We start from the raw sequence: 62,231 nt of genomic DNA on the forward strand, positions 1-62,231 counted from the left end.
ATATCAAACATAATGTTGATACTGATGCTTTAATGCAATATAATGTTTCCTGCAGAACTGAACAGCAGTAAAGTGACTGTATGCTCTCTTTCAAAAACCACTTTTCCATCTCCAATGAATCCTTGGTAAATTCAGTGAAAAATTACATATAAGAAAAACCTGTTGAAATGTGTGCTGTCTCAAAGTAGTGGTAGTTTGGAACATTATTTTAAAACTAATTTGTACCTTGGGTTTTTTAACACAGCATTAGTCACACAGGATATGTTCTGCTCAGCTTGTTGCAGAACCAAAAAAAAATATATATCCATAAGAAATAAAAACAACAAATGTAAGGAAAACATTTGTGAAGACAAATAGAAATAAACCCTGCACCGTTTCCAGAATTACATGAAAATGATTAAAAACAATTAAATATTAATTATTAAACAAGCTCAAATCCATTTTCAGACACACAACCCAGTCTGCTAGAAACCAGTAAGAGTATTTTTGCTTCTGTATAAGCGCTGACGGTAAAAAAGAACGCGAAAATACGCTTTCGCATTAAAGTCCACGGGATGAATGAGACCGGAAACGATAAACTCCAGATACATTCTCAGCCATCTTACTGACGGTGCCTCGTGTTTATGTCAGCACGCAGCAGAGAGACGAGCGTAATTAAGGTTGTTATTTTAATATATGGTAGAGTCTGACCGATAATGAGCCTCACAGGCCATAAACAGCTCTGTAGGGCTGTAAAACTGAAAGGGAAAAAAAAAAAAAAAAAAAGAATTAATACATCAGTTTTGCTGGACACTCAGCACTGGCCACACTTTTCTTCACCTAATGGAGATGTAATTTTGCTCCTGGTCCCCCAGGACATGGATTAAATATGATGAGAAGGTCCAGCCCGGCCCAGGACCCCCACGTGGCCCGTATTTCCTATTCCGGACATGTCTTGCTCTCTGCAGGCATTACCCATGCACAGGTTTGTCAGCGCACAACATTATTAGCACTCGAGAGATAAAAGTCTAGGTGCTGCTCCCAATTAGCACAACGGCGAGCATCTCCCGTGTTTCCCCGCGAACGCCTGCTCCCGGAGACGAGCTAGTTACGAGAGTCTGGGAGCCGCAGGACACGGCGCACGGAGAGAAAGGCGCCGAGCAAAACAGTTTAAGCGTTCATTTGGAGCAGAAAGACAGCTCCCATTAACATTTAACAGCATTTGCGCAACTCGGCTGCGGAGGTTATGATGCAAATGAGGAAGAATGGAAGTGGCTGGGGGGTTTGTCATTGATGGATTGCGGTCCGCAGCAAGCACACTTCCCGCGTCCATCAGAAGCGATTACTATGTAATTAAACCTTATTTCTGGACTCTCCAGCACATAATTACTTTGTGAATGCAACCATCATCTAAAAGCAATCAAAATGCTTTTGCGTTTAGTAATAGAGGGATTTTTTTCGAGGCTTCTGTTAAAACAGGCCATTATAAAAAAAGCGCAAAAGAACACTTGCTTATAATACCACAAAAGGGGGAGAAAAAAGAAAAAAAAAAAAAACTGTATGCTTATTAAAGAAAAATTTGGCTTTCAAGTGATAGAATCCTATCTGTCATTTGCATAATTTATTCTTTTTTTTGTTTTCTCCTATTGCAAGCTTTAGGCAATTTTTGCTCACATTTAAATAGATCACACATTTTAAGGCTACTTAAAATGATCACTTTGCATATTTTAATTGTTGTGAGGAAAGCAAGTCGAGAGAGGTCTGTGGCCCGCCCTCTGGAACATCATGGACGCAGAGCCGTTGGATCAGGCCGCCCAGCGGTGCGGCGCAGCAGATAACCCCCGAGTTCACACACATCCACTCCAGTTTCATCAGAATGCAAATGGAGCTCAGAGTGCTGGGACAAGTGGACCTGCAATATTTACAAAACAGCCACTAAAAAAACTTCTATGTCATTTGTTTGACACAACATTATTTTGCCTTCATCTGGATTATGGCAGAAATACAATGTAAAAAGCAGAGCCACAAACATATTAATAAAGTGCTTGTATATGAGGGAGACTGTGCAGATGAAGGCATAGGAAACAAAAATAAAAAATTTATCTCATGTTTGCCATTGCATAACATATATTTGAACATATATATTCTACAGTACAGTATATACTGTACATTTATAGATAGTATGGACTCACATAGACATTAATAAACATAGAAAGGTAACAGCTTCTCTTCTGAAATCTTAAATGGCGAAAGCTAGAAGACTTATGGCAAAGGAGGAATAACAGAAAGGAAAAGGAGGACAATTTAAAGGGATTCTTTGACAGAAACGACAGAGGCAACTTTTCTGAAAGCACACACATAGTAGGGGGTCCTTGGCTCTGTGGGTGGAAACAGTGGTGGAGGGAGAAAGAAGGTGTTATCACAGTGAACGGGCCCTGATTCCCATCATCCTCAGTCCTTGCACCTAAACTCAGACACCAGCACAAGCTAAAATTTGCACTGGAAACCACCAACATCTCTATGCAATGAAAAATATACAGAAGATTTGATTTTAAATAATCCCTTTGTCAGTGACTTGTTCAAAAAATGCTGAAAATACAGTGAACAGAATGAAATGTTTCACGATCGTACAGAAAAATGGAATGCAGCAAATTACAACTGAAATATCGAGGACAAAACACAACCAAAAACACAACCTTTTTCAAATCTCAAAGTTAATTGCACAGAAGCATCCAGCTCAAAAAATTAAGTTTAATGATACCATTGCAAACAAACCAGAGCAGAAATGTCTAATTCACTTCAGTACTGTTCACATATTATTTGAATTCATTATGCAAGCAATGGATAATTTAAGCATTTATCATTTTCATCATTTTGAGGCTTGTCATTTTTCCAGAGATAAATGGATTGTTACATTTTAATGAGCGCAATAATAACACATCTGGTTCATGAAATAAACAAAATAATGGACAACAAAATTGATTTTGTAATTGTTGGTGCTATGTAGAAATACAAATAGTACTGAGGAGGATGTATTCTGCAATGTGTACAGTTGGTTTTTGAAACGCCGTATGCCCAGTGCCTCAGTGCTATACTTTGAAATATTTATAACAAATATATTTTTATTATGCCAAACAAATTTTAATGGGGCAATCTTTCTGATAAAAAAAAAAAAAAAAAATTGACATTAAGGATTTAAGTACATGACTTGTTAAGATGGAGATACAAAAGATGGACAGAGAGTTTCAAGGAAACAAATTTAATTCATAGTTTCTTGTACTTTACATCAGAAAACATTAATATACATTTAATTTTACTCTATGGCAATCCATACACATAAAACATGTATGTGGTGTACTTAATGTCTACAGTAGATTAAAAAAAAAAACATATATGCAAAAAATAAGCTATGCAAGTGTGTTTTTATACAGTTAGTATATAAAATCCCCCCGGCACACACACCAAAATTTACACGGATGATATTACAAGTCACGAAAAAGTAAAAGCAACAAGTTTAAAAAAAAAAAAAAAAAAAAAGTCTGTACTAGGGAATCTTTTTGAGGACATATACAATTCACAATTTTCTTTCAGAAATATAGCACTGTAATTAGAAGTCTAAAGTGATCCAAATATTCTATTCACTTCCACAATCAATTTTCCGAGTTCTGGTGCTAATGTCATTGAGTGTAAGGACAGGCTTTTCCGAGGTACATTGTGCAAGTTCAAGGGGGGAAAAAAAAAGTCAGAGTGCGGTTTTTAATGTCCTTTTTCATTTTTTTTTACAAAATCATTACATTCAACAAGAAAATAAAATACTACATGTACAATGAGGTAGACATGGTTACTAAAGAACAATGCTTGAACACACAACAAATATGAGAAATGTGCAGTTATACAAAATCGAAATGAGCACGTTGTTTGGATGATGATGTGTTTGACTATGAGTATGACAATGAATGGGTGTGCTATAACCTTGGTATATATAACATGCCTTTCCCAAGTTAATTTCTTAAAAAGATAATTTGGCATCATCATTTGGTATGGAGCATTTATTCTCGTCACACCTACTGCTGGAGCCATAGCGACCTTGTGTTGCGTGCAGATGAACAGACGGGAAGTGATGCGATTCCAATCTGGAACACTATATCTGACAACAGAATTATAAATGGACTTCTCACATCCATAGAGTTAAACCTTAAAATGTGCTTTTCCCAGTGAGGGTACAGCTGGAAAAAAAAAAAATGCTATAATCAGGCTATATACCTTGCTGTCCAGAGCACCTTCATTTTGATTTTATTTATTTATGTAGGTTTTGTTGGCCTCAATATTTGCAAAGGCTGTGAGCCAACAGTTGTACAGAGAAATTGTAAATAACTTGACGTAAACTGCTTTCATATTTCAAAGTGCATTCTAGCTCCCCAGAAACTTGTACAGAAAATATGATTAATGTATCCTTTAAAATTATCAATCGCTAAATAGACATTTTGCATAAGAAAAATGAAACGTGTAAAAGTGATGACAGTCACAGAAACAAGTACATTTCCTTTAATCATTAAATTATCCTGGAACTAAATAATTTAAATAATAGTTTAAATGCCATTCATTTCAAAAGAGGAAGACAAAACAAAAACGAGAACATATTTTTAATTGGTACATAGTAAAATGGTTTTGCCAGACATGGTGAACCATGGTTAATCTATAATCCATTCAGATTTTGAATGAAAACAGCTACTGATCACAGATATTTCATCAACGGTTTTTGGAACATGAATGTGCGGATTGGCACGTAGCAGACACTTGCTCAACATAAGAAAACATTCTTGAGTGCACATCCAAAACAAAATCCAGCAGAGGAAAGAACAAAGTGCCCGGCTTCCAAAGTATATGGACTAATACAGCAGTAAGTGTTCATTTAAAGGAGGAAGAAAGAAAGAAGGGGGGGGGAACTAAAGTTAAAAATAAATCAGATGTGAAATATCTTCTACAAACAGTATTAGAAGAAGCATCTGCTTAGTTTCCTCAAGTGTCATACTTTTATGAGGGAAGTGATTCGGTGCTGTTGAGCGATCTGTGATAGTAGCGGCTTTGCAGATCGGGTGCCACAAATATTAGTGTACATTAAAGTATTGACCTCAGTAGGCATGCATACTGGTAAGCGTCTGCAAGAAATTGTAACACGGAGGGGGTGAAGCCCCCAGGAATGAAGCGTAAAACTTCACTGGTCCCCTTCAGCAGGAGCTCTGGACTCAGTGGACTAAGTGTTGTACCTTTTCTCAGGGGCTGCACACCAGAGTTAAAGGAGAGGGAAAAAAAAAAAAAAAACATATGTATAAACAGAAGGTAAAAAGAAGCCCTCGCAGCACCTGTTCATACGCTATTCATAAAGCATCTAGTGGGAATCGGTGCTTTTGCTGTGCGTCAGTTCTAGCACTTAACCATGTTCATACTGCCAAAAGGAGAAAGAAAAGAAAAATGTGCATACAGTACAGTCAGAGGCAGGACTTAATCCTTCATGGGGTGAAGAAACTTCCTGACTTCTGACTCCCCCGTCTGTACCACGGATCAAACACTTGCAAACCTTGAAACGTTCAAGTGAGTGCACAAATTCTAAAACGATAAAGATCTTAGGAGGCAAACAAAATGACACTGGAGTCAGCAGTGTGACACAGGGAGCAGACCTCTTTAACTGGAATATATCACCATTCCAAAGTGGCCGAGAGTTAGCGTAATGAACCACACAGGTTTATGAACCACACAGGCTGACTACTTTATACATCAAATTACATCTTTTTTTTTTTTTTGTCTATACAGTAAGCGTGGAGTTTCTGAAACTTCGCCATCATGGAACATTGTGAAAGAATGGGAATAAAGGGAGGTAGAGGAGAAAGAGGGGCTTATGTAATACATAGGCAAGACTACACATGACAGAGCAGAAGCAGAAGAGTCGCACCTTAAAGACGCAGGTGTCTAGATTGGGAATACACAAGGAAGCTGCTGTGCTGCCCGCAGACTGCTTCTTTACTATTAATTTGCCTCTACCCATTGTGTCTCATGCCGGCTAAGGGCCGCCAGCTTGAAGGAAACGTCATGTGCTCTGCCTTGTAGCTCTTTCTTTCCCCCTTAGTCTCTTGACTGGGTTTGGCCGCTTTAATTATTAGTCATTCCTTGAAATGTGACTGAATGTAGAAATAGCAGTAAGTGTTTGTTTAAACAATTGACACTGAGAAAAATCGAGCCTCTGTTTCAAGGTATATTTCAGATAAAACTCGCCGAACAGAAACATACTAAATTTAACGATACAGGACCCCTAGATCCCGTACTATTGACTTTGCCCCATGATCCCAGAATATATCTGGTACATTCATTGTCCTTCCTCATCATCTTTTCAGCTCAATGAGGTAATCCTATATTTGTATAATGAAAAGTATTAGTCTAATGTAATTCTCAGTGGTACATAGTGCTATTGACACAATCTTTCTTGAGGTACTCCACAGATTACAATCACTTTCCTGAGATTTTGCAAACAGATTTAAAATTTAAAAAAAAAAAATAATAATAATTAAAAAAAAAAAAAGCAGTCCAAATCAAGACCTAAATCATCCTGTGAGTATGCACATTCCCCTCTTCCCAGATGAAAACGCGAACAACTGAGGAACAGTGTCGCTCTTAGAATGGCAAAACAACATCTCCTTCAACAGCAGAGAATCTCAAGTTTTAGTCTCATTTCTTGAAGTTAAAGCTCTTCATATTAGCATAAGCCGCCAGTGCAGATCACGAGGCAGACAATAACACAAAATCGAAAAGCACCACTTCAGGCACTTGATAGCGTCAAAGTCTCCAGAACAGCAGAATTATGGTTGCGTCCCATTTGAAGTCAACCCGCCAGTACTGCAAGCAAGGCCTGATGTCAACTGCTCAAATTTCACTCTTTTCAAGCATTAAATTAAGATGGCTGTTCACAGCTCTTGCAGACTACCAGCACCCTTCCAGTGCTGAGGTCACAGTAGTAAGGAATTCCACTCCCCTGCTTCTGCCCAACTCCCTTCCAAAGACAGAAAACTCTCTGTCTTAGATAGATAGGTTTGTTGACTTTTTCAATTCTCCAATGTGTTGTTTCAGTGGCTACAACCAAACATCCTGTTCCACTCGGTGTACGTCTCTAGCTCTTTTTGTGTTTTGCTAGGTTGAATTTTGCAAAACACGTTCTTGAAGTCTTGATAAGTGACCGGCCTCAACTGACTGGGTAAGATGGAGGAAAGTTCGGCCCCAGTGGCTTGGAGCAGGCCCACTACTGCCTCCTGGCACAGTTGGGCTATGTCCAGCCCCGAGAAGCCCTCTGTCCGCATGACGAGCAATGCCACCTCTTTCTCACTGAGGCAGTAGTTGTGCTGAGAGAGCAGCTGGCTAATTATTTGTTGCCTTGCTGTGCTGTCTGGTAAAGGGATGAGGAAACGTTTCATGAAGTACCTTCTCAGGGACTCGTCAATCTCCTCCGGCTTACTGGTGGAGCATATGACCACCACGTTCTCCTCAGAAGGGGCCAGGACATTGTCTAGCTGCATGAGAAGCTCTCTCCTGACTCTGTTCACGGAGCTCTCTTCACCGAGCTGGGCGGACAGCAGAAGATCAACATCGCTGATGAACACCACAGCCGGCTGGCGACACCGAGCCACCAGGAAGGAGGCGCGAACAATCTTCTCACCCTCGTCCAACCATTTGGTGACCAGGGCAGAGCCGCTAAGCTGGAAGAACGCAGCCCCCAGCTGGCTGGCTATGCAGCGACTCAACAACGTCCTACCTGTTCCCTGAGGTCCGAACAGGAGAATGCTCCGGGGTATGGCCGAAAGTTCACTAAACACATCTGGTCTCAGCATGGGCCACAGAAGCTCCTCTTTTATTGTAGCTTTGACCAGTTCCAGTCCAGCAATGTCACTCCAGTCCACAGGGGTATCCTGCCGGCTAATCTCACTGGTAATCAGTTCTACAAGATGTGGTTCAACGCCCTCAAACTGCTCCCTTGCGGGATGGGTAGATGAGGCCGCAGTGCCAACGCTTGATCCTGGCATCAAGCGTGAGAGCTGTCCGTGCTCATCACTCTGCTCACTCGTGACTGGGGATGCAAACTTTCCAAAAGGCTCTACTGACTGTGATCCTGCCAAAGAGCCTCTGGCTGCAGGGTAGGACGGAGGGGTCGGAACTCTGCTGGACTGGCTGCTAAATTTTCTTTTCTGATCAGAGGGCATCAGCTGCTTCGTGGGCTTAAATGCCAAAGATGAGGTCTCAGCATTTCTATCAAATCCATTCCCTCCGGCTGTATTTGGAATGCTGTTATCTGGCACACAATATATAGGACTTTCTGTGGAACGTTGCTGGTTATAGCTGAAATTACCATATCCCGAGTTTATTTCTCCCTGCCCTGTTATATAGAAAGCCTTTCTTTTCAGAGAACTGGCCGAATTACTGTTCAGAGGTGTTGGCGCAATTGGTGGAAGGTTGTGGGGCTGGTAGGAATAGCCAGGTAGAGAGGAGGGGGGCAAGGGAGTCGGAGCGGCAATATCTGACGGTAGGTAGACAGATGGAGGCGGTGCACCCCCGTGACTGTACCCCGAGGCAACCGCAGTCTGTGCTGGATACTCTACTGAGGGGTAATTATAGCTGGGGAGACTTGAAGAGCCGGTGCCATAACTGGGAACCAGTGACGGTGGAGGGGGTGGGGGCGGCGGCTGAAGGAGCCCAGAGCCGTGCAGAGGTGAAGGGTGGGGCGAGGAAAGAGCTGGCTGCCCGCTGTAACTAGAATGCAGGAAGGAGCCACTGTAACCAGCCGAGTACTCCTGGGTCGGCAGTGCTGCGTGAAGGCCACCGACCACATGACTTCCACAGTTGGTGCTGGAGTAGCTGGGCTCCGTCATGGTGCCAGCCAGCCCAGGAGAGCTGCCGACACTGGTGGAGACATCTGCCGTGGCTAGAGCAGCTGCTGCCCCAGACTTGCTCACAGACACTGCGTCTGGTATGCAGCTCATTGGATAGACACGATCCTGCCAAGTCTCGCTTTCGCACTTCCGTCCGTTCAGAAGTGCCGGTGCGGTTTCTGCATAGGAGCTTAGCGGCGTCCGTTCACCGTGGCCCTCCAAAATGCCAGAGTACTTCTCAGCATACCTCTTTAGAAGGTTGGAGGCAGTCAGAGCAGAGATGTCATCGTTGGCCCAGGCGTAGTGGTAGGTCTGCTGCAGGTGGCCTACGTAGGCCTCAGCCTTGTGTGCTGGGGAGCGGGTGGTGGATGAGATGTCGAAGTGCTGTTCCGCCCACTGTGCATGCTCTGGGGTCCACTGCATTTTTAGGCCTGGAAGTCCAGCAAAAAACATGCTCTATTTAGCTTGGCAATTCAAGAAATTATACACTTTTTTAAAATAAGGATAGAATAAAACAAATGGGGAATATTTGATACTTGGAAGTAAAGTCAATGACAGCCCAGCTTTGTACACCACCTTCAAACCCCCACACCCCATCCCTAGCTTTACTGCACATTGGCCTCCGAGTAATAAATATGTGACACTGCTGACACAGAGGGTTCTGCTCAGATTTGGGACCAAACACCTAGTTAGCAGGGTATAATGCACCCTGCACAGACCGGTGTGACACACACAGTGCAGGTCACTCTATAATCCGAGTCTCATCTAAAGCGGCCCGAGACAGTTTCATATCTGCTTGGTGGAGTGCGGCAAACCAATCTCCCAGGCAGCACCGCGATGCAGTCCTCATACAGAGTCTGCCGCTAGGTATGAATGACAACGGCCTTCTCGTCTAGGGGAAAAAAAAGTCCCGCTTGTCTGTCACTCTTTCATCCCTATATCGCTGCCGGGGCCGAAAAGGCATCATCTCATTTAACCCCAAACTTCATCTGCAAAAAGCCGTAGTTAATCGGCTACAAGCGCTGCCATCTCACACTTAGCAAGTGATTCGGCAAGGATGGGTACAAAGTAATCACCGATATCCCCGTTTATTTCCTTTAAGATTGACACGCGCACACACACACACACACACACACACGCACACGTATGCATGCGCGCACACACACACGGCTTCCCGTCCTCCCAGAGAACAGTGTTGACACACAGCTCTTAAAAGGGTAACTCCAGCTGTATCAACAGTATCATTTCCCCTCCATTTGAGTGTAAAATTGAATTTTCCACTGACAGCCTGTCTCCAGCAGAACCGCAGAAGGAAAGGCCGGCACGAGAAAGACTCGCTTGCGCCTTGAAACGATACGAACACCGAGCTTTCGGTTTGGAACTGCGAACGCGAAACGGTCAGACTGCGGCGAAGCTCCTACTGACGCGCGGCGAGCGCCGTAGAGACGAGCGCGCGAAGCAAAACGCAAAATCAGGGCAACGCGCGAACAGACACGGCCCGGTGTTTGTTTGGTAACAGAGCAGCCCGTGGAACCCCACGCCATCTCCTCCCCGCTGTTTGCCGAAGCACCGCACCAGACACTCTGAGCTAATTAGCAGCGTGACGCTGTGCTAATTGGTAAATTTACAAGGCTTTAGTGAAGGACCGTTGTGTTGGGGCCAGCACAGCTGTCAGGTTTCCAAGCTAATCATTAAGAAATGCCAAAGACAAAGAACACAACTATAAACATGCCAGCTACTTATAACACAGCATAGGCTGTTATTACTTACAATATCTTGGGCGCTTGACAAGAAAGAATTTACGCTGCCATTGCTCCGATGCTTCCGGATTACCTGATAACGTGCTGCGAATTTGCCAAGCAAGGAGTAGATGCTACCGTATGTTGCCACTGGGCAACTGGTCCAATTACGTACCTTTGTGACTTGGCAACTACTTACTGCACAACAGTGTAAGGATCCTACTGAGCGCAAAGAACAAACACTAACCAGCCTGTGCACTATAAAGTACCTTGTTTAAAAAAATCAGAGGCGCTACCAGCAAAGGCTACTTTAACGGCAACGCTCCGATCCTTGGGCAGCCAACGCTCGCCGCGCCAGTCAACGTAAGGGCCCATTCAGATCATATCGTCGTGCGTTCGTATTGCTCTGGATTCCTCTGTTTCTAGCGCCCTATGAAAATGATACATAGAGTCAGTGAAACACCTTCATTGGACTGATTACTCCTTTCATAACCCTGAATGAGCTCAGAATTTACGTACTTGGTCAATGCAGGAACAAGTCTACCTTTAAAATAAATGACTTTATTCCATGAACGCCGCATAGTTAGTATTTTATGTGTGCTGCAGCACAATGTCCTCAATTACTTATGCAATTTACATAAGTGCTGCTTTTGACCTAGAATAACGTACAACAACAGTGAGGAAAATACAAGCTGAAGATTCGGTTCAAGCTGCGGGAAACGTCGGAATTTGGAAGATTTGTGCCACCGCTATCAAGGAAGAACATTATTCATTCCTGTCATCACAGGAGACAGTAAAACAGGCTTTTATTGTTCCTCCTGATACCATGATGCAAGTGATTACGCATGTTCAGTAGTAAATAAGACACAGTATCCAGTTATATTTTAGAATACAGGGAAATAAACCTAAAGTCTTCATTATTAGTGTCTCAGATTTTTTTTTTTTTTTTTTTTATTTTATACATTAACTACTGTAATAAGAACATGAATACTGGCAATTAAATACGTATTTTACAGTCACAAGTGTCCCCCCCAATATGATTATATGCATTGAGACACACATTTAAAATTACTGTCATACAGTATAAATGTAATGGTTTTCACATACAGCAGACTATCACTTGACATTCACCAGCATCCCCAGGACTGCACTGATATTGCATTTATGTAAATCTGCCAGTGTCGCTACTAAAAAGCTGAGAAAAAGCGACGAACATCGTTCTTCTTGGTACAAGTCACATCCGCAGTGGTTGCCATGTTAGAATAAACACACCTGCACCTTCAAGCTGGTCATCCCATTCTGTGTTCACATGGTTCTTTGTTCATTACTGTGCTGGGGCGGCACGGCGTTTCTCTCCAGAGTTTGCAAAGCCTTCATATGCAGGACTCCCAAACATCAAGGTACAGTCTGCGCGCAAGCTGAGCTGTCGAAACAGAAACATGGTCTTAATCAGACTCATTACTGTTTTCGGCAATTTGCACCACCAGAAATGCTTGTTAGGTGCGGGCATTTAATAATGCGCGCCTCTGAAAAATATCCGTAATGAGCCCTTTAAAGTCAGTCTTCAGTGTGATTATGTGGGGGAAGTGCTCGGTCTGCTGGAGTGAACCCGTACGTTGCACAGCGCCGTAATGAAACGGCAAAAACTGGGCCGTCATATGTGGGCCACGCGATGGAATTCATACCGTGTAAATATATTGTACATGACACAAACATCGCGAAAAGAAAAAAGAGTTTTCCCCTAACCAATTAAAAATTTCCATCCACTGGTGTAAACACTGTCAATGGGAAACACTAAAGGCAGATAAAAAAGAAAAAAAAAGAATACATTTAAACACAGAAAATGTGAACTGGATCACAGATTGATATAATCTGTCTTTAAAAATTAAACCGAGAAAATTTAAACTGATTATGAAAACGAATACACTCACTGTCATTTGTTTACGTTAACAGTCCCAGGCAGGGTTGCAGCGGTTCAGAGTCTATCCCGAAAACAGTGGACGGGCTAGTCAGGGTACACAGTAGCCCGTTGCAGAAAACCAGCAAAATAAATACATACAATAAAAACAGATCTTTTAGAGACATACTATCTTTCAGTACAGTGTGGAGCTTACATGAGACCCTGCATAAGCTTTGGAGTTTGCATGTTCTCCCTGTGTCTGGGTGGGTTTCCTTCAGGTGCTCTGGTTTCCTCTCACAGTCCAAAGACATACAGTTCCAGTGACTTGACAATGCTAAATTGTCACAGGTGTGTGTGTATGCTTATATCCCAGACTTGCGTCTCATGATTTCTGGACCCACGCACATTGGCTGAAGCCGCTTGTCCCAAGCAGAGTCACTGCAGACCGGAGCCTAAACACAGGGCGCAAGGCTGGAGGGAAAGGGGACACACCCTGGATGGGACGCCAGTCCATCGCAAGGCACCCCAAGCAGGGCTCAAACCCCAGACCTGCCAGAGAGCAGACACAGGCCAAACCTGCTGCACCACCACATCCCCTCATTCCTGGGCCACTGTGACCCTAACCAGGACAAGCAATTAGCGAAACCGAGTGAGTTTTACAGTACTAATACTACTCACTGTCATTGAGATCAATATCAGGATCATTACTAGCGCTACTACCATTGCTTTTAGTGTATAAACCAGTTCAGAAGAGGACAACCACAACATCATAGGTAGACACATTGGCACCGTACAGAACCTGTTTTTAACATGTCTTTATCCAACATTATAATTATTTAGGATGCCTGGTAGTGCAGTGGTTTGAGCTGCTGCCTTTAGACCCATTGGATGCAGGTTCAATTCCCTTCTCTGGCTGTACCACCCTTGAGCAAGCTATTTACCCTAAGTTGCTCCAATGAAAATTACCCAACTGTATAAATGGGGAAATAATTGTAAGTAGCTTAACATTGTAAGTCTCTTTGGGGAAAAGTGTCAGCTACAATGAATAAACATAACTGTTGTCAGCAACAACTTAGATAGCTGCTAAACAAACAAATGAAAATTTATGCCATATGAACACCCACCCGTCAACAGTAAAATAACATAAATTGCATATTTTAAAACCACATACTACATATCTGATGGAAATATCTCATAAATGAGAAATGTTCTGGAGTTCATGCCTTTATACAAGTAACATTACATTGATTTACACACACATACATACTCTATCTTTCTCTCTACACACAACCCTTGAGCAAGGTTCTTTCCCTTAAATGATAGTATATACACAGCATATAGTCGAGTATAAACTATCATTTTAGGGAGAGGACCTTGCTCAAAGGTACTATAGCAGGAGCAAGGATTCAAACCGGCAACCTTTAGATCGCGATGTGACAGCTCGAAGCAGCAGGCTACCAGCTGTTCAGTCAAATACTCAGATTTACGGTAACCACTCATGTTCATCTGAGCTAGATGTTTTTATTTTCTTTCTTCTCTTCTCCAGTTGACTCCAGTCGTCATTTCTTAGTAGACGCTGTGTCGTCCCGTCGAGACAATGACGCTCCCTCTGTAGCTTAGTCAGCACCATAAAAGAGTAGACATCCATCCCCTTTTTAAGCCTGGGGGAGAGGAGTGTAGATGGGTACAGGGTCACTGTCTTTAATTCAGTGAGGGAGGCAGTCCGACAGCCCGCTCGCTGTGACGAGACCACTCTGCCTAATCACCGTAATATTCCCGATCCTGTTCCCTGAGAGGCCGCTGACAATGGCTGTCTCTCAGTGACAGAAGGACTATAATCATTTCAATCTAGTAAACACCTATTATGTGTTTCAAGCTGCAGCGTTTTCAGCTGATGCAATGACCCACCCCCCCTACCCCGCACCCCTAAATCTATTCCTTCCTGCAGGAGCACCCTGGGAAAACAGCAACAAATGGACAGAGTCACAGATTGTTATAAAAAAGTTACATCTTTCACTTTATATTTCTTTTAATATCTCATTATACAACACCCCTACCAATACATAAAGTAATAAATAACAGCACATTAAATTAAGCTTGCTTTTTTAAAATAGGGAGCATTACTGTACGCAGTCTGCTGGAGTTATTCGTCAAGTGTTTGTAAATTAATTTTATTAATTGTCAAATGTACTTTTGTGAACAAAAACAATAAATCTGTTGTTTCACAATAAAAAGCACTCAGTTGAGCTTTTTAACCACAAGTACCCATCTGGAAAAAATTTAAATTAAGTAATTATAGAGTGAACAACTGGGACATTATAAATGTATTACAAACCTTATTGTTCCATTTCAGTTTTAAATTATTATTGTTGTTATAATTTTGGAATGATCATGCTTTGTGATATTTATTCCAATTACTACAGTAGATTCTTTGTATCTAACAAGGTGACAACATAATTGTTTACAGAAATATATATATATATATATATATATATATATATATATGTAAATCAATTTTTAATAAATATGTATTCTGTAAACTTCACTAAAAGAGTACTGCTAACATGCTCCCTGAGGGAAAATATCTAAATCATGTAACAATTCTATAAAATGTTAAATAAAGATCTTCCTTGAATGTTAAAATAAATTTTCAATTCACTCAGTGCACAGTGTTCTTTTTCTTTTTTTTTTTTAATCAGAAAGCACAGCACAGATTTAGTTCTAAAGTCGCAATTTCAGAGAATACTGAAAATACACTAGGTTTATGTTTTGTGATTGTATACTTTTTCCAAAAACCTTGAAAAACGGTTTGCTAAAGTTTGTTTTACACATAATTGGAACATTCATATGCATTTTCAACTGGATAAAATCTGTTTCCAGCAGCTCATATATTCATTGTACAGTCAACTGAATAATTCATTTACAGATGTCATGAATTGGCCTCCTTTATGTGTTGTTCTGTAGGATTATACTGCTGACATTAAGAGCAGTTTTATACTTCATACATATGTACGTATATACGTGTGTGTTTGTGTGTAAGATAGATGTGGACGTTAGAATGTTACTGTGCTTTAATGGCTCACCTTGTAGCATTGAGCTTTCCGGTTGCATACAGCATTATTGTTTAGTTATATTAGCCTTGACTGAAATGACTATGTAAAGCAAACCACCAACCTCAACAAACATTTAGTGGGAGGAAAACCAGAGGTTTACGGCCAATAATTCCTGCTTTTTTACGGGGAGATTCTTAATCCATGCACGGTACATACCTATTGTACTGATATTACCCTGTAACAGTGAGTTAACACCATTACCGTGTCAGTCTTAAACAGTTCTGAACTGGACCATTAGCTGGAGTTCAGCACAGCTTTGGGCATTTCCTGGACCCACGACGGGCAAAACCAGCAGCTACATGAGGACACATCAGGAGCAGCAAAATTGCCAACAGGCTAACAGGTCTTCTCATCTCAATTATGTAAATTTGTGTTACTGATGATGAGGATGATTATCATAAAAACAACGATGATAACAATAATTAATCATTATTTTTTAAAAAATTTCTAAATAATGAATTATTACACATTTAAACTGGGGGGGTGCAGCAGCGCAGCAGGCTTGGCTGGATCCCGCCGTGTGGTGGGCCTGGGGTTCGAGTCCCACCTGGGGCGCCCTGCGGTGGACCGGTGTCCCGTCCGGGATGCGTCCCCTCCCCCTCCAGCCCTGCGCCGCCGGGTTAAGCTCCGGCTCACCGCAAGCCCACTTGGGACAAGCGGTTTCAGAGAGTGTGTGTGTATATTTAAACTGCGTAAATCATTGAAAAGGGGTCCTTTAATTAGAATTTGCTCTCCAAGGTTTTAGAGTCAAATGTTTTTGTGATCTCCCAGTGTTTATGTGGGTTTTCTCACATATGCAGCTGATGTACATGGGTGCATCTAAATTGTCCTTTATGTGTGCGGAGGTGTACCAGCAACTGCACGGCGATACACTAGAGCCCAGCTCAAGGGTGTACTGTCGTCATGCCCTGTAATTCTCAGGATCTCTCCTTGCCTGGATAAGCAATCTGTGAAAGTTAAAACAAATGTCTTACTCTATAAGTGAACATCAGCATGTTTAAAAAATTCCCAAACAAGTTTAGTCTGATATCCAAATTTGCGAGCAAAGTCATGTTCACCTTCCTGTTTTCTCTGAAGTGTTAACTATCGGTTAATTTTTTGGAGAATGGAAGAGACTGAGTGGAGTAAAAGGAGGATGATGTGTTGTGTAATGGAGGATCATGTGGGGAGAACACTATGAAAACCAACTCTGCGTCTTGAGGCAAACTAAGAAAACTGGCCAAGAGGAAATGGCTGACAAACGACATAAAGATGTCTGCCAACATTTGCTTATGCTTCCAGTCTAAAAAGCATAACGAAAGCATAAATCTATTTGCCTGAGTTGTAGTTACTGCGAAAGTCTCAGATACAGCAAAAATAAATAAAAAAATTCTCTCACTGAAGGCTGTTTGTGACGCTACCCCTCCCCCGCCCCGTTTCCATTCTGTTTCAGTGTTTTTTTTCTGACATTCAAAAGTGCAAGGAGGAAATGTAGGCCATTTTCTCTGCAACACAGAAGTTTTAGTAAACCCAGCGGTGAAGAAAATGCAGTTAAAATTACATAAATGAACTGGTGAAGGACTCGGAAGTTCTTAACAAAAGGAACACTTCAGAACTCTAACACAAAGTGAAACACATCCGCAACACCTGAGCATACCAGAGAACATTATATTTTCAACAAGCATTTTATTTAGAATGTAAATAAATGTTTATAACATAATAATTCAGTTCACCTAAATCAATTAGCCACACATTTTTATGAAATGGCCACTTCTGGCCATTGGTTTACATCTTATAGCGAAGGCACAGGAAGCTTCAGGTCTTGGAGATCTATTTGCCCTTGTCGAGTTCGCTGGTAGCGTGCCAAGGAGCGGTCGTTAAACTATGCCGAGGGAAGACGTGAGACTACGCCATTCATGAACGCACCTGAATCTTCAGCCTGGACCGCAAAGCTGTGAAGCAACACAATGGGCCCCATTAGTGCTCTCAGAAGACTCATAACACTCTCCTATTTACACGACTGAGCACGATGCAACCGCATTTTGAAGATGAACGACAGATGACAGTACAAAAGCTGACATGCTTATGGCTCCTCACATTCCCTGTAATTCAGCTGACAGAAGGATTAGTCGCCACTCTGTTGACTGGCCTGTTCCCTGGGTGAGCTTTGAAGCTCAGGAAGAGAGGCTCATCAAGCTCTGGCACCCAGCCCTGCGTGTTAGACGGGTATTTACTCTCCCCGGGGATCACTTACTCACTCCATGAGAGCAGAGCTCAATGAGGAGAGACACCACATTGCCTGCTCATTGACAAAAATCTACACATACCGTATTAAAGTTCAAATTTGACTCAATTTAACACCGAATTCTGTCGCACATCAGTTATTCGGGAACCTGAAAGAGAGGTGCGCGAAACGGTCAGCTGTTTGGAAAGTTCCGTTCTTTTCTTCATACAGACGGAGTTACAAAAAAGGCACATTCTGCCCAAAACTGCATTTCAGGGTCTACTTTTATACTGCTATCCTTCAGTGTACTCCAACTTTAGGTGGCCCTTGTGTTCCTACTAGATGTTGCAATGGAATTAATCAACCAGTAAATCACAGTTAATTAACTGAAAGCTCAGCTGGAGCAAAAACCAATATATACAGTGATCCATAGAGACAGGAGCAGGACTGCAATGCATTCAAAAACCAAAAACTACTGCTTAAACCAGAAGGTGAAAACTAATGCCGGAGCAACAGGAAGAAAGAGTAATACAGCTGGGTGGTACAGAGAGTAGCGCTGCTGTCTCATAGCGCCTGGGTAGTGTGAGAGGACGTGGGTTCGATGCCCATTCAGTCTGTGTGGAGTTTGCATGTTCTCCCTGTGTCTGTGTGGGTTTTCTCTGGATGCTCTGGTTTCCTCCCACAGTCCAAAGATATGCTGCTCAGGTTCCCCCATAGTGTGTGAGTGACAGAGAGAGAGTGTGTTCCACTGTTGTATAAATGAGTGACTCATTGTGAGTAGTGTACCTAGCAGAGTAAGTCACCTTGATGAATAAGGTGTGTGGGCTCATAACACTACATAGTATCCATTGTAAGGTGCTTTGGAGAAAAGCATCTGCTAAATAAATGTAATATAGTATCTATAAGCTATGGTTTGGAGTGTTTGAATATACAAAAAATGTTGTTAAACTTTCAAGTAAGTATCTTTTTTTATTTTTATTAATGTTTATTCACACTAAAACTTTTATATTTTGTTCCTTATACACTGCCTTTGGGAGAAGATGCTGAAACTTTCAAACAGCTGCTTAAGTGAAGCTACCCACTGTGGTATCCTTTAATGCAATTAACACATCAGCTGGCTGGTCATCTTGAGGAGTGGGGGAATTATCTGAAACCTGACAGCATTCACACACCATGCGTGTTTTAAAAACCACTGTGTAACTTTTAATGTTTAAATAATGCAAATATCATATTTATGTAAGCAAATCATGTCCTTTTTGGCTAATTTGAATTAAATTCATGATCTCACATGATTTTTGTTCAGTGAAAGACACAAGGTCCTTCTGTGAGAAAAACCAGTAGACATTATATTCCAGAACAAACTGCCATTACCAATGGCATCCAGCAAGAAAGAAAGAAGGCATCCAGCAACCATTAGGACGCTGCAGAATCTCCTTTAAAACTATGTACAGTTTTATTGTAATAGCACAATGTTTGCATGAGCAGAAAAAGTGGGTGCTCAGTTGGTCTTAGGTTCTTTTTTCTCTGGAAGCAGCCTTAGGCATTTAGTTGACTTTTCTCCACAGTCGACTCTCATTTTCCTACAGCTACTTTAAACTATGTGTCAATGACTTTACTTCTCACATTACTGGTAGCATATCTCATTGCTTCATGAAATACTCTCTGTTAAGCAATCAGAAGGAATATCTTGGGATGGTTACTATAGAAAAAATTTAAATTAGATAGGAGCCAGAGTCAAAAAATTAAAGAGTTCTGTCTTTTATTTATCTTTAAACTCATACAAATAAAGCCAGTTAGAATTCCTGTCTTTCAAGTTAACAAAATAGTTTTCTTAACTGTAAATTTCAAATATAAAAGCCTTTGAATTAGATCCATTGCTGTGCGAAAGTGTGAAAGTAAGCTTGTCGTTACAGAGCAGTCAACAGTAATTTCCGCCTTTTTAATTTGTCATGCTTCTTTTATTTTCTGACATATTTTTAACAGAATAAAATAATACTCTCAAGTGAACCCTAGGAAAAGGCACAGCAACCAGAACAGGTACAGGTTTTTAAAGGGAAAAAACTGCCATGCAAGTATGACATACAGTAAGCTGCTATCAGCGGTGGAATACAGCAGTTTCCATTCCTGGCATTAATTTTGAAAGGTTGCAGTGCAATGTCCAGAAAAGACTAAATCAGAAAAATTGTCCGGACAACTACATCAGGCAGCAAAGAGTAGCAACTCTCAGAGACATATGGATTACGCCAGCAGCTTGCGGCAGCAGGGAGGAGAGAATGGAAGGGAGGAGGATTGAGACTGCCACCTGAAGGACAGGTCATCAACAATGATGAGCGGAATCATTCAAGAGCTGCAGCAAGACATCCAACGTTTCCTTGAGAAGATGCCACATATGAAGATTTGGGATTAGTGAGGTACTATGAGATCCTACAGAGCTACAGTATCCCAAGGATCCACCACAAATTCAGACATTTGGTGTTAAATATCAAAACAGCAATACTGCACTGTATAGCAACATCAGACCATGTCATCTTGTCATTACAGTTTTCAAGAACATTGAACTCTCTTTACAAAGGTCACAAGATGTAGCCCATGATTAATTCATTCTCCCGAAAATGATTTCATGAAATTGCTGTGTACAACAGAGTGAACAAATAAATGGAAAAATGCCAGAGCCAAAAAGGAGCATGCAAACACAGAAGCTCACATGACAGCATGGTTAGGCATTACACATACCGGGGAAAAAAAACACGGTTTTGATGTGTCAGACTCCTAAGAAAAACCAACACAGAGAGAAACAAAGAGATGAAAATCCTGCCTTGCCTAATTTATTTCCCCTAATACACTGCATGACAGGGAAACAAATTTCATTAGGAGTCCAGTTTAAGTTCAAACCAAACCCATCTTTTCTGAACTTGTGAAAACCTCTGCGATATATGGCACTGTCATAAAGTTACAGCTACTTTAGACAGAAATGCTACTGTAAAAGAAGCACAACATAACCAAATTTGCATGTACTTTTATTTGCCAACAACTTATAAAAGAAATGCAAGATGCAAAGATCTTCACTGTTCTACTGAACGCAAGTTATAGCTCTATATTAAATACGTCCCCTTTTGTAAAATGCAAGGCCCGCAACAGTTAGATAAACACACACACACACACATCTTCAGAGCCGCTTGTCCCATATGGGGTCACGGGGAACCGGAGCCTACCCGGCAACACAGGGCGTAAGGCCAGAGGGGGAGGGGACACACCCAGGACGGGACGCCAGTCCGTCGCAAGGCACCCCAAGCGGGACTCGAACCCCAGACCCACCGGACAGAAGGACTGTGGTCCAACCCACTGCGCCACCGCACCCCCTCAGTTAGATAAACAGTGGCTGCTTAAAGTCAGCAAGAATAGCCAAGAGCTGACAAACACAATCATCTAGATTCTTGAAGAAAATATACTTGAGATGGAAAGCAACTGTGTTCACGGGTTCAAAAAAGAATCAGTTGGGCCAAATATACAATCCTTATAACTTGGACTTATTACACACACTGAGAAAGTCCTTTTTCTTTGTTAGGGTTAGGTGCACGGACAGGTCACGGACACTGATTTAATTTACCAACTTTCTTCAAAGTGGTTGCGGAGCTCTATGTATTCTGCATTGGCTCCAACGATATGCACAGCATTTCTGAAATGCAAGAAGTCTCTGTTCGATGAGCAGCATCTTGTTCGGATGCAGTTCCTTCTGAAGCTATCAGACCCTCAGTGGGCCAAAAAAAAAAATAAACTCACAAACCTTAAAAAAGTGAGCACTACAGTCACGTTCCCAATGGAGGCCAGCAAGAGCAACTTATCTGATACAACTCCTGGAGATCCGATGATGAGCCCTGATGCCATCAACTTTGAATTCCTCCTCTGGCTGAAAGTCAACATTTCATTTTTCAAGGTAACTCCAATGGTCTCAGATGCTTTACGGTAGACAGATTTCTACCCATCCACTGCTCGAACAGAATTAGATGGAGGGTTCGGCACACTGACAAAACTGCAGCTCAAGGGGGACTTCAAGATCTCGTTTGAAAAACACTACTGAGATTGAAGTGAGTCTAAATATTGACAGTTCAACGCAAGTTCCCGACCAGGGCAGAAAGAGAAAGTTACTTGAACGGTAAGAGGACAGTGAAATGCATATGCATCATTAATGTCAAAAAGATGCTCAAACTGTGCAGAAGTACTACAGTGTGAAAGTGTACCATATACTCCAGGATGAAATAAAGATGGTTTGGTCAGGACACGGTGAAAACACACAAGAAGAAAGACTTGGTCCACTACATATCCTCAGATTCTGCAAACTAGAGGGGCGCATTCAGCACTAAAGCTAACAAGGCAATTCATAGCAATCCGAAGTCACTATGATCTTTACGGTTTTTAAATGTGGCTTATAGGAGGAAGACAAACTGAGGACAGAGCTAAATGTCTATAACTCAGCTTTCTCAGCCACACTATCTAGTCTAGTCTTAATCATAGCCATCATTCTGAAAAAAGCAGTTGATAGAACATCTTTCCAGTATTTAGGGAAATGCTGAAAAAACACATTCAACTGGCAACAAGCAGCACTGAAGAAGTCCACATGGGGTCAGGAATATGATTAGATATCTCTATATAAAGGAAATAAAAAGTCAGGAAAGGACTCTACAGAATCTGCATCTAAGGTCATACTCAAGTGATGAATGTAAATTTATGTGGAGTCACACAGAACCATTTATGAATGAATCCAGAAATTCTTCTTCAAGTCATAAACTGGTTAAGGTAACAGGAGTGTATTTATATTTATAAAGTTATTTTAGGTACAGATGCAGTAAATCCGTGGGGAAGCAACCATAGATTTTCACAAAGATCAAACTAATTCAATGAGTAGTTTAGTAAGATTAAATAATGAAGAGGCCTAGTTAAATTGTGTAACATATATGACAAATAATATATAACAAATATGTAACAATATATGCACTTACATGCTGTAAAATATTTTCAATATTTGCATTACAGTACATTATAAGAACTCATGATGAAATGACAAAAAGAAAATGCTGAAAATAATATAAAAAAAAATTATCAGACACTGTAGCTTTTATCAGACCATGAAAATACTAATCTGCTTCTACTAAGTTCAAGTGACATCATGTGGGTTAGGGTTTCAAATTTTTCCAAATCTACTGGAAAAATGAATATCACTACTCTAGTTGCAATCAGAACTACTTAGGACTGCACTTCCCAAACAAACGAAAGACTTAGCAATTACAAAAACGTGTCAGATGACATGCTGTTGCAATCATTACTCCTGTCTTCAAAGTATGATAACAATTCCGTACTATTTTCATATGAAGATGAGAAAACAAATGCTGTTTTGTTTTTTTTTTTTGCATTTGAAAGCTTAGACATTAAGTTAAGTTAGTCCAAGGTTATAAAAACACTCTTACCACCAGTATTTTAGTATTTTTTTTTTTAGCTGGAGGTATTTCGAAACATTTCTAATTCGGTTATTTAAATATACTATTTTACAAGGGTTTAAAACAATAATTATATAATTATTTACCTACACTATAAGACAAACATCAACATTTCAGAAGAAGAGAATTTGAATTCCATACATTTTAACATTAAACAATCAACCAGCTGGATAACACATGTACAACACATGTCATTCAATGCCCCTCCATCATGGTTGTACACAGCTATTAATTTACCACGGTATGATGAAGCATGTAGGCAGCTTCTTCTTCACATGTATACTGTAAGCAACTGAAAAAAGCAATGGACATCCTTCTTTTCAGTATTGGCAATTTTTGCAGTTTCCATGGAGAAAAGCCAAACTATTCTGTGTACCATGTTATTTGGATCCACTGCTCAGAGCCCGAAATCACAAAATAGCAGTCAGTCTGGAGAATTACGCTAAGGTTTTCTGCGGTGCTTGTTCGCATTGGTACTGTCAGAAGCCAGTAAGTCAGCCATGCTTGATGTGATGTGTCTGTGTGGCTCATAATCGTGGCCATCATGAGCAGAAAAGGCGTAACTACCTCGAGTATCGGCTCCCAGTCTCTTCTCCTGCAGGCTCGCAGTCATCGTTCTGCTCTAGGAAGAGAGAACATATCCTGAACACATGGGCCGCACAGAAAACTCTCCGCCTTCTCCTGAATCTGTACCACCGCCCTCTGTAACACTCCTGCATGTTCTGCCCTAATTCACTCAAGGTGATCAACTTGGAGCGGTACTAATGTAAAGTACCGACATACCAATTTACAGTACAACAGTGTAATCTGAAGGCAGCCTTCCATGATGCACACCTTTTTCTACTTGGTTTTACCTGGGTTACTAAAAAAGGCTGTTTTTCTTTTTTCTTTTTCTTTTTTTTTTTTTTTAATTCCTTCACCAAAGGCTGCTAAAGACACGCAAATATCAGCATGTAACATTGATATTGCAATATTATATTTCTTCCAGATTTAAAACCTGAAAAATTAAGAAAAGAAGAATCAGTTCAACTGCATATACATAAGCACTGACAGTGGAGTGTATAGCCCTCCTAATTCTGATATGTTAAACTTGAACGTTGCATATGACAAAAGCAAAAAAAAAAGGTTAGGCTATATATTTTACCGTAACACAATCTCTCTGTCTCTGTATCTCTTTCTCTCTTGTGCACGCACACACACACACACACACACACACACACACACACACACACACACAATAACCCTGAACTTGGAAGAAACAGTAATTCACATCTTGAGCTCTTTAATACGCCCCTGACGGACTAAGGTCTACTTTCAAAGCTTAGAAGCCCTCAATGCCCAGGTTCCGTTGTCATTCCAGTATTGATCTGGCAGGAGACACAGGATACAGCTCAGCAAGAATGCAACTGTGAAGGCTCAGCTGATGGGGGAGGGGGGTAAACAAGCTATGTACCTCTCATGATCTTCCTCCTTATCTGCCAGATTTGTGGGAAAAAAAATACCGCAATGTAATTCTGACAGTTTTGTGCCACCGTTAACGCCACAGAAGAAGGAAAATGGCCAACAACCGGTCATTAACTTTACTTCTCAAAATCTCCAGATCAAACAGTTTGATTTAATACATGTTAATAGTTCCAGTCCAAACCCTGCATTTACACTCATAACTTGAGAAGGTGGTTTTGGCAATTTCTTTCAAGTCAAACCGGGATCCTGTGTAATGTGGACATGAAAGCAAATTGGGAAGCAGAGATCAGCTTGAAGTAGAAAAGGTTGCCTTCAAAAATACTTAGGTTTCTAATTCTTAACATAACTAAGGGGCGATAATGGTAAAACGGTCCGTATATGTGAACCCATTTTGTTCAGTGTGTTTCAGCTTGGAGCAAGATGCCTTAACCCCTAGCAATAATAAACTCCATGAGCAGTGCAGATTTACAATAGGCCATGGTGGATCACTGGTCACTGTCCAGCCTAATGAGTAGCAATGGAAACAATTTGCAATAAAGTGCTGACTGAGACTAACAGCCACATGAGGCCCGCAGAGGAGGATGGAGAAGCTCAGGGTGGGCCGCACGGTGCAGATTGCCTGTTAAGCGTTCCGAGATTCGGAGGAAATGAGCCAAGAAGAAGGGCAAACAAAGTATTCCGGAAGACTCCTTCATGGATTTCGCACTGAGCGCAGAAAGATTTCATAGCTAAACCACTGACTAATTATTTACATTCCGAGGAAGAGGAGGAGTAGAAGGCCGCTGCGTCCTTCAAGCTTTCGTAGCATTACTCATTATGCGCGTGGGGCCAAGTGTGGTCCAGGCCAACCAATCGGCCATTGGCGAAATTAGCTAGAGCTCCCCATGAACTACTGAGAACATGTGAGAAGAACAAGTGATGCACGTCCTTCAAAAGGCAGTTCATACCAGCCAAATAAAAATAAGGAAGATTTTCTCAAATAAAAGGCTATATTTAAAATTGTGCATTTAAATTTGATCTTTTTCACCAAGCAGCCCACTACAATTGATCATCGACACAAGGACCGGTGACACAGAAGGTACTTAATTGATACTTAGTTCACATTTAAATGAAATATTTAATAGAGTGCTGTTCGAAAGTATGTAAAGCCCGAGTGTCACATAATAGGTGTGTAGTATTAGTTCCATATGTTGCTTTAGAGGAAAATGTGTGTAGTAGAATAGCAGAAGTAGAGCAGGTGCAAAAATAAGTGAACCCCAGGCTACACTGGTTAAACCAAGTAGGTAAGGAGAATCAGGTAGGTAAATCCTCATCTATTCATATTATAAGTTTATTTGAAGATGTAAGATTTAGATGTTATAAGTTTATTTTAATATTTTATCCAACAATAATGGTCATCCCTACAGGGTTTACATAATTTCAAGTGGCACTGTGTATGTTATCCATTTGGAGTTTTATAATATAGTCAAATACATTAAAGATAATTAATATCTGAGTTGCTGAAAGTAATACTTCCCAATGTTCGAAACCCTAAAATCGGACTCTCGCATCAAATCTCACAAAAAGTGTTGTGTTGCGGCTGATAAAAACCAATAGCTGGGAAGATATTTACAGGAATATTCGTTGCTCAAGCCTTGCAGTAGTTCTTGTCCTGCAGGTGAACTTTAGCAAAACTCTTTAAACTACGGCAGAGAAAACCAAAGCTCTGAGGACCGAGGTCAGGCAGGGTTGCCGGACCGCACGGTCAAAGTGGTGAATGAAATGAAGATTTTAACATAGTTTGTTGCCATAATCTGGCAAGGAGACAAGTAATCCACAGAGCTACAGAACAGAAAGTTTTGCCTACATTATGGATTCACCGTTCTAAAGTACAGGAGAATCACAAGAGAAAAGGAGATGGGAGGAGAGCAGGAGAAGATGTTAAATTAAGGGAGAAAGAAGGGAAAAACAGGAAAAAAAAATTATTACAGCAAGACAGTATAAAGACCACATTAGATGATGGGGAAAAAAACTGTGGTGCTAATATTTAACATATATAATCTTCACAACAGAAGCACCTGCAGAATCATTCTTGACACAACTGGTTCACTGTCAGGAACACAGCTAAACTACACATTCCAGTTCCCTTTCTCTTTTTATTCCACTTTTTTACAAGAGTTTAAAAAAAAAAAACAAAAAAAAAAGAACATCTTAAACAGAAGGCAGCAAAATGCTTTGTGTTATAACAATGAAATAATTTAAAAGAGCTCACAAAAAAATCTGCACGTCCAGGAATCTGCACGAATTTAGGAAGCCACACATACACAGTTATTTATGAAGCTGAATAATGAGGCGATCCGGATATGCTGCATATGCAGGTTCTGCACTGGCTAAATTAAAACCTAATTAATTAGATTCAATTCTATTACGAGGCAAATCCCACTCATCAATATACGGTACACAAGGTAAGGTCACACCTTGACCAAGCTTAGTAATTTTAAATATCAGGCAGACTTTTTTTTTTTTTTTTTTACTACTAATTTTTTTAAATATATTCATAAATCCTCCAGCATTTTAGTATAGTTTTTGATTTACCCTTGTATAAAAAAATGCTAAATATTTTCAGTAGTACTTAATATTTTCCAGGAAAACTGTAATGAATATTAGCGAGTGAACAAATATCTGCATTGCAATAAGCTGGGGGGAAAAAAAAAAAAAAATCTTGTTCACCGGCTGTGGCTGTGCTTTGAGTGTTCTGACATTAGAGTCAAAAGTAACAGGCATGTTAATTTTTATTCTCCTCCCTGTACATTGGCAGTTAAGTGCCATATTACTATCCTGTCATTTATAAGGGATCATGTCACAGTGCTTCAGGAACACTCCTGTGAAAGATCATCAGATGGTACAAAACAGCCGGGGAGACCCATGAAATATGAATGAAATTAAATATTCCCTATTCTGTAACTCCCTCACAAGAATCGTGGTAACACATCTGCGTGTGCATTTTTATTCTATTTGTACTACCCTACTACTCGCTACATTCATATAGCAAAGATGTATGTTCTATTTTAAGTGGGAGCTTTGGAGAGATACTGTGAAAGTAGCGCTGATCCGTGTGAACTTAACACTCTGAGCAGCCACGCTCAGAAATATTTATATCCGGCCATTACTCACTGTGTTGTTTCCAAGAAAACCACATATTTTCTGAGAACAGATTTCACTGTGGTTTGATGTCATTGAGTCATTAAGCAGATGCAAGGTAGCCGTGTACAAAGGTACAAAAACTATATGTGTTGCAGCGAACGGTCCAGCAGTTGTCAAGTCTTGTTCCACGTGAGAAAAGTCTCAGGATTATGCGCGCTGCATATATGTATGTACGTTCGCCGGAATATGGCTCCGAATATGAGCTTACTGGACGAAACCACGGACAGAGTCACGTAGGAGCAGCCTGTCGATTCCTTTGGAGGCCACCGCACACAGACAGAGCACCGAGAAAACACAGCAGCCCGTCCCGCACAGGTGTCTGCGGACCATACGCTCCCCAGCGCTGGAAGTGGGATTATAACACACCGACTTGCTCTGCGCACATTCTCGCCACTGTCAGATGCAAAATTATTCCGCCCCCTCGCACACACGCACAAAACCTTCCTCTACCTTCCGTCCACAGTGGCCTTCTGGACTAAATAATGAAGGAGGAAAAAAGAAAAATGTAGTGGCTACTGGGTTTAAAACACCCTTCCAAATCACAAAGCAAAGGGGTCTGCAATCCATTCCAGTTACAGCAATTTGGGATTCTGGGTTAAATATTCCCACGTATGACAAAAGAGCACAATGAAGAAAGAGAGCATATATGTACGTATATATGTATATCCGATATTACAGCAATTTTCACTACTTAAGGTTAATGAAAAGAAATAGGAAGACTCACTTAATAGCTTGTTCACTTTGGCAGGCACACTGTTCTCACTCTGCTTTACTTGGGTTCATGCTGCTTCAGAGAACAAAAATCAATACGGTTTTAACAGCACACAGGAGAAAGGGAATCCACAACCCGTCTTTATTGAGTAATTAAACACCCATTACAGTCCCAGGCAGCAAAACAATAAAGTTGCCAAGTCTTTCCAGGGAAAATTCTGCAGTGATTAATACCCCGAGAATGCATTAAATAAAACTCCTCAATAAAATTAAGAACTAGGGGTTTGCTATCAAAGGCCTGATGGTGCCTTGGCTTCCGAAGAATCTTAAGGTTGATCCAGGCCTTACAATGTTCCTTCGGAGACGTTCGAAAGATGCCAAACCCCTCCCCCTCACAAAATTCCCTCCATTTGCAGTGAAAAACGAAACCGGAAAGATGCTGCCGATTAAAATCACAACCAGAGGCCAACAAAAGTATTAAAAAGGATAAGTTTTAATATGTAACGTTCCTTTTTTTGTATCATTAATATTAAGATCCCTAAGGGCATGGATACAGAATAAACTTAAGAAAATAGCAACAGAATGCAGTCTCGATTTTATATAACCCATTTCCCTACTTAACCGTGCGTTCTCATTTCAGATGTGGGCCCATATGGATCAGCTGTAGATGTGTGTCATTCGCTCTTCGATACAACATGCGTTACTGTTCAAAGCTCCATTAATCGAGACTCTACATGAGAGTGGACATGTACATGCACTGCTAATGGACATCTGCTGCTCCGAGTCTGCCTGCTGAATGCTACTGGGCCACCCCCTCCCTCATCATTAAACATGACCTGTATATAAGTGTATATATATTATATATATATATATAGCTTTGGTGTATTTATTTATTTATTAACACTACTACTACTACTACATTTGTTTTATTTTATTTATTACTACTAATACTACTATTATTTATTTATTTATTTTTATTTTTTTTTTTTAATAATGAACATCGAGCACACAGTTACATGTAATCCTGTTCGGATTCGATAACCACATAACTTTTATAAAATAAAACATAGCGATATTAACATAAATTTGAGTGCCTCAAATCCCTTATGTTGTGATGTTATTCTTCGGAGTTCATGGAATATAAGCAACCGAGAGCTCACGGTTCACTCGTCTGTAATGGCTATTTTAGAATGTACAATGGCAGCATCTATCCCTGAGGTGATTTCATGATGATGAACAGAAACGAAGTGTCAACCCACATATATCCATAAATCCTCCAGGATAACGCTGAACTCTTTAACATGGCAATCTTTTCTTCTCTCTGTTTTAAATTAATTTAATTCCACACGGACAAAAGTCTGAACCATTAAATCAGTCTCCTCCCTCCCAAGAAACTCGTGTCCGCGCAAGATACTGCTTTTCCAGCAATACCTTTAATCGCTGGTCAACACATCAAACTTGCCATTATGGTCAGGATGCAGTTTTCTCGTGACACTTCAAATCTCTCCACAAAACTTGGCAGTAAATTGTATTTTACACCCCTGCTCACCACCATTACCGAAAGCATCACTAATGCCATAACATTCAGATCATACAGTTCAGGATTTTCAGTCCCAGAAGCAACAAAGCAGCAAAGTCCACTGCACTAAAGAAAGACACAATACTTAGCAGTCCACCAAAAATAATGTTAACATGACACAACTGGTTGTTCGAACAGAAAACGGAATTGAAATAGCATCCGTTCAAATATTTCCGCTTTCGGACTGAAGAAACCGCGAGCTTTTAAGGCTCTTCTACGGCAACATACACTGAGATTTTAGCTGTCATTGCTCGCTCCGCCGTGTCTGAGTTGCTATGATGTATTAGAACGTTCCAGGCGTTCACATTCACTTCCGTTTCAACAGAGCTGCCCCGACTCAGCGAAAATGCAGTTTGGTCGCTTTCATTTCAGCACCTAAAGAAACGTAAGTCATTTCATAATTTGCTGGGAAGAGCACTTAGGTATTTATCCTTATTCAAGTACAGTGTTGTTGAACAAGGGTGCATACACAGAACACAAATTAAATAAATAAAAATCCCAGAGCAAGTCAAGATACTCAAAAGGTCCTCAAGGGCCTCATGTGAACAAACCCCTTGAACCTGCAACACCCACCTGGTCAACAGCTTGCAGCAGGCCTGGGTCAGAGGTAACCAAGGCCAATGGCTCTCCATGACATGACCTTACTTTGGGGTACGAGCTGGAAATTCAGCACACATCCAGCACTGGCGGCTTTCTTGGTCACGTGTAAGAAGCAGCGGTACAAGAAAACGCGCAGGGGCACCAATAAGAGTAGCAGCGGCTATAACGCAGTATCAGCCAGCGGTTCTAGTTTCAATCTTCTCGGCGCATGGAGTAGAGCTGTGCGAGTGTGTTCTGTTGATAACCGATATGGATTAGACGAGTGGTAGGACACACAGTAGAGTTATGTGCTATTTATGGGCGTTTGTGTGAGTGGGTGCCATAATATTACGTGAAATGAGCTTTGATTTGCTAGAATTCCAACATCTCTCTCTAAGTATTAAAAATCTAAATGTTAAGACAAGAAAATTGTAAAGAGTTGGGTTTCACACTTTTCTGCATTTCACTAATCTTTGCTTATTCATTTGAGCTTGTGAATGTAAATTTACTGTAAACAAAAGTAAACTGCGAGTACTTGAAACTACTGGCTGAGTTTGGTTGGTTTAGTTTTTAAGATGGGGATGCAGTGAAAAATACAGGCTGAAAACTATGCAATTATTCATGAGTTATGTTAATCCGATTCTTTACAGCACATACAGTGCTGATTAAAAGTATGTGACGCTCGTGTCCAATGGTTTTACCACGAAATGGTTATTTAATGACAAGCAGTGTCTCTCGTCTGACATAATAGGTGTGTAATGACCAATTCCACGCTGTTGGTTTAGGAGAAATCATGTGTGTAGCAGAAACACGGAAGTAGTCCAGATGTAAAAATAAGTGAACCCCGAGTTACACTGGTGAAACCAAGTAGGTAAGTATATTTTCATTTCATAAGTTTATTCTAATATTTTATATAAGAATAATGACCATCCAAATAGGGGTCACACACTTTCAAGAAGCACTAAATTACACCTTCTTTAATGTTAAAAGGCAGCACTGAATTGATAATACTTCGAGTACTCCCAGTGTATGCACTGCATGTCCTCATATTTTTTTATATATCCAATCATCCATTATCAATAACATACCGTGCAATGCAGTGCGACAGTGGTCCGGAACCGACACCGGAAGAGTAGGGCATGAGTCAGGGTACACCCAGGACAGGAGGCCAGTTTCATGACATACAGCAATCGCTGCCATTAACAATAAACTCGCTGATTATGTGTGCCGTTTGATTTATTCCAACGAAAACATTGCTGCGTTTTTGGAATTTTTATTTCATTTCGCAATTTATCAAAACCGTTGAACCGTTATCTGAAAAACAAACAAATTCCTGGCTCAGTTTATCATTAGAGATTAAAAGTTTGTAAACAGACTGACGAAATCATCATTTTAGGCAAATTCTTGTCGTACAGTTTGGGATTCGACAATGTCAGGAACTGTTCTCCAGCTAGATATTCCTTTCTAGCCAAGTTTACGAGAGAACAACCATTTAGATAGTTCATATGGCTGACGTGGTTTGGGTTTAATAAGCGGAACCACAAAACCTCATTGTGCAACAGATCCAAGCTGGATGAGCAGCTGCAGGAAATGCAGCAGATCAGCTGTGTGTACAAACATGTACTACTGCGCACGCAGTGTGGAAATGTTTTCACGCAGAAATATTTAGTGCTTTATCTCAATTCCATCTGAAAATCACTAGCGATTCAACACAAATGAAAACCATATGTAACAGGGCACTGGCTCGGATAATCATTTTAACTGTCAGATTTCTCATTGTTTTCGCTGCCACAATTATTTCAGAACACCTGTTAATTATGCGGCCACATTTTACCATTGTTTACTTTTTGTCCGTATCAAAACATTTAATTAAAACGATACCTACATGTGGAGGCGCCTAATGTGCCATATTTTCAGGCTCTTCTGTCAAATTAGTAAATAAATTAATATTAAGGGAGGAAGCGTCACGTCACACGCTTTCTGCACGGGTTCACAGAGCAACGGCTGCAGGAATATAATTCAAGATACTATTAATGCTATCAAGACCAAAGGTAAATTCTCGCTGCATTTTTCAAGCGAAGCAGTGGCCATACATCAGACAGAAGGGCGCCAAGTAAAAAGACACGTGAAGGGTCACGCGAGACCCGAGCACGCGGCCCACATAATGCATATATGCATTGAAAAAACTGTCCGTGCCATATGCTGTCAGTCGCAAAGCACCACTGTCTTCGCAGAGCGTCTCTCCGTCTCATTGAGACGGCGGAGTGGAGTGGAGTGGGGTTGGGTTGGGTGAGGTACGGTGGGGGGGGGCAAGGACGTCGAGGATCCACAGTCCTTTGTCTCTACGGCGGGGGCCAGCGCGTCTCCGAGCGGAGCGGCCGACAGCTGCCTCCACTCTGTAAAGCGGCCAAACCTGGATCACGGAGAGACTTGTCAGCGCGCAGAAAAACACAGGAGGCCAACACAGCCCGCTGCCATGAGGCGAGAGGGACGCAGCAGACAGGCAGCACACGAGAGAGCCTCCTTTGGGCATTCCTTTCACCGCTCCCAGGATGGCAACAAAAAAAAAAAAACTGCACTTAACATATCTGCTTGAAAATGACAGCGATGGGTTCATCTGAGCGCAGCTTTGTTACCACCGGGGATATGAGGATACTGCTTCTGAGCATCATTCGGAGAAACGCATCCTTCGGCACACCTTTAAATGGAAAGTACATGTAGGGATCACGAGTGTGTGATGTGTCCTCTACCACAGTCCAAATCTCAGACGCTTTTGTAGTGGTGTTCTGAGCAAAAAAAAAAAAAAAAAAAATCAATTAATAAGGTTCCTTTAAATATCTGCAGTAATTTGCTCTCATAATTCCCACGGGAAAGGAACTGTCACACATCCGCGTTCATGCAAGGCAGGTGTAAACGACCATCGTTTTCTTCTTCTCCTTTATTTTTCTTTTTTGAACCCGTCATTGAGCAGCCCTTATGTAAATAAATGGGAGCACCCTCAGAGAAAGTTGCATCAAAGTGCCGGTTTGTCACGTCACTTGTCATAGCCCTAAAACTGAGAGCGGAGCGTAACGTGGGCTGTTTTCCGTAATTGCAATTCTCCCCTTCATTATGCCTTTGTCAGGAGCTATTAAAACAGAAAGCTGGATTAAGACAAAACGCCCCATTATGTGTGTAATGGATAACATCACATACAACTGTCAATTAGGCAAAACGAGTTTCTTCGGAGGTGAGGCCACGGAACAGTGATGGGATTTTATTCCATAATTAGAATTCCATCAGACTGCTGGCTGCCAGGTTTTTTTTTTTTTTTTTTTTTTTTAATATAAGAAGCAGGGTTGCTATATATGAAAGGCTGTGTCAATCACCAACTAAGCACATTTCTGCCGCGCTCCTTCCTGCTATTGATTTACCAAAGAAACATCTGGATCCCATGCACACTGTGACAAGCTTGGGTAAATCTGTTACTCGCATCATTTCACCTGGAATGCAACATGTCATCATCCTGCATATCTTACAATATTCTACCTGTGGACATATTTTTGCTCTCTTACACAAGACCAACAGAATAAATGTTAATCCATATATGGCTGTGAAATATATGTATATTCCAGCATGATTAAGAAATACATTCCACTGTCAAGTACTAGTTACCAGCCTATATTGAAAGATTACGCTGCATTTGCTGTCCAGTACACCTGTAAGCTAAACATTTAGTAGACATTGGAAATTCAATGTGAAATCTGTTCACCTGAGAAACTGAGTAACACAGAGGCTGTGAAATGCACATGCAAATCAAATAAGCAAGTTATATATATATATATATATATATATATATATATATATATATACACACTACTACTATATACAGCATATACTACTATATGCAGTATATAGTAATTTATTTATTTTTTATTTTTTTTTTTAAATTTCCTTCTGATTTATTACACAACCCAATAAGTCACTCCAAACTGAAATGTCAGGGATGCCAGTATCTCTCAGCGAAATCAGACTTCTTGATCGTTTCTGTTGGGCCTTCATGCCTGTCTTCATTTCATGTCCGCTTACTCCAGACAACAGGGAAAAAGTTCAAAAACTGAGATACTTTAATGTCTCATATCACGGCCGTCTGAAAGACCTTGCTCACTGAGATCGTACAACACGTTTGATTAATATCTAATGTTAATTTTTCCCTGGAAACGGAAAAGGAAAGAGCCCTGACACTAATTGGGTATATAAGCTGCCATTAAAAAGTAACCATAATAGTTTCTTACCAACATTTACTTGACTTCTGTCAGTTCTGGACCAGCAGAATACACTGCTGTAGTAAATTGTAGCCATGAGATGCTGTTACTTCTCTCAAGATGTTATTAATTGATATATCAGGCCCTAGGAAATCACATTTCTTTCAAGGCTTATGCTTTGTTTATCTAGTGGATCGCACCATTTCCGCAAACAGCAATGTAAGTGGTATTCTTGATGGAAAAGATGAAAAATTGCATTTAAGAGCAATCAAACACAACCGCACGTACTGATCGTTTCTTACGGGACTTTTTTTTGTCCAGCGAGCCAGCCCTATAAATCTTCTGACAGACTACCACAAGATATCCTTCCCCTCACATGTCAACATGGAAGACATCAAGAAAAGTGGGTGATGACAGAAGAGTAGTCCGTCTGTCATCGAATGCCGTCCAAAACGCAGCCCCAAGCTTCTCCCCCTTCAGATTGCAATCATAAGTGTAACAACGTCAGGGATAAATGGAGCTGCCGTGTCATATAACATTTCTTATCTGAAAAGCTTACAGGGAAATCAGGTGTAATGCAGGCACTTCCACAATACACTTTCTACTTTTAAAGGGCTCTTAATGGACCTGAACGCATGTATGAATACAAACAAAACTGCAGAATTAACCGTTTCCAGACTTATATGTTAACTAAAGCATGACATAAAATGAGCATCCATAAATGTGTCTAAATACGTTGAATATGTTTTCTGATATGAACATTTGTTAAATGTTTAAAGTACGGTAGCTCGGTCAAAGGTACAACTGCAGATTTCCCATAATTGTACACTACACTCGAGCCCTTAGTTCAGCTTCTTTGCATAGCCTCTTCCTCTAGAAATATTATACCTGGTTTTCAGGTGCTTCAAAATGTGGAAAAAAAACACGCCTCGATTTGCAGGGTTTCATCTCATAAACTGTGACATTATATTCACTTATCTTCAGGACGTATGTGTTGGCAACAGTCAGGACAGCACAACATACCGAATGTCAGCAATACATACATCATCAAGATATGTGCATATAATGTGACAGCTTATGAGTGGGAGCACTCGTTGCCTGGAAATTGAGCAGAACAATTCCATCCTCCCGCTCCAGCAAGGAAAGCGCTGGAAATTATTCCTGCAGATCAACAGGAAATACCAAGTTCTGTGGACTTCACAAAACAAGACCATCTCTGAAAATAAATGATATGAACTTTGAAAGAATACATATCTGTCTGGCTACAACAATGGACCCACATTGAAGTATGCGCTGCAACAGGAAGTGCTCTGCAGTACAGGCTGTTTCAGGAAGTTTAAAAATGTGTTTTTCCCCCCACAATGCATCAAAACTTGTTTTCAAAAGAGATGAAAAAGGAAAATGCAAGTGCAAAATCATGCTTTCCCTCGCAAAGCTTAGAAGTAGTAACTCTTGTTGCTTTCTCATAGCTCACATCTATCTCAAGAGAGCTGTCAGACCACGCAAATGTTACGACACAAACATTAACGTTAACTTTCTATTGAGCACATTCAACACAAAAATCCTATTAAAATTGGTTCTACACAGAAAATGTGTTTCACATATGGGCATACAGCTTGTACGACACTCTCCGACAACATGAACAATATTTAAGAGAAAAAAAAACCACATCTTTTGTTTCACCATCCACCTACAAAGTCCATTTAAGTACAGTTTGCTCTTTAATGGAAACTGTATCACAGACACTTTTTCTGGCAATAAATATCTTGTTTTGCCATCTGAATTATTTCCTCTTGCAAAACTGCCAAAAGCAGGTTATTCCATTAATCAAAAACTTCTAAAATTCAGACCAAATGAAAATACATCAAAACGTTATTAAACATATCTCTATTTCTTTCATATAGCATTTTAGTAGAGATAACTGCCCCCACCTAAAAAAAAAAAAAAAAAAAAATTTAAAAAATAGCAGCATTAAAATTGACTTTTATGTCAAATGTCTCAGTGCTCTTCACATGACTTTGTTCATTGCACTTACAGGCTCTGCAATAATTTTCTCACTCAAAAAGCAAACAGAGTCTATGCACATCACAAATCAAATGTCATACACTCATGAGTCAAAGCCAACAATCATGTAAGACAATTAACAACATTTAAGCACGGTATGGCTCTGATATTTTGTGTCCAAGGCAGCAATGCATGCAATCAGCGACAGTACGAACACTGGACTTGTTGCTGTATCTATACTGATTATACCAAATCAGCATTTGTGTGGAAAATAACAGTGACAAGAATGTGCAGTCTGGATTCATGGGACACCAAGTACTGTAGTGTTTGGGTCTACTACCTAATATGAATCTAAAGGAAGGTCCTTAGTTTGAATCCCCCTGCTCCTCCTGTAGTGCTCAAGTTGGTCAAGGTACTTACCCTGAATTGATACAGCAAGAAGACCCTGCTACATAAAAGACTAAATCATGGTAAAACTGATTACCTGACATTGTAAGTCCTTTTGGACAAAGGTGTCAGCTAATTAAAGGCTATTATTATTATTATTATTATTATTATTATTATTATTATTATTAATTGTAGTCCTCGTCAGTCAGTGCGATCTCATTGTCCAGCTCCATGCCCACTTCCAGCCCCCCTGGGTTTAATGAGTAAAAAAACATTTAATTCTCTCTCCGGCGTCCAGATAGCGGAGATCCAAGCTGCTCTCCGTTTTGCCCCGATTTAAAAATGTATAAAGGCGATATAGCGGCTCGTCGGAGGCTGGGGGACCAATCTCGTGTGAATATATATTGGAGCTTTAACATGCGCGCGGGGGGAAATGTGCCATGTGGTAATCACATCCCCCGCGCCGCGCGCGCGACTCCGCGCGCTCCGCCATCAATCCCGCAAAAGCGCTCATTCGCCCCGCAAATTATGCGCATCGAAAACAAGTAGGAACGCAACGCCGCTCGCTCCCTGTCCATCCTCATATGAGAATCCCATCAAATCAATAATTTATTTTTCTTTATTTGTTTTGGGAAAGTGCTTCCGCGGATGTAATGGATGACAGCGGCGCACGCCGCGGATTCACTGCGTTTAATAACATTTTTCAATGAAAGTCGGAAACATTTCCGCAAACTCCACACCACTATGAATAAATCATACGAATAATAATAACTGAGCTGGACACAAGGACAGGATGTAAACTAATAGCGAAAGAGAAACGCTATTAATGGCATGTTGTTTTTATTCTAAAATGGGGCTATGATTGGGTTTTGCGTGATCGATAAAGACCAAAGTTCCTCCTATTTCATTCTTTAGTCCGACGGCGCTCCCAAGTAGCGGAAATTTCCCAGTTTTACATCTCAAGCAATCAAAACGGAGCAGAAAATGTCTGGAATGTATTTTCCACATATTGTCAATTTTGTCAAATGTGCAATTTATTTTCTCTACCGACACAACACGATGCGCCCCGCGCAGCATACAAATCCCCGAACGTTACATTTCTGTACATTTACATGGACTGCGGTCGGGCTGGAAATTTAGATATAAAAACAGATCATAAAGACCAATGCAACATTTCTTGCTGCATTAAGATGAAAGGGGTGGGGGGGGTGGGGGTGGGTGGCTGAATGGGAATGTTGATGCTGACAAATTCCAAATGCTAGGATTTATCTGCAGTTTCCCAATAGTTGCGAGACCCACTGACCCCCCCCCCCCCCCCAAAAAAAAAAAAAAAAAAAAAAAAAAAAAAAAAAAAAAAAAAACGTGGCACCCTACCCCCCCCCCCCCCCCCCCCCGGGAGGGACACGGACCATAGCAGGAGATGAGCAGGACAATGATGAGGATGGAGAAGGAATGAACAGCAAAGATGACACTGAAGATCCACATCACTGATCAGTTCCACCCTTGAACTGTCCACGTCCACGAGGCACTTTGTCCAGCTCTCCGGACACCACATCGCTACCGCGCTGACCCCTCCACTTCGCACACGACATCCTTGCAGATGCACCCCCCTCCCCCCCCCCCGCCACGAACACCCCGCATCCTTCCTGCTCCCCTGGCAGCGACCTGCTCCAACTTCCAAACCCCGATCAATGCCTGGACTTCTCATCACTAGGAAAAAAAGTTACTTTTAAACAGCCGCAACTTCACATGTCTCGCGGAATGACAAACGCAGAGCGCTGCAAAGTGATCCGCGATCATCCTTTTTAACCCTGTGCGACCCCACACCAAAGCATCGCTGTATCAGTGGTGCATGGGGTGCATGATGTGAACGCGCAGCTGCTGCCGCTGCCGCTGCCGCTGCCGCTGAAGGCGCGCACCTGGATTGCGGGTTCACATGACGCGCCCGGGGACGTGCGGCGGGCTGTTAGGCGCAGATCCGCTCTCTTTCTCCAACTGCCCCCGATCCCGGGTTTTTACATGTGCAAACTCTTACCTGCTAAAGTGTGATGGGAGGCAGCAGCGTTCGCCGCTCAGGGTCTCATAGGAGAGCCGTATTTCCCGGAGAACGGAGATTCAGGGCGAAACGGCGATGGCCGTGTTCTGAAAGCATTCCAAGTTAGTGGAGGGAGAACCGAGCGCAGCCTCTGCCATGTTGGAATTTCAAACCCAAAACAGCTGCTCTGGGAAGAGCCAGCGCGCCTCGCACTGCGCATGCGTGGGCGGGGGAGCCAAATTCGAATGGCTTTGGACTCATGGACTCATCCCAAGTGGCTGGGCTTTTACGGGTGGTCGTGTCGCGCACTGCCTCCAGTCATACAGATAGATAGATAGATAGATAGATAGATAGATAGATAGGGTTTCATACCTCTGATTCGTTTTATTATTATTGGTTATATATTGCAGAGACTCAAATTACAGCTGCACTTTGGATTTGGCTGTCTTGTAAGTACTTCTTCTCAGGGTTTCACTGATTTATGCAAAACTCATAAAGTATATATATATATATATATATATATATATATATTCTGAGAGTAAAAATAAAACACTCCAGCCACCCTGTAGGAAATCCCTCAAAAATAATATGAATATTAAACTATGCAGCATAAGAGGCAAGATTTTTGAATCCATTCATCTGATTTGCTTTCAAACACACTGTACCAAAGAATATTTCCAGCACTATATTGTACTAGCTCTCTTATCCAAATGATTAATACAGACTTCTTCAGCTATTATAATGCAAGTGTAAGGATGCTGAAATACCCATGAAGTGAAATTGAGATATTTAACTAAAATGATCAGATTCTCCAATATGTAACAACTGGAAACAAGAGGTCTAATATAAACATCAAACAGGAATATCAATCATCACACAAATGTGAAATATTCACATTTCATAACACAAATGTAATCTATTTTATATTTTAAATGACTGTGAGTACAGAATTTTTGCCCATTTAACATAAAAGAACTATGAAGAAGTGAAATAACTCATTTTGGAAAAAAAAAAAGTAACACTTTACAAATACTATAATTTTACAAAAAAAGAGGAGTGCAGAAGCATAATTGTCAGTTGTTGATAACATAGGCACAGTAGGTCAGAAATAAATATATAACTATAATATATAATATTCTGCCTCTTCACACACACACACACTGTCTGAAACCACTAGTCCCGAATGGAGTCGCGGCGAACCGGAGCCTATCCCAGCAACACAGGGTGCAAGGCCGGAGGGGTACGGGCCACACCCAGGATGGGACGCCAGTCCATCACAAGTCTATCTGTTCATCTTAACTCTGTTCTGTTAATGTAGAAGCTGGATATCAGCAGTAAATTCTTAATCAAGGACATCAGGCAGCATAGTGACTAACCCTGCTGGCACTGAATCCAGATGTTTTTGGTTCAAATCCCACTTTCTCCTGTAATACCCTTGAGCAAGGTACTCACCTTACATTTGTCCAGTAAAAGTTACCCACCTCTAGAATGCCTCCACTCTTCTTGGCCCTGAAACAGTAAAGTTTGAGCGGTTCACAGCCAATGATCATTTCTGCTGACCAAATAATGTGATGTAGTTTGACCTTGTCCCTTATGCTGGCTTCCCCAGCTCAGACAGTTATGCCGGACGATGAGCTGATGGAGTCCAAGATGCCATTGTAGAATTAAATAAACACTCCTTGGACTACCTTGAATTTATATTTACTTGTCTTGAAAAAATAACTCCTTTGCTGCACAATTCTGCAATGGAGATGAAAATGGAAGATACAAATAAGATTTCTAGCTATGTTAAGGAATGTAATAGTTATGGCTTTATTATGGGCATAGCTACAAAATGAAACAACACATCGAAGCAAAGTAAATACTCCTGGTAACAAAAATAACATTTTATTTATACTTATTCAGATAACACTCAGCATTTGTGTGTAGGGGGGAGTCAAAGCTTTGGGTTCTATCCCTTTTCTGTCTATTTGTAATGGACGTACCGTAGCATCTTAATGGGGATAAGCTTGAAGAGAGCAGACTGTGGAGTACACACTGGTGAATCTTGCAGTAAAAGCAATGTGATTTGCAGTAAACTCCAGAGGGCTGACAGAGACACAGCAGAGGGCATAAACATTCCTTTCAAAATGGGTCTCTGCTGTGTGGAGTACAATCATGCGCAGAGCCATGCTGTTCACTGGCAATGACTTTGATAAATAACAAGGAACTCCCAGCACTGGCTCCAAACTAGAAGTTGTTCAGTTGCAGTTCTGCATTTGTCCTCCATTAATGTGTATGGAAGTGGCTTTAGCTGTAATCTGGCATTGATTGATTGGGCCTCAGTAAATCCCCACTCTGCTGGCGTTTTTGAAGCTGTGGTCAGGGTTGATCTTGGTAATCTACAGCAGATGGATGTACCTGCAGTCTCCTCTCTATGCACTTGTTGGGAAAAAAAACAGAATGACATTAATTCAAAGGGGCTGAATTTCTTGCTGTGGTTTCACCACATGATACAATGGGAAATAGGTGTCTATAATCAGCGTTGTTTCTAAGACCGGACGGTCAGTCCGGCAACAGCTGTCTGCAGACATGTCTATGAGTAATGCAAAGCTGTGTAAAACAAACAGCTGTAAAATGTCACATCAACATTTAATAATTCATTGGACGGTGTGCCAAAACAGTAAATTTCTAATCACTTGGTAAGTGAATTTTCCCAGATATCGATAACAAAATGGTATGATATAAGAATTATATTATATTATATTATATTATATTATATTATATTACGGGGGGACGCTGTGGCGCAGTGGGGTGGACTGGGTCCTGCTCTCTGTTGGGTCTGGGGTTCGAATCCCGCTTGGGGTGCCTTGCGACTGACTGGCGTCCCGTCCTGGGTGTGTCCCCTCCCCCTCCAGTCTTACGCCCTGAGTTGCCGGGTTAGGCTCCAGTTCCCCGTGAGCCTGTGTGGGACAAGCGGTTCAGAAAATGTGTGTGTGTATTATATTATGAAAATTAATATGATTGTTACTGGAACCATTGAGTAAAACTGTGGAATGAAAAAATACCTTTCTTTCTTTTTTTGTGGGTGTTTATCCTTCCTCACATATCTTGAACTCTGTTTACTCAAAAAGTGTATTGTCTATTTTCATTAAGCCACAAAACTGTTGCTTCTTTATTTTACCTGAAACATAAGGTTCCAATTTTCTGTATACATCATTTTTGCTATTAACAGATATCTTGCTGTTAACTGCCACTAACTGGGGTCAGTAATTTAATCTGGGTTTGCTTTACTTCATTCTTATTAAACAAGAAGGCTTCTTCTTCTTCTTCTTCTTCTTCTTCTTCTTCTTCTTCTTATTATTATTATTATTATTATTATTACACAGAAGCTACTTATAATTTAATGAGACCTATTGATTATAAGTTGGTTCTCTGAATGTACTTGCCATTAGCTGTCTATTTTTTAGCATTAGTCTTTTCCACCCTGATCTTCTGGAATAAGACAAATCATAATGAAGCCAGAATAACTGACATGAAATCATACCAAGTGACTCAGCTCTGACCAATTCAATGAACGCCTCTCATCAGGGAAGCCCTTAGGGGAGACACTAAAAAAGAAACAACAAAAGCTATAAAGAGATACGCTTTACGAAAAAATGTGTGAAGCTCAGAGTAAAAGAAAGACGAACACAAGAAAGATGCAGATACTTAGGTAAGTGATGTGAGATTTGCAGAACATAAGCCTGGTGCCCTCTGTTTGTTAAATAAGGCTAGTACAGCCATTGTGGAGGACACTGTAATGCAGCAGTGATGGCAGTGAATGAGCAGCTGCAATGCACTACTGTACAAGTGATGTCAAAACTGACTTCAGTGCTTCACAGCCACAAGTTATTTGTCTAAAAACAATTCTTTTCACTCATTTCACAGATTTGTTTTACTTTGGCTATATATTCTCATGAAAGGCTGAGCTCCCAAAGGAATAGCTATATTGTAGATGTCTGCACCACTGCTCTCCATCTTCTTAATATTTTTCAGCACTAAATGGCACAGTTCAAATGTACTAGTAATATACATTCACATCATATGTGTAATGTATATTCAGATTTGAGCACGGGGAAGGGCAGGGCTGATGAAATCAGATTGGCTGACTGCCCATGAGCTGCAGCAGCTCCTTCTCGTTTCACTCTCCTGCTGTCTCCCAGGACCCGTCCTGTCCGCACCGGGTGAGACAGGACCGCTGCCTTGATGGATTGTCAGGTTACTCCGGTAACCCCAGCCCCCTGAAGGTGGAGTGGACTGCCAGATGCATGGGATTTCCTACGAAGCACGTGCAGCCATCAGAAGAGCTGTTCTCACCTTCAGAGAATACATCACACTGGGACACGGTGACACTTTAACGGTGAAGGGCAAATAAGTCACATGTAAAAAGAATCCATCCAGTGTAGAGTGCTTAGACTAGGCTCTATAAGTGGAAAAGGCTGACGTCATTCTGAGGTTCACTCCATAGAGGTGTCCAGCAGCATGCCTCGGGGTCTTTAGAACCACCTCCATGTACTAAGGTGAGGGCTCTTGTGAAACTGCATAACTAATATGTGGCTCTGGGGGACTGGCAGCTACAGCCAATAGTCTGTTTGGAGAAAGTTGGCCCATGAGTCAGGTAGCACAAAGGCTAGTGGGAACACTTTTCCCCGCAACTTTCCTGACTAACAGTTGTTTGATGGGACAAGGAATTAATTACCATCAGTTGAAATTCCAGCATATGAATCATGCAGGGGGGTGCGGTGGCGCAGTGGGTTGGACCACAGTTCTGCTCTCCGGTGGGTCTGGGGTTCGAGTCCCGCTTGGGGTGCCTTGCGACGGACTGGCGTCCCGTCCTGGGTGTGTCCCTTCCCCCTCCGGCCTTACGCCCTGTGTTACCGGGTAGGCTCCGTGACCCCGTATGGGACAAGCGGTTCTGAAAATGTGTGTGTGTGTGTGAATCATGCACGAATAAACCAAAGGCAAAATTTTTATTGTAACAGAAAGTTGTACATCTCAACATTGGTGGAACACTGAATTTGAAGGTTTTATATTGGATGAAATGTTTAAACATCTGCATGTTGGGGATAGCACAGGTAGTCAGAGCTGCATGGATGGATGTAGGTTCAGTCACCGTGCAGTCTGTGTGGAGCTGTGTTTCAGGTGCGGTGGTAGCACTAAACCCATAGTGTGTGAATGGTTGAGTGAATGTTTGTGCGTATGGATGGGTGTGTGTGTGGCAACTTCGATATGGAGTCGTATCCTGTACGGGATCTACGTTGACAAGCCTAGCTCTCCGTGCTTCCAGGACCACCTCAACACTGTCTTAGGACAAGCGGTTATAGACAGTGAGTGAGTATTTCACATACGAAACATTTTTAAACCAGAGCTCAAAAAAGTTTAGTAGCTTATAAATAACACCCTTAAATGTATATAATGAATATGCAACATTGAGGTATTTCAGAAGCAAGCTGCCATTGGTTACTTTCGAAGAACTTTGTAATGTCACATCTAATACCTCTAGTGTTGAACCACTAGACATGATGAGATGGGATGAGAAGTGAGATATGCTCTGCGTACCCTTCTGAAGTGGCTCAAACACAGTCTGTGCCATGAAGGCCATTCATACACATCACGTGTTGTGCTGTTACACTGCACTGTCATTGAGAACTCCAGGACCTCTTGATCAGCAGCGTTGCCTGCTTTCGCATTGTATGTGCTTCTTTGTGAGTAGTGGACTTTTCATTTTACCCGGTCCAAAACAAATGGAACGGCAGGCATCTTGAGGTGAAGTGAAAATGATAAATTGCCAGGTTGTTCCACATTATTTTTTTTGTGCGTGTGTTCTTTGTCAGTTCCCAAATAGAGCTTTACCACTTGCAAATAAGCTTTGTGTAGATTGACTCAATCTGCCATTCAAAAGCCCCACAGGAAAAGGCTATAAAGGCACAAAAGACATGTTGTACAACTGACAGACTGTTGCATTACCCGCCTTTGAATAAACACATATATTTTAAAAGCGGCGTGACATAGCCGACAGAGGTTTCTCAAGGCTGAAAAACAGAACATGAAAAGCTACGCTGAGAGATTTTGTAGAATCACTTTGATAACAACACGCTGCAGTTTATGGGGCTGGTTCAGATAGTAATCACACTGTGCAGTGCAGTAAAAAAGATGCTTTGCCATTGCAGGCAACAAATGTTACAGGTATGTAATTCACATTTTTACTATTAATTGATAAGTTTGTACACATCCGTTCCAGAGAACTTTGTCTGAAGCTCCAACAGGGAGCTTTGCCTTTCACTGCACCTCCTCATTGGGAAGCTCTGAGCCCAAGCCAGAGTTATAGGCTATAAGCGACTTGCTTGAATTGACCTGCTCGAAATGCGGGGCGGGGCCAGGCGGCTGGGACAGGGTACACAGTATGATGGTGCTACAGCTGCTTGAACTTGTCTGGAGGTTCTAACTAACTGGATACCAGAGCTGGAAGTCAAGCCTGATCATAGCTCTGGAGGAGATCTCCCATGTCTGGAAGGTGTGTACAGCAGGGTTTGTCTTTCTGTAAACCATTATGGCTGTCAGTGATCATGAAGTATCGTTATAACTGTCAGTGCTTCAGGTGGTGTGTAAAAAATATAATTCCACGTTGTAATATCCAAATACGTTATAAAATCAATAGGAGCTTTGCAATCTCTCTTCATTACTCAACTACCTTCGATTATAAATAAAGAGTAATGCTGTTAAAGGGGTTCTCTTTCTCCTTGTCATCAAGTACATCTGAAAAAATACAGTGTCCTTGAGAATGAAGAGGACAAATTATTATCCCAGGTAGTACCAGCCAGGTACCCTTTTCTTTCTTCCCATTCTGTTAGAACGACTGTAATGCCAAATGATGTTGGGGAGAACTTTCTGCTGGAGAGGTCTTGATGACTGGTCAGTGATGGTGTCTTTCCAGGACCTGGAGGTCTATGCCTGTGTGTTGGTGTGTGTGTGTGTGTGTTTGTGTGTGTGTTTGTGTGTGTGTGTGTTGTGTGTGTGTGTGTGTGTGTGTGTGTGTGTGTGTATTTCTATATCAGGTCTGGGATCTGAGGTGCCCCAAGGGTGCATCCATCAAACGCAGCATTTCCTCTTGATGCAGAATAAATAAGACTGCACATTCATCAGTTATGAATGGAGGGGAAAACTCCTGAAGCATACTGACAGCAGCACAAGACAGGGGAGACAAACGCTGTATTTTTTAGTAGAGGCATTTGAATTACATGTGTCAATACAGCATGTGTGGGGTGCGATCTAGCTGTATCTACCACTGTAAAATATATTTATTTATGTACATAAATAAGTATGTTTTTAACACCGTACCATCGCACTGAGTTTAGGCATCTGCCAAGCGTCTGTAAGACTGGCAATTCACAACATGTGAATTCATGAGGCACAGGTCCATCTTTTTAGCCACTTTAAGAGATCAGAAAATGACACTCACTGATTAATGATAAATAATGGCTTTATTTGTCTAACAAGAAAGTATCCAGCAGATATTTTTACAGGTATTCATTTAACATTATTTTGCATCTGATATCCATTGATTTTTATTAATCTGTTCACATGTCCTTCACAATTCTGCCTATGTTCCATTCAAAAATACCATTAGACTTTATCGTTTATGTCACTTTTTTTCACATTGTGAGATCACTTGCTGAAGTAACACTGCCTGTTAAATCAGTGTTATGAATTGAATGACTGATGCAACTCCAATGCATTAAGGGTCAAGCAGAGGCCTCTACTTCTTGCTCATAATAAATAGCCAGTGGAACCCTCCGCTCGCAATTTCAAATAAAGCAATGCACCGTTTACTGGAGATGGACTTTACCTTCAATGAGAGGGTAAACTTATTATGGAAGTGCCTATTATTTTCTCTTCTCATCTTTGCCCACTTATGAGAAGTGTAAAGCTGCAGCACTCTGAGAGTGGCAGCTAAGAGCTTACAGGGGACCATTTGATGCACCCTGATGTTATATAATCAATTCTTTCATTGCAATCATTTTTTCAAACTCCAACAGGCTCTTACCAAACTGAGATCCTTTATTGAGTGTGCACAGGGGCTGGGAGAACATAGATTTGAAAAGATTGGAATTGCTCAGGCCATTTCTAATTGAAAGCTGATGAAAAAATTTGGGATATTCAGCTGCTTTTCTTCAGTGCTGAATGCTACCTGCTATCATGTTCGAACAGAAAACTAGAGAGATACTGGAAATATTAGTGCTCTTGTGGCCATTTTTTCTTTCAGTCTGCTTTTTCAGTTTAAATTAAATATGACACCGTGGTCAGAATCACATGTAAGGTTACACTGGATAAACAAAATCTCAAGAACACACACACACACACACACACACACACACACACACACACACATACATTTTCAGAACCGCTAGTCCCATACGGGGTCACGGGGGAACCGGAGCCTACCCGGCAACATAGGGCGTAAGGCCGGAGGGGGAAGGGACACACCCAGGACGGGACGCCAGTCCGTCGCAAGGCACCCTAAGCGGGACTCGAACCCCAGACCCACAGGAGAGCAGGACTGTGGTCCAACCCACTGCGCCACTGCGCCCCCCAATCTCAAGAACTGATTTTCATAATAAAATTCTGCAGATTGTTATCATTGGCTTTTCTTGTTTGAACATCACTTTAAATGCTATCTGATATTGTCTGATGTAGTGGAGTAATAATAAAGCTATAGTTTTCAGGAGATATTTCTATTAGTGCCGGTAATAAAGAGGTCGACACCATTTCAAATACATTGTACTGATGTTGATTACTGAAACTGTCATTTTAGTGCAACGTTCAGATTAAAAAAAAATAAAATTAAAAAAAAAAAAAACGGCACACTCATTAGTGACTTCATTACAATGCTGTGCTTGTCCGAGTATTCTTTTCCTTTTTTTGCTTTTCATCAAGTGCTGGGAATTTAAAAACCTAAACAGAGACACATCAGCAAGAAAAGTTAATGGTTGTTTTGAAAGATCGATGTGAGTGGACAAACATTCATCTTAGAAGCCAATTTCCATACTAGAATAATTGTGAAGGGTTTTTTTTTTTTTTTTTTTAGCATTCACTCAATCATGGATTTCCATCAATGCGCTAAAAAAACATGTTCAAGGCCTCCCCTGAAAGGTAAAATGCTGTCCTTTATTCTCCCCTCAAAGTGTCAAGGAAAAAATAAATGACTAAATAAATAGAGTGAATGCATTAAATTGAAACCAGAGAGGCTCATCGTTGCCTATTGTGTGGGAAAGTGGCACTTTTGTAGCATCTACTGCACAATTCGCACTCTTTGATTTCATGATGGAGTGTAACAATGACACACACTTGTCGTCCACGTTGTTAACAGCTTGAAAAGTCAAAGCTGATTCCTGTGGGCGTTTGAGTAGGACAGGGAGCGCAGCAGCGGGCAGTGAAGTGTGCTGGTCATTTCTTATGTCTTCATCTGTCACTAGATATTCCCACCGTTTGTGGCACACTAAGTGATCCGCTAATATGACATGGAAATTTATTGTGTAAATCCTGGGTTATGTCCGTGTGGTGATCTGGAACCTGTCTCAGGAAGTAAAGTGTTTGAAGCAGCACACAGGAGACAGGAGAACAGCAGAAGTCATTTGCACACCCTCTCCCACTTGTGCTGGGATGACAAGTCATGGGGGTGGAGTCTGAGGGACAGGGGGTCCATATGGGGTGGGTTCTGTCATCCAACCTCCAGCAGAACTGATCACCTGAACTCCGCAGACACCATGCGCAACGCATAAAATGTGTGAGCGGCAGAGCTGAGGAGAAGATAATCGGGGCAGGTGGGGAGGAAAAAGATAGCTTTATCAAAGCGCCGCAATTCCGATGCTCATTATTGATCATATGATTAGGGCAGATGAAGAGGTTTTTCAAGAGCAAAGGCTCTGCTGGCACATCGCTCTGTCGCAACCCGAGATCGATACCCTCAATCACAGCGGCGAGCGCACCTCCGTCGGTCATGGTGAGTGACATGATTGGAAGTGAGCCGTGAGACAGCGGACAGCGGCACGCAGCTTCCTCTGGAGCCCGATGAAGTCTGGCCAGCTAAGTGCTCGCCTGGAGTGGCTGCGAAGGCTGCCTCTCACCTGCACACGGGCCAGGGGCGACGGGCGTGGAGCCTTTCATTACACAGCAGCAGAAGATGAATAACCAGCAGCAGGGACTCCCATTGTGAACCCCCATAGGGGATGCTATATATCATTCTCTCTGGTGTGGGAATGTGGAGAGAAAACAGCCGTCCAAGAGGCAACCGATGGAGCACATCACTTCTGAAAAGAGAGTGTTGTTTCTCTGGCTGCATTCCTCTCCAAATATTAAAATATTTCCATCAAATAAACAACCGATGTATTTGCGATAAATTCGACTCTATTACGGATTTGATGTTCCCATTTAATGCAGCTCAGGAAAATGCCAAACCGCTGAGACCGAAACCAATTACGTTCTCCTTAGGAACAAGCAATAAGTACATGTGAATAGGTAAACTCGTGTTGTAATAACATATGTTTTTACATCTGGCGTGATGCACGTGTAGAATCAGCAGAACTACTCTATGAAATGAACATCTGAGCAACAAGCATTTCCTTAAGTTTTCCATAAATATATGACAGATGAAGCTTATTATTATTAGTAGTAGTAGTAGTGTTAGCTGTATACCACAATATAATGCTTTAAAGTTATAAGTAGTTAGAGAGCGAAAATGTTCTTTGTTTGTGAGGCTTGTGGCAGTCTTTCTGTCATGAGCAGATCACTTTGGTTCTAGAAAACAACAGGCCTGTAGGAACGGCCTCGCACGGAGCAGCTCTGTCTCTTTCGCACAGCATCCCACCCCCCACCCCCCACAAGAAGCAGAGGACTTGCCCGCACGTGTGTCCCTGGGAGTGGATGGATGGTCAGGGTCCATCTGGCCAACACGCGCCTGGACACAGATGATGTACACAGCTCAGTCGGTGAATGGCTGCCATCAATTCCACACCATGGCAACGGTGAATGACAGCCGCATCCCGGCCGAGGTCCCAGGTGTGATGGGGGATTGGGGGCTGCCTACAGAATGCCGCTCAATCAGCGGAGAGAGTGCACCCAGTATTAACTCCCCATATATAATGGTATGTATTAAAGGGAAGACGAAGGTTTAGCCCGACCAAGGACCGGCGCTTGGTTTCAATTTGGTGTCTAGTTCTGTCTTTGATTTATTTTTATTGTAGCCGTTAATCCCGCTGCTTTTCTAAGGGCAATTGTCACAGGTCTAGACAAGTCGCGGCTTCACATTGTCTTCATTTGTGCTCTCAGATGAAACATACAGCAGCCGTGCCGTCCTTGTTGCATGGCAGTGAAGAGGAATACGTATATTGACCTTGTTTGGACCCTTTTGAATAAGTTAACAGTGTATGTTCCCTTGAACTGTCACAAGTTAAACTGTGCCAAGGTTAATGATACAAGCTAAGAATCCGTGTTTCACCAGGTCTTTGTTAAGGCCCACTGAAATCAAATGAGGAAAAATGAAATATGATTTCCCACAGTTTGAACAGAACATAGATCCTAGTTTTTGCTGTTACTGAAATGGCACGCAGAGGAAAGGCTTGCTCATATTGTATAACGGCCTTGATGTTACAAGACGAAGTGTCATTCAGCTTGTGGAGAGGGCCGGCTGTCAAGGAACAAAGAAGCCTTATTGAGGAAAACTGCATTCCAGAGTGCTGAAGATCAAATGGTAAAGTTTTGCCGCTCTGCTTTGCTGTTCAGCCATTGCTATTTATCGACTGGCAGCGTTCCATCAGTTATTTCATATAACCAATTTGCTTTACACCTGTATTTATGCACAGCATGTACAGTATGCACAATGTATATTTGTATGTGAAAAACATCCATTTGTGTGGAATCCCTGGGAAATGCAGGGAAAATGGCCAAAAAGCAACTGAATGCTATATTTTTAATTTATTTCCCCCACCCCCATGTTTTTACTGCGGTCCCCTGGCTGGGAGATTTCATTTGGTCACCGTGCCATGGAGACCACATTTTAGTCACACAAAGCAGCTCCCCCTTTCAAACCCCTACTGATCTTATATGAGCCATTCAGGTCCAGCTTCTCACATGGATTGTAATTAATTTCTGTTAGATGTAATTAGAAGAGATTTAGGCTTAGTAAACAAAAAAACAACCTTCTTACACTCATAAGTAGGGATAATAAATTTGACTTTGAAGCTTATTTTCAACGAGGCCTGGCCCAATTCCAGCTGAGAACAATAGACCTTTCTGAAATGCTTGTTTAAAAATGTCACGAATGAGTTATAACATCTAAGTCTATAATGGCACTACACAATGAGACCCCATAATCTGACCTTTTTGAAATGTAACAATAAGATAATAATAAATAATATTATTTTTTCTACCCCCAACCTCCCTCTCCTGGCCCTACTATAATATTTAAATTCTTTCAACTTATTTTAACTTGCCTCAGTTCTTGCCCTGACTTGAATTTCCTACTTTGACTTTTGTTATGAGCTGTTTCGACAGACAACATTCCCATGTCACTTTTTCCCCTTAGAACGGTAGCTCCTGTGTGAAAAGTGGAGATGTTTGGTACTTAGTAACTGGCGTACAGCCATTTGAAGGCTACAGCACTGCAAAGAGGCAAAGCGTGGGCATGAAAGTATGTGACATGGTTTCAAAGTCCACATCTTCCACTAAAACATATGCACAATATGCAAAAACAACCTTTTTTTTTTTTTCCCCTTCCTGAATATATTAGGAGTTCTATACCTGCATTTTAAAAAGGGAGGACAGTTTCGAAGCAGCATTTGCAGAGTTTCAAAATCATATGTAGAATCTCCAAAAGCCTTTTGTTCAGTATCCTTACTTCATATTTCCTGTAATTGCTTTTGCGCCGATGATTCTTTGAAGTCACAGCGGTACACACAAACACCGACTGAACTCTGCTGATTATCTGTGTGTATATTGCTGCCTTTTAATGAAGATAGTACGTGACAGTTTTACACATGCATAATGAAAGCTTCGGTAGCAGTAGATGTACCGCGCTGAGCTCTGCCATCCTATTTGCCAGAGCGGTCACTTGGGGAAGAGGGGGTGATGGGGTGCGATCGTGGTCGGGTACGTTCCTGCCGTCCGTCTCCTGCTCTTCAGTTTGCCCTTAGGAGCGCAAGGCGGGGGGCTGAGGAGTGCTTCTCACGAAGCCGTAGAATGGGAAGAAACGACAGAGGTGGCCTTTTTTTCAAATAATCAGCATTCACACCTATAAGAGGCTGATACATCCGTGGTTTAGGAAGTCCCTGCTGCACCCCTCGTGCTGTGAACAGGCCACAGGCGCCACCAGCAGTGCGGGCTGTGATGTACCTGCAGAGCTGGCTGGCGTGCGGGTGAACGGTTTGGTTTGGTGGTTCGGTCTCTGTGACCAGCAACCACCGTCTCTTCCAGAAACTTCCAGACCCTGAAGTGTGGAAAGAAAGGGTGTGTCTCTGCATCGCGGTTCCTGCACAGCGCAGCATGGAGACAGCCCAGGGAAGCAGATACATAGGAGAAAGCAGGACATCCTGAGAGTGAGGAAGAGTGATGGAGTCACACGGCTAGCAGCCACGCGAAGGAATAAGGTCATAGAAAAACTTTTTTTTTTTTTTTTTTAATGGTTTTTTTAGTTATCAGACTCAGAAGGGCGTTGATTAAGCAATTTTATTAGGTGGTCATCATTTGTGACCTGCTATTGATTTACGTAAGGACTCTGGCCTCAGACATGGAAACTATACTGCATCCTGTGTTTTCTGGAATAAAACAACGAGCCGCAGAAGTGCGGAACATGTGACCACCACTCTTTGCGATGTACATGGAACCAGAGCTTTCCCACTGAAACTTCACAATCTTTGAATTATGGATACAAGTTCATGGAGTGAGCGCTGATGGGGCTACTTGTCTTATTGGGATGGAACAACAATCAGCAGGACTGCCCCCCCCCCCCCCCCCAACCCCGTGTACGAAGAAAAAACACAATCACACCCATATTGTCGTATTTCAGGAATGCGCGTCCCACCCTACTGCAGCAAATTGTTATTATTTTCTCCCACCGAAGGTTTTTTCTTCTATTCACTCTGTACTAAAATATGAAAAAACGGTCCAGAAGTTGTGCGGTTGTGTTGTGGAAGGTAGAAAAATTTTCAAATTGTATCTGTAGAGAAATTAGAGCTACAGTTGCTGCCATACAGGAGCCAGAATACAACTGATCGTAAGAGGTTTGGGTGCTGCACTTTGAGGAATATCACTGTATATTAGGCTAGATTTGGAAAAGCAGAACGGGCGGAACACGGGAAGAACTCGCTCGGGCCTCGGCGGCACCCATTTTCGTATTTATAGCGCCTGCGGGGGGTCGGACATTTCAGCCGCTACCCCAGGGCCCCGTGCTGGTCAGTATGACAGACGGCGTGAGGAGGGGGGAGCTGCCGGCTAGGATTAGGTGCCGGAGCCCGGACCTCGAGAACAGAGGGCTCCAGCAGCGTTAAAATGTTTTCCGGAGAATTCTGCATGCTCCCTGCCAGCTGATTACTTCCACACTTTAATTCCGCTTCAGCGGAGGGGAGCCGCAGACAGTTCAGGAGCTCATGGTTAAGATGCAGTCTGACACACTGAGTGCCTTTGATGTGGGCTCTGATCGCATGCGGGACAAGAGGACACCCGTGGAATTGTGGCAGAGGTCGAAACAACAGAAAGAAATTCGAGCAGATCACAAAACGTATCTTTCATTTCAGTGAATAAATAAAACTACTGTTTAAAAATACAATAAAACAAATAAAACTGTAAAAAATATTGCATTATAAATAAATATCATAGAACATATTTTTATTTAAAGAACACATGACCTATGTAAATTAGGAAAATGTGTGACCCATCCCTATATTAATGTTGCATTGGAAATTTCCAATTACTCTATTACGTGTAAGATGTGCAATAATCCTCCGATGGACTGGTGTCCCATCTAGGGTGGATGGATGAGCGACTCACATGTTTTAAACCTTTCACTATCCATCCATTTTCAATAAGCGCTTGTCTTGAGCAGGATCGCGGTGATCCCGAGCATATCCCAGAATCATAGGGTGCAAGGCAGGTAGGGGTGGCAACCCACACACACCCACTGACACTCTAAAGGCAGTTTACAGTCATCAGTTCACCTGAACTCCATGTCTTTGGACTGCAGGAGGAAACCAGAGCACCCACTCCAAAGCCTTACAGACAGAGAGAACACGCAAACTCCACACAAATTGACCAAGGACTAAACTTGTTTTCAAAACCCCCGTTTTTACGCATCGACCAGGGGCTGTGATGCAGCAGCGCCACTCACTGTGTCACCGTGCCGCCCACCTAAGTACCATTTAACTTATTTGGACTATATAAATGTGAGTTATTGTTTATATGCATGGAGGGAGGCTTTATTGCATGCAAAAATCACTGAAATGATGATTGTATCTAATATTTGTCCTGGCAAACTTTTCTTTTACGTGTATTCAATTATCATGCTTTTTTCTAAAGGAACTTAAAATGTTAAGCTGCTTACACAGCTGGGCAATTTAGGGTTAGCAGTTACAATTATTTACCCATTTGTAGAGCTGGGCTTTTTTACCAGAGCAATGTAGAGTAAATACCTGTTCAAGGGTGTTACAGCTTGAGGTGAGATTCAAATTTGCAACCTTTGGGTCCAAAGATAGCAGCTCCAACGAATATACTAGCAGTGGCCCCTGTATCTTTTCTGAAACAAGTTCATTAATCACCGGAAAGTAGCTGAAAAATATACGATTCGAACACTAAGCTACTTAAAATGGTTTATCCATTTACAGTACGCAGCTGAGTGATTTGTACCGCAGTGGTTTAATGTAAGCACCTTTCTAAAAGGGCACTACCACAGGAGGTGGGATTAAAACCCATATCCTTGCACTGTAAGACAGCCACTCCATCTGCTATATTATCTGCTGCTAATATTGCTTCAAAAAAGCTTCCTTCAGACTGATTTATAAATGTGTTAATTAACATTATCTTTTTCTGTCTTTATTAATACATGGAAACAGTTACTAAATTATCTTTACCCAAAACCAATTAAAAAAAATACATAAAAAATATACAAAACACTTAACTGTAGACAATCCGCAGCATCATCTGCTTATAAAATGTCCAGAATATATAAAATTAAAACTTTGATGATGCATTTCCACACTTTATCTTTTGAAGCTGTTATTAAAAAGGTGTACTAACAAAAGAAAGAGAACCTTCAGTGTACTGAGAGTCCTCTATAATAGACATTTTTCTGCCATTAAGAGGTGACTCATCTGTAGAGCGTATGTTAATTTTGCATTAGTCTCTTCAAATTACACAGCTCTGCACGCACGTTGCTCAACACTTTGAGAAATATAAGCCCATAAGAATTATGGTATGTCCCTATATCTAAGGCAATATTGCAGACTGTGCTGTTAAACGGTTGTCAGGAGCCACTATAACGACCTCAATGGCTTTCTTTACGAAGCTTCACCGAGGCATCATTCTCCATCGTGGGTCTTCTGTCAACGGGGAATTGTGCCGCTCTTTAACAGAGTACAACCTTGACATGCAAATGATTACGCTATAATAACTCAATAATTCAGCTTAGTCTACAGCTTCATATGTGGCTTCTACACTGCACTGCAAAAAAATCTGTGGGACCTACTTAGGTATGAAAATGTGGCGTAATTCACCGCGGAGTATTTTTCAACCCTTTCCTGGGTTTTGGGCAGGAGTACTGTTGTCGGCCCACTCTTCTGTTTGCCGCCTGTCCGAAAACCCAGACAGGGACAAGTCGAGCAGCTCATGTGCATACACACACGGTTTGTCTGAGCGCACCGACGCTGTCACAGCAGAGCCGCTGTGATGGGGTAGCTCTGCCATCACCGGCGACAGCGCAGCGTGAGCGCAGGCCGCAGAGGACAGCCCACACGCGGCTCTCCGGGTGCCGTCCGGTGACAGCAACAGAAGAAATGTCAAAGATTCTGAAGGCTTGGTTAAATACGACTGAACTTCTTCCCTTGAAGCCTTCAATGACACTGTTCTTTATTTATTTCTTTTTTTTTTTCGTGTTATAAATGTCAGACAGTCCTCTGGGGAAAAAATGAAAGTTTAAAAACTTCCTAGTAAATAATGCTACCTCTTTTGTCTGATATTTATGGATGAAGAGGGCATATTTGCCAATAGAATAGTCTAACGCCATTCATGGGAATAGTCTAACACTCATCAGCCAATCCATGTAGGTGGTTAATCCTTCAAATTAGCCTTGCAGTAAACAAATTGTTTCTTTATTGCCTCTTCTACATGTGAGTTGTTCCAGTTCCACCCCTGCCATGAAGAGTACCTGACAAATTTCTCCACCACTGGGAGTAGGATCAGTACAAGGGTCCAATGTTGCAGAAACATTTAGGTATTGTTTTATTTAGACATAGATAGATAGATAGATAGATAGATAGATAGATAGATAGATAGATAGAATATACTTTATTGTCCCTTTCCAGGAAAATTTGTCTTGGACACCATGACATGGCCAGTGCACAACATGTTTTCTTGGTTCCAGTATGGAATTATAACCACATTATATTTTGTCCTCATGATTTAAATTTATATATATAAAACTGGAATGTTACTTTTGCTTGAATGTACCGTATGTGCCGTAAGAAAAAAGTCCTCCTTTTTTGCCATGAGCTATGAAAGGATTTATTTGTCAATAGAGATGACTGGATGTGATCTCCATGTTTTCATAAAACACAAAGCACACACAGGTTCCAGATCTTTCTCTTCTCTTACCTACATCCTACAGCACTATAGGCTGTGTTATTTTTTTGTCTCACTTTGTTGTCTGAAATCATGTCTTCACCGGAAAATGTCTGGGTCTCTCTCTGTGATTACCTCAACAGTTTGTTGCTATAGTAACAGTGTTAGCTTCACCACAATGTTGTCAGCAGGATGAGCTGCTTTCAGGTTGTCTTTTTGCACTGAAGTTAGGGCTCATGAAAGACATCCCTCACCTCACAGCTGTAGAATTCATTGCAGATTTACAGTACTTTGATTGTACCATTTTGTATCACAGTTATGCAAAAGCACTGCAATTTTTTTCAGAAAATGTTTTGTGTATGTAGAGCTAAAGTGGTACATTTTACTATTACAATAGGATAAGTCAACATGTGTTGTTTTTCTAAAGAGAGACAATGTCAGGGTATAGTGTTTTTAACAGAACCAATTACATCATTTCTCATTACAAAGACTACATCTTAAAAATATTTATTATTATTTTCTCTTTTCCACTTCATGGAATCACAGTTTTATGAATATCTCCATAGCCCAGTTGTTGTTGATGATGATGATGATGATGATCTTGTGTATCTAGCATTTCCTTTGTTTAAATCACAACAGTTGCTCTGCAAGCAAATTTTTAAATTTTCATTGTTTTAAAATAGAATTACTGTTATCATTATTGTTGTTCTCCTTCTTCTTTATTATTATTATTATTATTATTATTATTATTATCATATGAACCTCCTTTCACTTAACTGTTTTCTTTATGCTAAAAATCCACTTTTGTAAAACTGAATGAAGTAATGAAATTCCACACTTAACAATTAATTATTTATGCAACAGTTCCCTCTTACGATTAGTGGACTATCATTAATTCACTTCATCATTCACTCATTACATTATGTTCTTAATTTAAAATATTCAAGAGAGTTAAAGGGTGCAAGGTGTACATTATTTCTTTATGAATGTATAACACATGAGTGGAACTTAATGAGGTCCTGTGCAAAGCACAGCTCTGTCCACCCCTGCTGCCAGACCCACAGCGGAAAGCGGAATCAGCAAGACATTCCCGCCCCAGCACCCCCCAGCACTATGCCCCTTCATTCTGTACAAGGTCACATACTGGAAGTCTCAGCCTGTCTCAGTCAACCTGTGGAGTCACCCGGAGAGCAAACTTTCTTCGTTTCATGGCACTGGGACACAGCAGTCCTTCACTTAGTGCATTTCCTCAATAGATTTCACACGATGCCTCTGCTGAGGCTGTGGAAGGCACCGGTAGGGGTGGATTTATTAACGAGAGGTGCAATTTGTGTTTTCATCTCCTGGGGGTCAAAACCTGCTTTCAACTTCCTTTCAAAACCCCTTTCTTTTGTCAGCTGAATGAGATAGAGCATTTTTGAAAAATAACGTATATAAACATTAGCTTGCAGGTCACTCATTCAGCTCTCAGCATTGCATTTTCACTTGGCCTTCCTGCAAATGTGTATCACTGACACTGTAATCATGTATTTAAAATGGGAAGAAAAAACCAGCTCCATAAATATGATTAATTCTCATGATCACTGAAGTTCATGCAAACTCCAACATTTTACATCACTTCTGTTGGGCAAACTTTATTGAAAAACAGATCACTATTAGAGGCCCGGTAAAAAATGCAGATAAAGTCAAAAGTACCACAACTAATGAAGCCCCAGTGTTGCAAAATGGAATGAAAATGTCGACTCGTCCAAATACACTCATCACCCTGAAGTGTCAAATCCGATTTTATTCCAATAAATGAGACTCTTAAAAACACATTAAAGACCTTTTTTCTTTGCGCTTTTCCAATAATTGAGCACTGGGGGCATGATTTTCTTTGGCAAGCAGTCCTAGGACTTTACGACACCTAAGAGCATAATTATGTAGAGATAATGTCCACATCATGGTTTAATTTCTGTGTGGTCACAAGTAGGTGAAATTCTGCTAGTGAAATTCTGTGAAATGTTCCTTTATTAATTGGTTAAAGAGATATTTTTGCGGGGGGATGCGGTGGTTCAGCGGGTTCGGCCTACGCCTGCTCTCTGGTGGGTCTGGGGTTCAAGTCCTGCTTGGGGTGCCTTGTGATGGACTGGCGTCCCATCCTGGGTGTGTCCCCTCCCCCTCCAGCCTTGCGCCCTGTGTTGCCGGGTTAGGCTCCTGCTCACGGTGACCCCGCTCGGGACAAGCGGTTTCAGTGTGTGAGTGATGTTTTTGCATGTCAGTCTTCACTAAAAGCAAAACAAAGGTTTTCAAAGGTTTCCGATGAGGCCGGCATGAGTTGTGTTCAGTTCTGTTTACGATGCCCCGTAACATGTGTATGAGGAAGGAGGTAAAGTTCTTGCTGCCAGTGGATGCTTTGTTTTCCATGTTGAACAAAGTATAGGTCATGTACTGCATGTGCAAATTATCTCATGATTCGCAGTTTCTTGCCGAAAACGAAATCAGCCTGACTGGTGTAAAGCCAGCTTCGGAACAAAGGTTCCCTGATGTTACCAAAATAAAACATTAAACGATAAACATTTTCCAAGTGTCTCCCTCGCGCTACGGTGGAACCACACAATCCCGCACGACAATGGTGAAGGATATCGGCACAGCAAAGGGACTTGAGGATATCAGGTGAAATGCTCATTAAAAGGTCTCTTGGTGAAAATATTGATTAATTAGCCGAAACATTGATTTACAGTTCACCTTTTTCAAGAACAAAGGTTCCAGTCGTAGGGTAATTACGCTACAGATTGCCCCCTCGCTTTGCCACTTGCAATGAAAAAGAACACATGGCTATAATCTCCAACCTGTAAAATTTTAATAGGTACTACAGCAGAATGGCGCTGAAGTCATGTGAGATTTATGCCCATGGTTTTGGTTAAGTGGCAGTACACACACACCGCTGTGAGCAAGCGCGATAAATTGGTTGGTGCTCATTTTTAAAAAAAGGAGCAAAGTATGCGGCGTACTTCTTCCTCTCCCATATAGAGTACCTGGAATGCAACAAAGTGTTTCAGCATTTCATTAGTAATTGTTGAAAAGGTTCTCCTAAATATCATAAGGATGTAATACTTGGCTTCACAAATTTAAAAAGAGCACTCCCAGCTGATGCAGGTGAGCAATATGTAGGTGTTTTTTTGTCTCCTTTTTTTCCTTATTTTAAGATGACTATTCTTTTGTCTTGTTAAAAACTTTTTTCCTCATTTACATTAAAAATTTGTCAAAAGGTCTAAGTCTGATTATTTACTTTGTATGAGAATGTGTACATAAATTAGGTGTTGAATTATTATTATTATTATTATTATTATTATTATTATTACAGTAATTACTGCTAAAAATAACTGCTAATTACAATAATTAAACAACATCAACAACAGCAACAGCAACAACAACGACAATAATAAGAATAAGAATTTACCAGTTTTACCATATACACACATTATACTGTTCATCACACATTGGTGGTTCTGCTGTTTGAAACCATATGCTTATGTTCCTTTGTTTGCATTCTTCATCAACATTTCAAAACACTCTCATGGGAGCCTGCTTTGCACTTCTACATCTGATTAGCAACATTTAATGAGCGTGTCAGATTGCCATATTCACTCCTGACTTACAGTCAGCCGCGCTTCTTCACTTGTCCCTGTGAAGTGACTGCTTGTAACAAAGGCACGGCAAGGCGACCTTGCACAATGAAGTCAGTCACATCCAGTCTAGTCTTTGCTAGATACACACATATGTCAACAAGCATAGGGCAGGTCCTCATTTAAGATGAAGAAGCACATTAGAAAAAGGATGTGGTTGCTTTTCCATCAGGAGGAACCTGAGGATCTCCATTAAATAATCTCGGTTTGCTAGTGGAGTGCTTCTTTAGAGGCGGAACCTTTCTTTCGTGGAGTCATTGAGAACTCTGGAAAGGGTCTGAAAATTACATGTATTTATACATATAACTATATGCACACATATATATGCTACATTTTTAAAATTATACATGTACTGATATATATGTATGTATAAGTCTAAACATACAAGTGTAAACATACAGGTTTGAAATGTGGGAGGAAAGTTTTTCCTCAAGCACTAGATGAATCCCCATTGCACTATATTAAGTTATTTCTCAGAATTTATTTACATTTCAAACATGAAGTAACTACTGATATTGTAGCGTCCCCCATGGAGCTACTATATTCCAATACTAGCACTGCATGGTCTCATTACAATGTATTTTTTACATGCATTCAGTAGGACCTGAAGACAGGGAAAAGCCCAACAAATTATTAATGTAAACTTAAGCTGGCAGGATGGAAAAATCTGGCTGAATCATGACCAAGAAGAAAAAGACAATTCTGCAGCTTGGTTGGGCGCTACGCACCTTATAAAATATGAAGGTACCGTGTGATTATTAATTGGGGCCCTCTCTAATTTGTGCATTCTGTGCTGCGTGCTGCTGGCGGTCCTCTGCGATGCTCGTTTGCAGCGAGTCACCGGGGTACCAGCATGGACGTCTCAGCCATTCAGAGGGCGTCCCGCTGCTTGAGCTTCAGCATACCAATGAGCGAGGTTAAAAAGGCTCCGCCAGGAGACCGGCCTTCCCTCTACAGCTCTCCTCGGGGAGGTCTTCACTCGTTCACCACTCCCCACCACCCCTGCGAAGCCCACCCTTAATGTGGGCTTGTGTCAGTCACCAGAACAGACAGCTTCATCCCCTGATATGTAACGCTCTTCAGTTCTTTGCTGACTGCTTCCAAACCTCCATTCAAGGGAAAACAGCAATTAAATTTTTTTCTCATAATATTAATGAGTATTGTTATATATAGACATTGTTGTAAATATTTAAAAAGTATT

General features: G+C 41.4%; 1 protein-coding gene across 3 annotated transcripts; it reads right to left on the reverse strand.

The window, feature by feature from the left end:
• Nucleotides 1-7,007: 7,007 nt before the first annotated feature.
• Nucleotides 7,008-39,671, reverse strand: LOC108920041 (fidgetin-like). 3 transcript variants are annotated; one of them, XM_018728494.2, is made up of 4 exons: nt 39,522-39,671; nt 23,903-23,957; nt 11,900-12,050; nt 7,008-9,319 (listed from the first exon to the last, which is right to left on the reverse strand). In XM_018728494.2, exon 4 carries the CDS (start codon nt 9,309-9,311, stop codon nt 7,095-7,097), a length of 2,217 nt encoding a protein of 738 aa, XP_018584010.1. In that variant the 5' UTR covers nt 9,312-9,319; nt 11,900-12,050; nt 23,903-23,957; nt 39,522-39,671; the 3' UTR covers nt 7,008-7,094. The 3 variants fall into 3 exon arrangements, with proteins under 3 accessions (XP_018584010.1, XP_018584011.1, XP_029113959.1); XM_018728495.2 differs by lacking the exons at nt 11,900-12,050; nt 23,903-23,957; XM_029258126.1 differs by lacking the exons at nt 11,900-12,050; nt 39,522-39,671 and having other exon boundaries at nt 23,903-23,911.
• Between the last annotated feature and the right edge of the window lie 22,560 nt (nt 39,672-62,231).

The sequence above is a fragment of the Scleropages formosus genome, chromosome 14, assembly GCF_900964775.1.
Source record: "Scleropages formosus chromosome 14, fSclFor1.1, whole genome shotgun sequence".
In the NCBI taxonomy this organism is placed as follows: domain Eukaryota; kingdom Metazoa; phylum Chordata; class Actinopteri; order Osteoglossiformes; family Osteoglossidae; genus Scleropages; species Scleropages formosus.

Excerpts from the sequence above, each read along its gene's own strand:
- LOC108920041 (XM_018728495.2), bottom strand. The coding sequence starts at position 9,311 with ATGCAGTGGACCCCAGAGCATGCACAGTGGGCGGAACAGCACTTCGAC.